The sequence below is a fragment of the Oncorhynchus clarkii genome, chromosome 8 (genome assembly GCF_045791955.1).
Source record: "Oncorhynchus clarkii lewisi isolate Uvic-CL-2024 chromosome 8, UVic_Ocla_1.0, whole genome shotgun sequence".
Taxonomy (NCBI): domain Eukaryota; kingdom Metazoa; phylum Chordata; class Actinopteri; order Salmoniformes; family Salmonidae; genus Oncorhynchus; species Oncorhynchus clarkii.
In genome coordinates, this window is record NC_092154.1 from 1,394,525 (window position 1) to 1,466,613 (window position 72,089).

A 72,089-nucleotide genomic window follows, 5' to 3' on the forward strand; every position below is an offset into this window, starting at 1 on the left:
ACTGTGTGGCCATGCACGCCTCCAACTCAATCATCAAGTTTGCAGACAACACTACAGTGGTAGGCTTAATTACCAACAACGACGAGACAGCCTACAGAGAGGAGGTGAGGTCCCTCGGAGTTTGGTGTCAGGAAAATAACCTCACACTCAACTTCACAAAACAAAGGAGATGATTGTGGACTTCAGCAAACAGCAGAGGGAGCACCCCCCTATCCACATCGACGGGACAGTAATGGAGAGGGTAGTAAGCTTTAAGTTCCTCGGCGTACACATCACGGACAAACTGAATTGGTCCACCCACACAGACAGCGTCGTGAAGAAGGCGCAGCAGCAGTTCTTCAACCTCAGGAGGCTGAAGAAATTCGTCTTGTCACCAAAAGCACTCACAAACTTCTACAGATGCACAATCGAGAGCATCCGGTCGGGATGTATCACCGCCTGGTACGTCAACTGCTCCGCGCACAAACATAAGGCTCTCCAGAGAGTAGTGAGGTCTGCACAACGCATCACCGGAGGCAAACTACCTGCCCTCCAGGACACCTACAGCACCCGATGTCACAGGAAGGCCATAAAGATCATCAAGGACAACAACCACCCGAGCCACTGCCTGTTCACCTATCATCCAGAAGGCGAGGTCAGTACAGGTGCATCAAAGCTGGGACCCAAGAGACTGAAAAACAGCTTCTATCAAGGCCATCAGACTGTTAAACAGCCACCGGTAACATTGAGTGGCTGCTGCCATACATGTAAAAAATGTATCACTAGCCACTTTAAACTATGCCACTTTATGTTTACATACCCTACATTACTCATCTCATATGTATATACTGTACTCTATATCATCTACTGCATCTTTATGTAATACATGTATCACTAGCCACTTTAAACTATGCCACTTTGTTTACATACTCATCTCATATGTATATACTGTACTCTATACCATCTACTGCATCTTGCCTATGCCGTTCTGTACCATCACTCATTCATATATCTTTATGTACATATTCTTCATCCCTCTACACTTGTGTGTATAAGGTAGTAGTTGTGGAATTGTTAGGTTATATTACTCATTGGTTATTACTGCATTGTTGGAACTAGAAGCACAAGCATTTTGCTACACTCGCATTAACATCTGCTAACCATGTGTATGTGACAAATAAAAATGTTCACATACACATACACATCACATACACAACCGGAAGGTTGCAAGTTCAAACCCCCGAGCTGACAAGTTACAAATCTGTCGTTCTGCCCCTGAACAGGCCGCCATTGAAAATAAGAATTTGTTCTTAACTGACTTGCCTAGTTAAATCAAGGGGAAACAAATATTTAAAAAACTGAATAAAACCCAGAGAGTCGATGTCCAAGCCCCCATGGAAATCAAATTAGCATAATAAAATAATCCTCATAGAAATCTGTCAGTTTAAACTAGAGATGTCTGTTGGATGCGTCTCAATCCATCGATGTCGCACTCTGGTGAAAAGTGACAGAGTGGCGTTTGTCAGAACATTTGTTTTTCCATCAAATATTTTTTAGACATATTTTTGGGATACTTTAAGGGGTCTTCAAATTCTAAATCAAATAGCTTAATGATCCTTGGTATGACCTTTTAAAAACAATTCCATATAGTTCAGTAGAACCCCACCTCCCCCCGGTTTACACTCTAATGGGTTAGTGACGTTAACTGAGACAGGTGTATCACATTGAAGGAAGGCACATATTATAGTTTATTGGTTCCGTATTGTTCTTACAACAGGCGAGAACTGTGAATAACCTTAATAACTGTTATAACTGTGCATAGACGTAATAATAACTGTTATAACTCATAATAACTGGTATAACTGTAATAATAACTGTTATAACTGTGAATAGACATAATAATAATTGTTATAACTAATAATAACTGGTATAACTGTTATAATAACTGTTATAACTGTGAATAGACATAATAATAACTGTTATAACTAATAATAACTGGTATAACTGTAAATATACGTAATAATAACTGTTATAACTAATAATAACTGTTATAACTGTGCATAGACATAATAATAACTGTTATAACTAATAATAACTGTTATAACTGTGTATAGACATAATAATAACTGTTATAACTAATAATAACTTATATAACTGTGAATAGACATAATAATAACTGTTATAACTAATAATAACTGGTATAGCTGTAATAATAACTGGTATAACTGTGAAGACGTAATAATAACTGTTATAACTGAATAGACGTAATAATAACTGTTATAACTAATAATAACTGTTATAACTGTGAATAGACGTAATAATAACTTTTATAACTAATAATAACTGGTATAACTGTAATAATAACTGTTATAGCTGTGTATAGACGTAATAATTACTGTTATAACTAATAATAACTGTGAATAGATGTAATAGTAACTCGTATAACTAATAATAACTGTTATAACTAATAATAACTGTTATAATTGTGAATAGACTTAATAATAACTGTTATACTGTGAATAGACATAATAATAACTGTTATAACTAATAATAACTGTTATAACTGTGAATAGACGTAATAATAACTGTTGTAACTAATAATAACTGGTATAACTGTAATAATAACTGGTATAACTGTGTATAGGCATAATAATAACTGTTATAACTAATAATACCTGGTATAACTGTAATAATAACTGTTCTAACTAATAATAACTGGTATAACTGTGTACAGATATAATAACTGTTATAACTAATAATAACTGGCATAACTGTAATAATAACTGTTATAACTGTGAATAGACATAATAATAACTGTTATAACTAATAATAACTGGTATAACTGTAATAATAACTGTTATAACTAATAATAGCTGGTATAACTGTGTATAGATGTAATGACTGTTATAACTAATAATAACTGGCTTAACTGTGTATAGACGTAATAATAACCGTTATAACTAATAATAACTGGTATAACTGTAATTATAACTGTGTATAGACGTAATAATAACTGTTATAACTGTGTATAGATGTAATTATAACTGTTAGAACTGTGTATAGACGTAATAATAACTGTTATAACTAATAATAACTGGTATAACTGTAATAATAACTGTTATAACTGTAATAATAACAGTTATAACTGTGTATAGACGTAATAATAACGGTTATAACTAATAATAACTGGTATAACTGTAATAATAATGTATAACTGTGTATAGACGTAATAATAACTGTTATAACTAATAATAACTGGTATAACTGTGAATAGACATGATAACTGTTATAACTAATAATAACTGGCATAACTGTGTATAACCGTGATAACTGTTATAACCTTAATAATACCTGTAGAATGTTATGAAAAGGTTATACACAGTTATATCAGAGTTCTGAACCTTTTCTCAGTCCTCTAGAGCTGCTTCCACAGGGAAATATTTCCACATCCACAGCCTATCATTGGCCCAAGGCTCTGAGTGACACCTGGGCTGGCCAATGAGGGAGCCTCTCTGGACTCGGCTGCCCCACCTCTCTGTGAAATGCTGATCTTTCATTTCCTGACACAGCAGTTGTATTGAACATGACCACTTGCCCCCCCCTTGACCTCTCTCTCACACACACACACACACACACACACACACACACACACACACACACACACACACACACACACACACACACACACACACACACACACACACACACACACACACACACACACACACACACACACACACACACACACACACACACACACACACACACACACACACGCCTGAGCTTTCCACAGCATAAATACAGGTGAAGAGGGTATTGTATGGGTACAGATAGTGACTAGATATACTAGGAAGTAAAACACACTGTACTCACAAAATGTCAACTCTGTTTTTATTTCAAAATAATGTTTTCCCACAGGCAGGGTGGAACCCAGAGAGGTTCTAGAAGCCTCAGAGTTCTAGAACAGTCTGCTCTGACAGACAACCATGGTGGAACCAGAGAGGTTCTAGAACAGAAGCGCCACTTGTTATTGCTATGCTGCTCTGACAGACAACCAGGGTGGAACCCAGAGGTTCTGGAAGCCAGAGTTCTAGAACAGTCTGCTCTGACAGACAACCAGGGTGGAACCCAGAGTTCTAGAACAGTCTGCTCTGACAGACAACCATGGTGGAACCCAGAGGTTCTGGAAGCCAGAGTTCTAGAACAGTCTACTCTGACAGACAACCACAGACTCACAAATTGCAACACAAGAGTGGCTGGCGATTCTGAACACTTCTAAATCTGTTTAAAAAGCTGCAAATATTCACCATGGCAACACCTCAGGTCAGGGTCAAAGGTCACTTGTTATATCATAGGAGCCTAGTCTGACCCTTGGGTCTCTGATGTCAGAGGTGGAAGGTCCACTTAATTTACAGCGATGTCATCACAAAAGAGCCATCACGGTCAAGAGGACATGACATTGTTTAGAGAGGAACTGAGAGGCATCACCATGGTGACCCCATAAGGCTCCTCCCACTGCCAGAGGAAGAATACTTGCGGCCATTTTATAAAAACATGTCACTTCATTCTGTCTTCCAGGAAGGAAAGGAAAGGAAAGGAAAGGAGAGGAGAGAAGAGGGAGAGACAACTGTAAGGAGTGTGGAAATGGGTTGCTGCTGGTTATCTTTGCTAGTATCACAGGACAAACAAAAAAATCAGCATTTTACAAAATCCTGGAAAAAAAAGAATCCTCTGTTTCCATGGTACAGGTTTGGGAGGAGTCAGAGAAAGACCCTCCCACTTCCTCATTCCTTCTCCTTGACCGACTCCGCCTCCACAGCCTCAGTCTCCTGCAGACAGAAACAAATATACCACAATGTCATACGTGATGTTATAAAGGGACCAGGAAGTACCCGTGGGAGGTACGATGTTTCCATCCATGGTTCCATGGTCAAGGAGAAGATGACTAGCTAGCTGGGAGTTAGTAGTATCACCAGCAGTCCACACCACTGTTCTCCAAGCAGACAGACACACAGTGACATGTTAGAGGCTGCCGAGGGGAAGGCAGCTCATAATAATTGCAGGAATGGAGTAAATGGAATGCAATTATGAATGATACCGTTCCACTAATTCCGCTCCAGGCATTACCACGAGCCCGTCCTCCCCAATTATGGTGGCACCAGCCTCCTGTTCTGTACATACTGATGGGGGAAACACACACATTTCATACTGTAGTCACAACCACACAATGTTAGTGTACACAACCACATCAAGGTTTAAGCTAAGCTTTAAAGTGCTCCAACACTTAGTTTACAGCACACACACTGGTTAAAGTCACCCACAGAGGTTAAATCCCCCCACAATTCATTGATAGATATCACACACACACACACACACACACCAGTCAAAAGTTTGGACACACCTACTCAAAGGTTTTTCTTTAGTTTTAATATTTTCTACATTGTAGAATACTAGTGAAGACGTCAAAACTATGAAATAACACATATGGAATCATGTAGTAACCAAAAAAGTTAATAAATCAAAATGTATTTTATATTTAAGATTCTTCAACGTAGCCACCCTTTGCCTTGATGACAGCTTAGCAGACTCTTGGCGTTCTCTCAACCAGCTTCATGAGGTAGTCACCTGGAATGCATTTCAATTAACAGGTGTGCCTTGTAAAAAAAGTTAATTTGTGGAATTTCTTTCTTTCTTAATGCATTTTAGCCAATCAGTTGTGTTGTGAAAAGGTAGAGGTAGTATGCAGAAGATATCCCTATTTGGTAAAAGACCAAGTCCATACTACGCCAAGAACAGCTCAAATAAGCAAAGAGAAACAACAGTCCATCTTTACTTTAAGACATGAATGTCAGTCAATACGGAACATTAAGAACTTTGAAAGTTTCTTCAAGTGCAGTCGCAAAAACCATCAAGCGCAATGTTGAAACTGACTCTCATGAGGACCTCCACAGGAAAGGAAGACCCATAGTTACCTATGCTGCAGAGGATAAGTACATTAGAGTTACCAGCCTCAGAAATTGCAGCCCAAATAAATGCTTCAAAGAGTTCAAGTAACAGACACATCTCAACATCAACTGTTCAGAGGAGACTGTGTGAATCAGGCCTGCATGGTTTAATTGCTGCAAAGAAACCACTACTAAAAGGACACCAATAAAAATAAGAGACTTGCTGGGCCAAGAAACACGAGCAATGGACATTAGACCGGTGGAAATCTGTCCTTTGCTCTGATGAGTCCAAATGTGAGACTTGTTCCAATCTTCGTGATTTTGTGAGATGCAGAGTATGTGAACGGATGATCTCTGCATGTGTGGTTCCCACAGTGAAGCATGGAGGAGGTGGTGTAATGGTGTGGGGGTGCTTTGCTGGTGACACTGTGATTTATTTAGAATTCAAGGCACACTTAACCAGCATGGCTACTACAGCAATACGCCATCCCATCTGGTTTGCGCTTAGTGGGACTATCATTTGTTTTTCAACAGGACAATGACCCAACACACCTTGAGGCGTTGTAAGGGATATTTGACAAAGAAGGAGAGTGATGGAGTGCCGCATCAGATGACCTGACGTCCACAATCACCTGACCTCAACCCAATTGAGATAGTTAGGGTTGAGTTGGACCGCAGAGTAAAGGAAAAGCAGCCAACAAGTGCTCAGCATATGTGGGAACTCCTGTTGGAAAACCCTTCCACGTGAAGCTGGTTGAGAGAATGCCAAGTGTTTAAAGCTGTCATCAAGGCAAAGGGTGACTATTTAAAATGTATTTTATTTATTTCACCTTTATTTAACCAGGTAGGCTAGTTGAGAACAAATATAAAATACATTTAGATTTATTTAACACTTTTTTTGGTTGCTACATGATACCCTATGTTACTACATGATTCCATATGATTATATATGTTACTACATGATTCTACATGTTACTACATGATTCTACATGTTACTACATAATTCCATATGATTATATATGTTACTACATGATTATATGTGATTCTACATGTTACTACATGATTCCATATAATTCTACATGTTACTACATGATTCCATATGATTATATATGTTACTACATGATTATATGTGATTCTACATGTTACTACATGATTCCATATAATTCTACATGTTACTACATGATTCCATATAATTCTACATGTTACTACATGATTCTACATGTTACTACATGATTCCATATAATTCTACATGATTCAACATTTTACTACATGATTCTATATGTGTTATTCCATAGTTGTGATGTCTTCACTATTATTATACAATGTAGAAAATAGTTTTAAAATAAAAAAATAAAAAACCTGGAATGAGTAGGTGTCCAAACGTTTGACTGGTACTGTATATATATATAATTTGTATATACATATATATATATATATATAATTTGTATGTATATATATATAATTTGTATGTATATATATATATAATTTGTATGTATATATATATAATTTGTATGTATATATATATATAATTTGTATGTATATATATATAATTTGTATGTATATATATATAATTTGTATATATATATATATATATAATTTGTATGTATATATATATAATTTGTATGTATATGTCTATATTTTTTTATAGATGTTTTATTTTTGAAGGAACTCAGTCTGCCTTTAAACGTACTCTTGAACGTTGTAATAGTAGAATGCACAAGGTACCATTTCTAAATCGGTTAGTGCATCATCAGTTCCTCTTGTCAGTCATTACAGACCTTAAAGATATAATTATAACTTATCAACTCACATATCAGCTAACGTTTTTTTATTTTGTTTTTTTAGCCCGTAGATAGTCATTTTTAGTCACTCATATCACATGAACACACAGACATGGCAAAATGTATAGAACTGCAAGAAGATTAGCTTTGAAACTGCAACATGTTCTTTGCACCTCATGACAAAATGTATAGAACTGCAGGATTGTTCTTCTTTAGCTCCACCAACAAGAGAGGTGTGAACAGTTTGTGCCATGAATAATGCTTGTGCCTACAGAAATAAACGTGGCACGCTTGCAGGGGGTCACGGGATGTTCCCCAATGCTGGAAGGGGGGCCCCGAGTGGAAGCTTGGGAACCCCTGATTCAGCAGACACTTTCCCTTGTTCAAGGGCACATTAACATATTTTTCAGATAGTCAGCTTGGGGATTCAAACTAATGACCTTTCAGTTACTGGCTCAACTCTCTTAACTGCTAGGCTACCTGCCGCCCGATAGGTTATACAATGGAGCAAAAAAGTATTTAGTCAGCCACCAATTGTGCAAGTTCTCCCACTTAAAAAGATGAGAGGCCTGTAATTTTCATCATAGGTACACTTCAACTATGACAGACAAAATGAGAAAAAAAAATCCAGAAAATCACATTGTAGGATTTTTTATTAATTTATTTGCAAATTATGGTGGAAAATAAGTATTTATACATATGATTTAAAATTACAGGCCTCTCATCTTTTTAAGTGGGAGAACTTGCACAATTGGTGGCTGACTAAATACTTTTTTGCCCCACTGTATCACACAAAACTGCGTCCCAAATTGCACTCTATTCTCTACATAGTGAACTACTTTGACCAGAGCCCCATGGCCCCAGGTCATAAGTAGTGCACTATGTAGGGCTCAAGGGATTCTTGAAAGTTGGGACAATCCTTGTCCAGCGGGAAAACTTCATTTCTATACGGATGGCTAACTATGGAAATTCCTTTGGTCTCCAGGGCAATTCAGAAAGCAGATTGAGGACCTTAATACTGATGAATATGTCTGTTCTGGTGTCTCTTGGGTCATTCAGAAAGCAGATTGAGGACCTTAATACTGATGAATGCGTTCTTTATGACAGTGTTTTTCTTTCTTTCTGCTTGTATTTATATTTTGATGTATTTTCTGTAATGTATGTATTTCAGGGCTCCTCTGTAAGAGACCTTGGTCTCAGTATGACTCCCCGATAACATAAAAAGGTTAAATAAAAAAAATAAAAATGTAATTTAATAAGGCATTTTTCACACATCGTCCTGAAAGTCCTCTACTTTCATAGATTTAAACAATATACAACCAGAACCTGTCAATTCCATTTCCCTTAAAGATTAAGATAGAATATGAGTTATGGTTCAAATATGTTCATTTTAAAATGATTTTTTTTGAGTCATATGCAACTGAGACAAAACTAAATTGCTACTAAGTATACCTATTGAATAAAGTAGAAAAATATGGAATGTCAACTCTGTAAAAAGAAAGAAAAAAAAAAGAAGTCAGATTAATGTCTAACGTCAACTTCGTCAGATCTATGTCTAACGTCAACTTCGTCAGGTTTATGTCTAACGTCAACTTCGTCAGATTAATGTCTAACGTCAACTTCGTCAGGTTTTTGTCTAACGTCAACTTCGTCAGGTTTTTGTCTAACGTCAACTTCGTCAGGTTTATGTCTAACGTCAACTTCGTCAGGTTTATGTCTAACGTCAACTTCGTCAGATTAATGTCTAACGTCAACTTCGTCAGATTAATGTCTAACGTCAACTTCGTCAGATTAATGTCTAACGTCAACTTCGTCAGATTAATGTCTAACGTCAACTTCGTCAGATTTATGTCTAACGTCAACTTCGTCAGATTAATGTCTAACGTCAACTTCGTCAGATTAATGTCTAACGTCAACTTCGTCAGATTAATGTCTAACGTCAACTTCGTCAGATTAATGTCTAACGTCAACTTCGTCAGATCTATGTCTAACGTCAACTTCGTCAGATCTATGTCTAACGTCAACTTCGTCAGATTAATGTCTAACGTCAACTTCGTCAGATTTATGTCTAACGTCAACTTCGTCAGATTAATGTCTAACGTAAACTTCGTCAGATTAATGTCTAACGTCAACTTCGTCAGATTAATGTCTAACGTCAACTTCGTCAGATTTATGTCTAACGTCAACTTCGTCAGATTTATGTCTAACGTCAACTTCGTCAGATTAATGTCTAACGTCAACTTCGTCAGGTTTATGTCTAACGTCAACTTCGTCAGGTTTATGTCTAACGTCAACTTCGTCAGGTTTATGTCTAACGTCAACTTCGTCAGGTTTATGTCTAACGTCAACTTCGTCAGGTTTATGTCTAACGTCAACTTCGTCAGGTTAATGTCTAACGTCAACTTCGTCAGGTTTATGTCTAACGTCAACTTCGTCAGATTTATGTCTAACGTCAACTTCGTCAGAGTGCTGAAAGGTTTGAGAGCGGTTACGTTTTTATTGGGGATTTGCAAATAAATAATATTAAATATTTTACAAAATGTTTGTATTTAAACTTTTATGTTTTAGAAGCAAAAATATATGTCTGTTTTAAGTACCTGTTAACGTCGTCAGTGGCTTGACAGCGTTCGTCATCAGTGACTGAGTTGACAAGGTAGTTTTTTAAAATAACATTGACAGAAAAAAACCTATTTGAATCCCTGTTCTGCATGCTTAAACTATTGAAGTATTTGCTGAGCGGTATATGTTAGCTTTATACATGTTGTGTTCTGAACCTAGAAAAACAAACTGCTAATGAAATTAACCGCCAGGGTATTACATAGCGCTCTAAAAGAAGTTTGGAGATTTGTATTATATTGAATAATCTAATGTCAGAACTAAAACAAATCAGGGCCTCCCAGGTGGCACGGCATCATGGTGTTGGACTACAGACCCGGATTCAATCCCAGGCTGTGTCACAACCGGTCGTGACCGGGAGTCCCATTGGGCGGCGCACGATCGGCCCAGCGTCGTCCGGGTTAAGTGGGGGGAGGGCTTTACTTGGCTCATCGTGCTTGTGACGTAAAAGTCTTGTCACTGGCGCGGGCAGTATTTGTAACTTTAAAGCACGCACACATTCATCACTCCTCCCTGCTCCGTTATAAGATACATTAACAAGGTGGGTCGACACACAAGTTAACTTCTGTTTTAGTACATACATTTCACACTTGTCAGTGTTCATTTGTAATATAAGTAATATGTATTATACTTATCGATGTGGTGGATGAGCACGTTGTTTGTTTGTTCTGTTCCTCTCTATCTCTGTAGCTTCCGGGTATGCTGGATAAGGACCCGAGCTAAGGGAATTGGGCTGACTTTGTAGTGCCTGTCCCGAATGGTTCATTCATGTAAATGGGCATATTGAAAAGACACTGTCAGTATTGATGTAATGTTGTAAATGTTATATTGGTCACCCTGTCGCTGGCCGCCTTTGGGGAGGGTGTATAGTGTGAAAGGCCGAAACACCCTAGGAACCAAAAGGTACACTACTGACGATGCGCTCCCCAAATTTCACCAGGCTCACTGTTCATTAACTCTTGGAAGTGCTTGCACAAAGGATAGTAACATCTCATCCTGTGTTCTTGGAATCTTTGGGATATTGTTTCATAAAAAACGTGTTGCAATGTATATCCTTTAGTATGTTTAGTTAATGGAAAATTTAGGTTTGACTAGGTAATTGCTTAATTCATTAGTGTTAATTGTTCTGAGGGGAGGGGCTAGCCCTACAAAAGGAGCCTCTTTCAGTTCATGGAGGCATTTTTGGATTGAGCTGTAGTTGGGGCACCATTGTTTTTAGCTGTCCCATAAGGTATATGTTTAATGGCAGTACTGTTGATGGGGCAGCATTGTGTTTAGCTGTCCCATAAGGTATATGTTTGATGGCAGTACTGTTGTTTTCCTTCCAGGAATCACTATGTTAATAAACACCCTGAAGCACAGAAGAACTTTTGCGGCTCCACAATCTTTTTATTTTGATAGAGGTTAGGTTTTCCAGTATAGCCTTCTGGCCAACTCTACGTGGCAGTGCTCTAGCGACTCCTTGTGGTGGGCCGGGTGCCTGCAGGCTGACAGGTCGTCAGTTGAATGGTGTGTCCTCCGACACATTAGTGCAGCTGTCTTCTGGTTTACGCGGGCGGGTGTTATTTGTGATTAAAAAAAAGTGGAGATTGTCTCGTCTTTCAAGAATTCCTGAGGGAATAGGGTTCCATTTGGGAGACAACCTGTTTAAATCACACTGTCAAGATCCCACAGCACACCATCTGTCTGTCATACCGTTGACTCTGACTGTCTCACTCTGGCCTCTGACAGACATGGAGTAGGGAGCAAGACTTCTGTAGTAGGTCACACTGACACTGGAGCGAGACACACATATCTGTGTGTGTGAGACAGATATTAAGACAGGGAGAACATTGAAGGAATACATGTTAGATGATTATAATCCCACCACCAGCCCCCCTCCTCTCCTCTGGAGGTGTGGCCTAGCGTACCTCCTCAGTCATAGCCTGTCCGTTATGGGAGGGGCCATCCTCCTTCACCTTAGCGCCACCTTTCTTTTCCTTCATGTCCTTTGGGCAGAGAAAGCCAATCAGAACACAGAAGAGAGACAGCCAGCCAATCAGAACACAGAAACAGAGTCGACTAATCCCAACAGAGGACAAAGACGACCAATAAAAACACAGGACTGAGAGTACCTTTGAGAACATTCAAATGGACTAAAGGTACATGAGACTTTAAAACAAACATCATGCATTTGTGGATACACGCTCCACTGCAGTGTGTGGGTGTGTGTGTGTGTGTGTGTGTGTGTGTGGGGGGGGGGGGGGGTTGATGGCTTTACCTTGGATATAGCCTTCTTAGGCTTGACCTCAACAGGTTTGGGAGGAGCTGGTTTCTGCAGGTCAGAGAGAGACGTTAGCTTTAGCACTCAAAGATTGGGGAAACGCCATGTGAATAGCTTAGCTTATTCTAGCATAGAGTTGGGAAACACCACAGAATTAGCTTAGTTTAGAGAATGGGGCATTTCTATAGAATTAGCTTAGCAAATTGAATGGGAAAATACAATGGAAATATCTTGAAGAAAATGTAAACCTGAACAGTAAGTGTATAGTAGGCTATAGGTGAGGCCATACAATACCCACCAGTAGAGGGCAACACCTTAGATAAAGCGCTATGTACAACTTAAAAATCAGTACTCACTAAATAGTTGATTTAATATCAGTAAACAGGGCAGGCTATCATATAGCCTGTTTATGAAGCTGAGGTGTATATGAGCAACAAGAACATGTTGGTTAATTATCTATAATATAATCAGTACTAAGGTACAGTAATAACATTATCACTACATTATCCACGGAATAATATTTGACAGTGAGATCACATGACAGACAGAGATAAGGTCTGGCAAACAAGAGCAAAGGAACAAAAACAAGCGCAGGATCAGACGGAACCTACAGGGATGTTTTCCCACCACCACCTTTAGAACACTTCAGAACATTCACGGTCTGAATGAAATAGTCATTTAGAACGCACTTTAGAACACTCCATTAGAACGCTCCTTTCCAACGCCCCATTAGAACGCTCCTTTAGAACGCTCCTTTCCAACGCCCCATTAGAACGCTCCTTTAGAACGCTCCTTTCCAACACCCCATTAGAACGCTCCACTAGAACGCTCATTTCCAACGCCCCATTAGAACGCTCCACTAGAACGCTCAAATCAGAACTCCTTTCCAACGCTCCATTAGAACGCTCCATTCCAACGCTCCATTAGAACGCTAAATTATAACGCTCCTTTCCAACGCTCCATTAGAACGCTCCTTTCCAACGCTCCATTAGAACGCTCCATTCCAACGCTCCATTAGAACACTCCATTCCAACGCTCCTTTCCAACGCTCCATTAGAACGCTCCTTTCCAATGCTCCATTAGAACGCTCCATTAGAACGCTCATTTCCAAAGCCCCCATTAGAACGCTCCTTTCCAACGCTCCATTAGAACACTCCTTTCCAACGCCTCATTAGAACGCTCCTTTCCAACGCTCCATTAGAACGCTCCTTTCCAAAGCCCCCATTAGAACGCTCCTTTCCAACGCTCCATTAGAACGCTCCTTTCCAACGCTCCATTAGAACGCTCCTTTCCAACGCTCCATTAGAACGCTCCTTTCCAAAGCCCCCATTAGAACGCTCCTTTCCAACGCACCATTAGAACGCTCCATTAGAACGCTCCTTTCCAAAGCCCCCATTAGAACGCTCCTTTCCAAAGCCCCCATTAGAACGCTCCTTTCCAACGCTCCATTAGAACGCTCCACTAGAACGCTTCTTTCCAACGCTCCATTCCAACGCTCCACTAGAACGCTAATTTCCAACGCCCCATTAGAACACTCCACTAGAACGCTCAAATCAGAACTCCTTTCCAACGCTCCATTAGAACGCTCCTTTCCAACGCCTCCATTAGAACGCTCCATTCCAACGCTTCATTAGAACGCACCTTTCCAACGCCCCATTAGAACGCTCCATTAGAACGCTCAAATCAGAACTCCTTTCCAACGCTCTATTAGAATGCTCCTTTCCAACGCTCCATTAGAACACTTCTTTCCAAAGCCCCAATTAGAACACTACAATCCAACGCTCCATTAGAACGCTCCTTTCCAAAGCCATCTTTAGAACGCTCCTTTCCAACGCTCCATTAGAACGCTCCTTTCCAAAGCCCCCATTAGAACGCTCCTTTCCAAAGCTCTATTAGAACGCTCCATTAGAACGCTCCTTTCCAACGCTCCTTTAGAACGCTCCTTTAGAACGCTCCATTAGAACGCTCCTTTCCAAAGACCCCATTAGAACACTCCTTTCCAACGCTCCATTAGAACGCTCCTTTCCAACGCTCCTTTCCAAAGCCCTCATTAGAACGCTCCTTTCCAAAGACCCCATTAGAACACTCCTTTCCAAAGCTCTATTAGAACGCTCCTTTCCAAAGCCCCCATTAGAACGCTCCTTTCCAAAGCCCCCATTAGAAAACTCCTTTCCAACGCTCCTTTAGAACGCTCCTTTAGAACGCTCATTTCCAACGCTCCTTTCCAACGCTCCTTTCGAACGCTCCTTTCCAACGCTCCTTTCCAACGCTCCTTTCCAACGCTCCTTTCCAACGCTCCATTAGAACGCTCCTTTCCAACGCTCCATTAGAACGCTCCTTTCCAAAGCCCCCATTAGAACGCTCCTTTCCAAAGCCCCCATTAGAACACTCCTTTCCAACGCTCCATTAGAACACTCCATTCCAACGCTCCTTTCCAAAGACCCCATTAGAACGCTCCTTTCCAAAGCCCCCATTAGAACACTCCTTTCCAACGCTCTATTAGAACGCTCCTTTACAAAGCCCCCATTAGAACGCTCCTTTCAAACGCTCCATTAGAACGCTCCTTTCCAACGCCTACATTAGAACGCGCCGTTCCAACGCTCCATTAGAACGCTCCATTAGAACGCTCCATTAGAACGCTCCATTAGAACGATCCTTTCCAAAGCCCCCATTAGAACGCTCCTTTCCAAAGCTCTATTAGAACGCGCCGCTCCAAAGCTCTATTAGAACGCTCCTTTCCAAAGCTCCATTAGAACGCTCCGTTCCAAAGCTCTATTAGAACCCTCCACTAGAACGCTTCTTTCCAACGCTCCATTAGAACGCTCCTTTCCAACGCCCCATTAGAACGCTCCACTAGAACGCTCATTTCCAACGCTCCATTAGAACGCTCCTTTCCAACGCCCCATTAGAACGCTCCACTAGAACGCTCATTTCCAACGCCCCACTAGAACGCTCCACTAGAACGCTCCATTAGAACGCTCCATTAGAACGCTCCTTTCCAACGCCTCCATTAGAACGCTCCTTTCCAATGCTCCACTAGAACGCTCCTTTCCAACACCTCATTAGAACGCTCCACTAGACTGCTTCTTTCCAACGCTCCTTTCCAACGCTCCATTAGAACGCTCAAATCAGAACTACTTTCCAACGCCCCATTAGAACGCTCCATTAGAACACTCTTTTCCAACACTCCTTTCCAACGCTCCATTAAAACGCTCCTTTCCAAAACTCCTTTCCAAAGCTCTATTAGAACGCTCCGTTCCAACGCTCCTTTCCAACACTCCATTCCAACGCTCCATTAGAACGCTCTTTTCCAACGCTCCATTAGAACGCTCCTTTCCAAAGCTCCATTAGAACGCTCCTTTCCAACGCTCCATTAGAACGCTCCATTCCAACGCTCCTTTCCAACGCCACCATTAGAACGCTCCTTTCCAAAGCCCCCATTAGAACACTTCTTTCCAACGCTCTATTAGAACGCTCCTTTCCAAAGCCCCCTCCTTTCCATTAGAACGCGCCGTTCCACTCCTTTCCAAGAACGCTCCATTAGAACGCTCCTTTCCAAAGCTCCATTAGAACGCTCCTTTCCAACGCTCCATTAGAACGCTCCTTTCCAACGCTCCATTAGAACGCTCCTTTCCAAAGCTCCATTAGAACGCTCCTTTCCAACGCTCCATTAGAACGCTCCATTCGCGCCGCTCCAACTCTATTAGAACTCCTTTCCAACGCCTCCATTAGAACGCTCCTTTCCAAAGCCCCCATTAGAACACTCCTTTCCAACGCTCCATTAGAACTCCTTTCCAACGCTTCCCATTAGAACGCTCCTTTCCAAAGCGCTCCCATTAGAACGCTCCTTTCCAAGAATGCTCAAATCAGCTCCCATTAGAACGCTCCTTTCCAACGCTCCTCCATTCATTAGAACGCTCCTTTCCAACGCTCCATTAGAACGCTCCTGTCCAGCCTCCAACGCTCCTTTCCAACGCTCCACTAGAACGCTTCTTTCCAACGCTCCATTAGAACGCTCCTTTCCAACGCTCCACTAGAACGCTCAAATCAGAACTCCTTTCCAACGCTCCATTAGAAAGCTACTTTCCAACGCCTCCATTAGAACGCTGCTTTCCAACGCCTTATTAGAACGCACCTTTCCAACGCTCCATTAGAACGCTCAAATCAGAACTCATTTCCAACGCTCTATTAGAACACTCCTTTCCAAAGCCCCAATTAGAACACTACAATCCAATGTTCCATTAGATCGCTCCTTTCCAAAGCCCCAATTAGAACGCTCTTTTCCAAAGCTCCATTAAAACGCTCCTTTCCAAAGCTCTATTAGAATGCGCCTTTCCAAAGCCCCCATTATAACGCTCCTTTCCAAAGCTCTATTAGAACGCTCCATTAGAACACTCCTTTCCAAAGCCCCCATTAGAACGCTCCTTTCCAAAGCTCCATTAGAACGCTCCTTTCCAACGCTCCATTAGAACACTCCTTTCCAAAGCTCTATTAGAAAGCGCCTTTCCAAAGCCCCCATTATAACGCTCCTTTCCAAAGCTCTATTAGAACGCTCCATTAGAAGGCTCCTTTCCAAAGACCCCATTAGAACACTCCTTTCCAACGCTCCATTACAACGCTCCTTTCCTACGCTCCTTTCCAAAGCCCCCATTAGAACGCTCCTTTCCAAAGACCCCATTAGAACGCTCATTTCCAACACTACATTAGAATGCTCCTTTCCAAAGACCCCATTAGAACACTCCTTTCCAACGCTCCATTAGAACGCTCCTTTCCAACGCTCCATTAGAACGCTCCTTTCCAACGCTCCATTAGAACGCTCCTTTCCAAAGCTCCATTAGAACGCTCCTTTCCAAAGCCCCCATTAGAACGCTGATTTCCAACGCTCCATTAGAACGCTCCTTTCGAACGCTCCTTTCCAAAGCCCCCATTAGAACGCTCCTTTCCAACGCTCCATTAGAACGCTCCTTTCCAAAGCTCTATTAGAACGCGCCGCTCCAAAGCTCTATTAGAACGCTCCTTTCCAAAGCTCCATTAGAACGCTCCTTTCCAAAGCTCTATTAGAACCCTCCATTAGAACGCTACCTTCCAACGCTCCATTAGAACGCTCCATTAGAACGCTCCTTTCCAAAGACCCCATTAGAACACTCCTTTCCAACGCTCCATTAGAACGCTCCTTTCCAAAGCTATTAAAACGCACCTTCCCAACGCTCGATTAGAACGCTCCTTTCCAACGCCCCATTAGAACGCTCCACTAGAACGCTTCTTTCCAACGCTTCAATAGAACGCTCCTTTCCAACGCCCCATTAGAACGCTCCACTAGAACGCTCATTTCCAACGCCCCATTAGAACGCTCCACTAGAATGCTCAAATCAGAACTCCTTTCCAACGCTCTATTAGAACGCTCCTTTCCAACGCCTCCATTAGAACGCTCCTTTCCAACGCTTCATTAGAACACACCTTTCCAAAGCTCTATTAGAATGCTCCTTTCCAACGCTCCATTAGAACGCTCCTTTCCAACGCCTCCATTAGAACGCTCCTTTCCAACGCTCCACTAGAACGCTTCTTTCCAACGCTCCTTTCCAACGCTCCACTAGAACGCTCAAATCAGAACTCCTTTCCAACGCTCCATTAGAAAGCTACTTTCCAACGCCTCCATTAGAATGCTGCTTTCCAACGCCTTATTAGAACGCACCTTTACAACGCTCCATTAGAACGCTCAAATCAGAACTCATTTCCAACGCTCTATTAGAACACTCCTTTCCAAAGCCCCAATTAGAACACTACAATCCAATGTTCCATTAAAACGCTCCTTTCCAAAGCTCTATTAGAATGCTCCTTTCCAAAGCCCCCATTATAACGCTCCTTTCCAAAGCTCTATTAGAACGCTCCATTAGAACACTCCTTTCCAAAGCTCCATTAGAACGCTCCTTTCCAACGCTCCATTAGAACACTCCTTTCCAAAGCTCTATTAGAAAGCGCCTTTCCAACGCTCCATTAGAACGCTCCTTTCCAAAGCTCCTTTCCAAAGCTCTATTAGAACGCTCCATTAGAAGGCTCCTTTCCAAAGACCCCATTAGAACACTCCTTTCCAAAGCTCCTTTCCAAAGCCCCCATTAGAACGCTCCTTTCCAAAGACCCCATTAGAACGCTCATTTCCAACACTACATTAGAATGCTCCTTTCCAAAGACCCCATTAGAACACTCCTTTCCAACGCTCCATTAGAACGCTCCTTTCCAACGCTCCATTAGAACGCTCCTTTCCAACGCTCCATTAGAACGCTCCTTTCCAACGCTCCATTAGAACGCTCCTTTCCAAAGCTCCATTAGAACGCTCCTTTCCAAAGCCCCCATTAGAACGCTGATTTCCAACGCTCCATTAGAACGCTCCTTTCGAACGCTCCTTTCCAAAGCCCCCATTAGAATGCTCCTTTCCAACGCTCCATTAGAACGCTCCTTTCCAACGCTCCATTAGAACGCTCCTTTCCAACGCTCCATCAGAAAGCTCCTTTCCAAAGCCCCCATTAGAACGCTCCTTTCCAACGCTCCATTAGAACGCTCCTTTCCAACGCCTCCATTAGAACGCTCCTTTCCAACGCTCCATTAGAATGCTCCTTTCCAACGCTCCATTAGAACGCTCCATTAGAACGCTCCATTAGAACGCTCCTTTCCAAAGCCCCCATTAGAACGCTCCATTAGAACGCTCCATTCCAACGCTCCATTAGAAGGCTCCTTTCTAAAGCTCTATTAGAACGCGCCGTTCCAACGCTCCATTAGAAGGCTCCTTTCTAAAGCTCTATTAGAACGCGCCGTTCCAACGCTCCATTAGAACGCTCCTTTCCAACGCTCCATTAGAACGCTCCTTTCCAACGCTCCATTAGAACGCTCCTGTCCAACGCTCCATTAGAACGCTCCTTTCCAAAGCTCCATTAGAACGCTCCTTTCCAAAGCCCCCATTAGAACGCTCCTTTCCAAAGCCCCCATTAGAACGCTCCTTTCCAAAGCCCCCATTAGAACGCTCCTTTCCAACGCTCCATTAGAACGCTCCTTTCCAACGCTCCATTAGAACGCTCCTTTCCAACGCTCCATTAGAAAGCTCCTTTCCAAAGCCCCCATTAGAACGCTCCTTTCCAACGCTCCATTAGAACGCTCCTTTCCAAAGCCCCCATTAGAACGCTCCATTAGAACGCTCCATTCCAACGCTCCATTAGAACGCTCCTTTCCAAAGCTCTATTAGAACGCGTCGTTCCAACGCTCCATTAGAACGCTCCTTTCCAACGCCTCCATTAGAACGCTCCTTTCCAACGCTCCACTAGAACGCTCATTTCCAATGCCCCATTAGAACACTCCACTAGAACGCTCCCTTCCAACGCTCCATTAGAACGCTCAAATCAGAACTCCTTTCCAACGCTCCATTAGAACGCTACTTTCCAACGCCTCCATTAGAACGCACCTTTCCAACGCTCCATTAGAACGCTCAAATCAGAACTCCTTTCCAACGCTCTATTAGAACACTCCTTTCCAAAGCCCCAATTAGAACACTACAATCCAATGCTCCATTAGATCGCTCCTTTCCAAAGCCCCAATTAGAACACTCCTTTCCAAAGCTCTAGTAGAATGCGCCTTTCCAACGCTCCATTAGAACGCTCCTTTACAACGCTCCTTTCCAAAGCCCCCATTAGAACGCTCCTTTCCAAAGCTCTATTAGAACGCTCCATTAGAACGCTCCTTTCCAACGCTCCATTAGAACGCTCCATTAGAACGCTCCTTTCCAAAGCCCCCATTAGAACGCTCCTTTCCAACGCTCCATTAGAACGCTCCTTTCCAACGCTCCATTAGAACGCTCCTTTCCAAAGCTCTATTAGAAAGCGCCTTTCCAACGCTCCTTTCCAAAGCTCAATTAGAACGCTCCATTAGAACGCTCCTTTCCAACGCTCCATTAGAACGCTCCTTTCCAAAGCTCCTTTCCAAAGACCCCATTAGAACACTCCTTTCCAACTCTCCATTAGAATGCTCCTTTCCAACACTCCATTAGAACGCTCCTTTCCAACGCCCCATTAGAACACTCCTTTCCAACGCTCCATTAGAACGCTCCTTTCCAAAGCCCCCATTAGAACGCTCCTTTCCAAAGCCCCCATTAGAACGCTCCTTTCCAACGCCTCCATTAGAACGCTCCTTTCCAACGCTCCATTAGAACGCTCCATTAGAACGCTCCTTTCCAAAGCTCTATTAGAACGCGCCGTTCCAAAGCTCTATTAGAACGCTCCTTTCCAAAGCCCCATTAGAACGCTCCTTTCCAACGCCTCCATTAGAACGCTCCTTTCCAACGCTCCATTAGAACGCTCCATTAGAACGCTCCTTTCCAACGCTCCACTAGAACGCTCATTTACAACGCTCCACTAGAACGCTCCTTTCCAAAGCCCCCATTAGAACGCTCCTTTCCAAAGCCCCCATTAGAACGCTCCTTTCCAACGCTCCATTAGAACGCTGCTTTCCAAAGACCCCATTAGACCACTCCTTTCCAACGCTAAATTAGAACGCTCCTTTCCAACGCTCCTTTCCAAAGCCCCCATTAGAACACTCCTTTCCAAAGACCCCAGTAGAACACTCATTTCCAACGCTCCATTAGAACGCTCCTTTCCAAAGCTCTATTAGAACGCACCATTCCAACGTTCCTTTCCAAAGCTCCTTTCCGAAGCTCTATTAGAACGCTCCTTTCCAACGCTCCATTAGAACGCTCCTTTACAACACTCCATTAGAACGCTCCTTTCCAATGCTCCATTAGAACGCGCCTTTCCAAAGACCCCATTAGAACACTCCTTTCCAACGCTCCATTCCAACGCTCCATTAGTACGTTCCTTTCCAAAGCCCCCATTAGAACACTCCTTTCCAAAGCTCCTTTCCAAAACTCTATTAGAACGCTCCTTTCCAAAGCCCCCATTAGAACGCTCCTTTCCAAAGCCCCCATTAGAACACTCCTTTCCAACGCTCCATTAGAACGCTCCTTTCCAACGCTCCATTAGAACGCTCCTTTCCAACGCTCCTTTCCAACGCTCCATTAGAACGCTCCTTTCCAACGCTCCTTTTCAAAGCCCCCATTAGAACGCTCCTTTCCAACGCTCCATTAGAACGCTCCTTTCCAACGCTCCTTTCCAACGCTCCATTAGAACGCTCCTTTCCAATGCTCCTTTCCAAAGCTCTATTAGAACGCTCCTTTCCAAACGCTCAATTAGAACACTCCTTTCCAACGCTCCATTAGAACACTCCTTTCCAACGCTCCATTAGAACACTCCTTTCCAACGCTCCATTCGAACGCTCCTTTCCAAAGCCCCCATTAGCACGCTCCTTTCCAAAGCCCCCATTAGCACGCTCCTTTCCAAAGCCCCCATTAGAACACTCCTTTCCAACGCTCCATTAGAACGCTCCATTAGAACGCTCCTTTCCAAAGCTCCATTAGAACACTCCTTTCCAACGCTCCTTTCCAACGCTCCATTCCAACGCTCCTTTCCAACGCCTCCATTAGAACGCTCCTTTCCAAAGCCCCCATTAGAACACTCCTTTCCAACGCTCTATTAGAACGCTCCTTTCCAAAGCCCCCATTAGAACGCTCCTTTCCAAAGCCCCCATTAGAACACTCCTTTCCAACGATCCATTCGAACGCTCCTTTCCAAAGCTCCATTAGAACGCTCCTTTCCAACGCTCCTTTCGAACGCTCCTTTCCAACGCTCTATTAGAACGCTCCTTTCCAAAGCCCCCATTAGAACGCTCCTTTCCAAAGCCCCCATTAGAACGCTCCTTTCCAAAGCCCCCATTAGAACGCTCCTTTCCAAAGCCCCCATTAGAACGCTCCTTTCCAACGCTCCATTAGAACGCTCCTTTCCAAAGCCCCCATTAGAACGCTCCTTTCCAAAGCCCCCATTAGAACGCTCATTTCCAAAGCCCCCATTAGAACACTCCTTTCCAACGCTCTATTAGAACGCTCCTTGACAAAGCCCCCACTAGTACGCTCCTTTCCAACGCTCCATTAGAACGCTCCTTTCCAACGCCTCCATTAGAACGCGCCGTTCCAACGCTCCATTAGAACGCTCCATTAGAACGCTCCTTTCCAAAGCCCCCATTAGAACGCTCCTTTCCAACGCTCCATTAGAACGCTCCTTTCCAAAGCTCTATTAGAACGCGCCGCTCCAAAGCTCTATTAGAACGCTCCTTTCCAAAGCTCCATTAGAACGCTCCTTTCCAAAGCTCTATTAGAACCCTCCATTAGAACGCTACCTTCCAACGCTCCATTAGAACGCTCCATTAGAACGCTCCTTTCCAAAGATCCCATTAGAACACTATTTTCCAACGCTCCATTAGAACGCTCCTTTCCAAAGCTATTAGAACGCACCTTCCCAACGCTCGATTAGAACGCTCCTTTCCAACGCCCCATTAGAACGCTCCACTAGAACGCTTCTTTCCAACGCTTCAATAGAACGCTCCTTTCCAACGCCCCATTAGAACGCTCCACTAGAACGCTCATTTCCAACGCCCCATTAGAACGCTCCACTAGAACGCTCAAATCAGAACTCCTTTCCAAAGCTCTATTAGAATGCTCCTTTCCAACGCTCCATTAGAACGCTCCTTTCCAACGCCTCCATTAGAACGCTCCTTTCCAACGCTCCACTAGAACGCTTCTTTCCAACGCTCCATTAGAACGCTCCTTTCCAACGCTCCACTAGAACGCTCAAATCAGAACTCCTTTCCAACGCTCCATTAGAAAGCTACTTTCCAACGCCTCCATTAGAACGCTGCTTTCCAAAGCCTTATTAGAACGCACCTTTCCAACGCTCCATTAGAACGCTCAAATCAGAACTCATTTCCAACGCTCTATTAGAACACTCCTTTCCAAAGCCCCAATTAGAACACTACAATCCAATGTTCCATTAGATCGCTCCTTTCCAAAGCCCCAATTAGAACGCTCTTTTCCAAAGCTCCATTAAAACGCTCCTTTCCAAAGCTCTATTAGAATGCGCCTTTCCAAAGCCCCCATTATAACGCTCCTTTCCAAAGCTCTATTAGAACGCTCCATTAGAACACTCCTTTCCAACGCTCCATTAGAACGCTACTTTCCAAAGCCCCCATTAGAACGCTCCTTTCCAAAGCTCCATTAGAACGCTCCTTTCCAACGCTCCATTAGAACACTCCTTTCCAAAGCTCTATTAGAAAGCGCCTTTCCAACGCTCCATTAGAACGCTCCTTTCCAACGCTCCATTAGAACGCTCCATTAGAACGCTCCTTTCCAATGCTCCTTTCCAAAGCTCTATTAGAACGCGCCGCTCCAAAGCTCTATTAGAACGCTCCTTTCCAAACGCTCAATTAGAACACTCCTTTCCAACGCTCCATTAGAACACTCCTTTCCAACGCTCCATTAGAACACTCCTTTCCAACGCTCCATTCGAACGCTCCTTTCCAAAGCCCCCATTAGCACGCTCCTTTCCAAAGCCCCCATTAGCACGCTCCTTTCCAAAGCCCCCATTAGAACACTCCTTTCCAACGCTCCATTAGAACGCTCCATTAGAACGCTCCTTTCCAAAGCTCCATTCCAACGCTCCTTTCCAACGCCTCCATTAGAACGCTCCTTTCCAAAGCCCCCATTAGAACACTCCTTTCCAACGCTCTATTAGAACGCTCCTTTCCAAAGCCCCCATTAGAACGCTCCTTTCCAAAGCCCCCATTAGAACACTCCTTTCCAACGATCCATTCGAACGCTCCTTTCCAAAGCTCCATTAGAACGCTCCTTTCCAACGCTCCTTTCGAACGCTCCTTTCCAACGCTCCTTTCGAACGCTCCTTTCCAAAGCCCCCATTAGAACGCTCCTTTCCAAAGCCCCCATTAGAACGCTCCTTTCCAAAGCCCCCATTAGAACGCTCCTTTCCAAAGCCCCCATTAGAACGCTCCTTTCCAACGCTCCATTAGAACGCTCCTTTCCAAAGCCCCCATTAGAACGCTCCTTTCCAAAGCCCCCATTAGAACACTCCTTTCCAACGCTCCATTAGAACGCTCCTTTCCAAAGCTCTATTAGAACGCGCCGCTCCAAAGCTCTATTAGAAAGCTCCTTTCCAAAGCTCCATTAGAACGCTCCTTTCCAAAGCTCTATTAGAACCCTCCATTAGAACGCTACCTTCCAACGCTCCATTAGAACGCTCCATTAGAACGCTCCTTTCCAAAGATCCCATTAGAACACTATTTTCCAACGCTCCATTAGAACGCTCCTTTCCAAAGCTATTAGAACGCACCTTCCCAACGCTCGATTAGAACGCTCCTTTCCAACGCCCCATTAGAACGCTCCACTAGAACGCTTCTTTCCAACGCTTCAATAGAACGCTCCTTTCCAACGCCCCATTAGAACGCTCCACTAGAACGCTCATTTCCAACGCCCCATTAGAACGCTCCACTAGAACGCTCAAATCAGAACTCCTTTCCAAAGCTCTATTAGAATGCTCCTTTCCAACGCTCCATTAGAACGCTCCTTTCCAACGCCTCCATTAGAACGCTCCTTTCCAACGCTCCACTAGAACGCTTCTTTCCAACGCTCCATTAGAACGCTCCTTTCCAACGCTCCACTAGAACGCTCAAATCAGAACTCCTTTCCAACGCTCCATTAGAAAGCTACTTTCCAACGCCTCCATTAGAACGCTGCTTTCCAACGCCTTATTAGAACGCACCTTTCCAACGCTCCATTAGAACGCTCAAATCAGAACTCATTTCCAACGCTCTATTAGAACACTCCTTTCCAAAGCCCCAATTAGAACACTACAATCCAATGTTCCATTAGATCGCTCCTTTCCAAAGCCCCAATTAGAACGCTCTTTTCCAAAGCTCCATTAAAACGCTCCTTTCCAAAGCTCTATTAGAATGCTCCTTTCCAAAGCCCCCATTATAACGCTCCTTTCCAAAGCTCTATTAGAACGCTCCATTAGAACACTCCTTTCCAACGCTCCATTAGAACGCTCCATTAGAACGCTACTTTCCAAAGCCCCCATTAGAACGCTCCTTTCCAAAGCTCCATTAGAACGCTCCTTTCCAACGCTCCATTAGAACACTCCTTTCCAAAGCTCTATTAGAAAGCGCCTTTCCAACGCTCCATTAGAACGCTCCTTTCCAAAGCTCCTTTCCAAAGCTCTATTAGAACGCTCCATTAGAAGGCTCCTTTCCAAAGACCCCATTAAAACACTCCTTTCCAACGCTCCATTACAACGCTCCTTTCCTACGCTCCTTTCCAAAGCCCCCATTAGAACGCTCCTTTCCAAAGACCCCATTAGAACGCTCATTTCCAACACTACATTAGAATGCTCCTTTCCAAAGACCCCATTAGAACACTCCTTTCCAACGCTCCATTAGAACGCTCCTTTCCAACGCTCCATTAGAACGCTCCTTTCCAACGCTCCATTAGAACGCTCCTTTCCAAAGCTCCATTAGAACGCTCCTTTCCAAAGCCCCCATTAGAACGCTGATTTCCAACGCTCCATTAGAATGCTCCTTTCCAACGCTCCATTAGAACGCTCCATTAGAACGCTCCTTTCCAACGCTCCATTAGAACGCTCCTTTCCAACGCTCCATCAGAAAGCTCCTTTCCAAAGCCCCCATTAGAACGCTCCTTTCCAACGCTCCATTAGAACGCTCCTTTCCAACGCATCCATTAGAACGCTCCTTTCCAACGCTCCATTAGAATGCTCCTTTCCAACGCTCCATTAGAACGCTCCATTAGAACGCTCCTTTCCAAAGCCCCCATTAGAAGGCTCCATTAGAACGCTCCATTCCAACGCTCCATTAGAAGGCTCCTTTCTAAAGCTCTATTAGAACGCGCCGTTCCAACGCTCCATTAGAAGGCTCCTTTCTAAAGCTTTATTAGAACGCGCCGTTCCAACGCTCCATTAGAACGCTCCTTTCCAACGCTCCATTAGAACGCTCCTTTCCAACGCTCCATTAGAACGCTCCTGTCCAACGCTCCATTAGAACGCTCCTTTCCAAAGCTCCATTAGAACGCTCCTTTCCAAAGCCCCCATTAGAACGCTCCTTTCCAAAGCCCCCATTAGAACGCTCCTTTCCAAAGCCCCCATTAGAACGCTCCTTTCCAAAGCCCCCATTAGAACGCTCCTTTCCAAAGCCCCCATTAGCGCTCCTTTCCAAAGCCCCCATTAGAACGCTCCTTTCCAACGCTCCATTAGAACGCTCCTTTCCAAAGCTCCATTAGAAAGCTCCTTTCCAAAGCCCCCATTAGAACGCTCCTTTCCAACGCTCCATTAGAACGCTCCTTTCCAAAGCCCCCATTAGAACGCTCCATTAGAACGCTCCATTCCAACGCTCCATTAGAACGCTCCTTTCCAAAGCTCTATTAGAACGCGTCGTTCCAACGCTCCATTAGAACGCTCCTTTCCAACGCCTCCATTAGAACGCTCCCTTCCAACGCTCCATTAGAACGCTCAAATCAGAACTCCTTTCCAACGCTCCATTAGAACGCTACTTTCCAACGCCTCCATTAGAACGCACCTTTCCAACGCTCCATTAGAACGCTCAAATCAGAACTCCTTTCCAACGCTCTATTAGAACACTCCTTTCCAAAGCCCCAATTAGAACACTACAATCCAATGCTCCATTAGATCGCTCCTTTCCAAAGCCCCAATTAGAACACTCCTTTCCAAAGCTCCATTAGAACGCTCCTTTCCAAAGCTCTATTAGAATGCGCCTTTCCAACGCTCCATTAGAACGCTCCTTTACAACGCTCCTTTCCAAAGCCCCCATTAGAACGCTCCTTTCCAAAGCTCTATTAGAACGCTCCATTAGAACGCTCCTTTCCAACGCTCCATTAGAACGCTCCATTAGAAGGCTCCTTTCCAAAGCCCCCATTAGAACGCTCCTTTCCAACGCTCCATTAGAACGCTCCTTTCCAACGCTCCATTAGAACGCTCCTTTCCAAAGCTCTATTAGAAAGCGCCTTTCCAACGCTCCTTTCCAAAGCTCAATTAGAACGCTCCATTAGAACGCTCCTTTCCAACGCTCCATTAGAACGCTCCTTTCCAAAGCTCCTTTCCAAAGACCCCATTAGAACACTCCTTTCCAACTCTCCATTAGAATGCTCCTTTCCAACGCTCCATTAGAACGCTCCTTTCCAACGCCCCATTAGAACACTCCTTTCCAACGCTCCATTAGAACGCTCCTTTCCAAAGCCCCCATTAGAACGCTCCATTTCCTTTCCAAAGCTCTAACGCTCCTTTCCTCCTTTCCAAAGCCCCCGCTCCTTTCCAACGCCTCCATTAGAACGCTCCTTTCCAACGCTCCATTAGAACGCTCCATTAGAACGCTCCTTTCCAACGCTCCACTAGAACGCTCATTTACAACGCTCCACTAGAACGCTCCAAAGCCCCCATTAGAACGCTTTTCCTTAGAACGCTCCTTTCCAACGCTCCATTAGAACGCTGCTTTCCAAAGACCCCATTAGAACGCTCCTTTCCAACGCTAAATTAGAACGCTCCTTTCCAACGCTCCTTTCCAAAGCCCCCATTAGAACACTCCTTTCCAAAGACCCCAGTAGAACACTCCTTTCCAACGCTCCATTAGAACGCACCATTAGAACGCTCCGCTCCTTTCCAACGCTCCATTAGAACGCTCCTTTCCAACGCTCCATTAGAACGCTCCATTAGAACGCTCCTTTCCAACGCTCCACTAGAACGCTCATTTACAACGCTCCACTAGAACGCTCCTTTCCAAAGCCCCCATTAGAACGCTCCTTTCCAAAGCCCCCATTAGAACGCTCCTTTCCAACGCTCCATTAGAACGCTGCTTTCCAAAGACCCCATTAGAACGCTCCTTTCCAACGCTAAATTAGAACGCTCCTTTCCAACGCTCCTTTCCAAAGCCCCCATTAGAACCCCATTAGAACGCACTCCTTTCCAAAGCTCCTTTCCGAAGCTCTATTAGAACGCTCCTTTCCAAGAACGCTCCATTCCAACGCTCCATTAGTACGTTCCTTTCCAAAGCCCCCATTAGAACACTCCTTTCCAAAGCTCCTTTCCAAAGCTCTATTAGAACGCTCCTTTCCAAAGCCCCCATTAGAACGCTCCTTTCCAAAGCCCCCATTAGAACACTCCTTTCCAAAGCTATTAGAACGCGCCTTTCCAACGCTCCATTAGAACGCTCCTTTCCAACGCTCCATTAGAACGCTCCTTTCCAACGCTCCTTTCCAACGCTCCATTAGAACGCTCCTTTCCAACGCTCCTTTCCAAAGCCCCCATTAGAACGCTCCTTTCCAACGCTCCATTAGAACGCTCCTTTCCAACGCTCCTTTCCAACGCTCCATTAGAACGCTCCATTAGAACGCTCCATTAGAACGCTCCTTTCCAATGCTCCTTTCCAAAGCTCTATTAGAACGCGCCACTCCAAAGCTCTATTAGAACGCTCCTTTCCAAACGCTCAATTAGAACACTCCTTACCAACACTCCATTAGAACACTCCTTTCCAACGCTCCATTAGAACACTCCTTTCCAACGCTCCATTCGAACGCTCCTTTCCAAAGCCCCCATTAGCACGCTCCTTTCCAAAGCCCCCATTAGCACGCTCCTTTCCAAAGCCCCCATTAGAACACTCCTTTCCAACGCTCCATTAGAACGCTCCATTAGAACGCTCCTTTCCAAAGCTCCATTAGAACACTCCTTTCCAACACTCCTTTCCAACAGTTCTGGTAAGTGTATATACAGTGGGGCAAAAAAGTATTTAGTCAGCCACCAATTATGCAAGTTCTCCCACTTAAAAAGATGAAGCCTGTAATTTTCATCATAGGTACACTTCAACTATGACAGACAAAATTAGAAAAAAATCCAGAAAATCACATTGTAGGGTTTTTAAACTAAATACTTTTTGCCCCACTGTATATAAATGTTAGATCAGAATGAATCCAACAGATTGTTAATATTGTAGAGCTCCTAACATCACTCCTGATGGCTGTGAGAAAGCATTTCGCTACACTCGCATTAACATCTGCTAACCATGTGTATGTGACAAATAAAATTTGATTTGATTTGATAAAATTTGATTTGATTTGATTTGAAACTGTGACCCCACAGATTACGCCTGGCCCTAGAGTTGAGCAACAACCTGAGAGACAGCAGAGAGGAGAGGAGGGATGGAGGAAGAGGGAATTATTCAACTTACCGATGACAACCTCTCTGATCGCCTGGTGGGCTACAGAAGGAGAGACAGAGAGAGACACACAGAGAAACAGAGAGATAGAGACACAGAGAGAGAGACACAGAAACACAGAGAGAGAGAGACACACACAGAGAAACACAGAGAGAGAGACAGAGACACACACAGACACACACACAGGGAGCGAGAGGGGGAAAGGGGACAGGGGGCATATCAGTTATGTGTTGAGGGGCCTGTAGTGTGTGGGATTGGATAGAGTGTGTATGTAAGATACCTCTTCATGTATCAGTGAGTGTTTGCTGAATGGACTGTGTGTGGTGACTGTGGTCCATTAGAAGTGCGTTTGCTGCTGTTTAAAAACACACAAACACGACACAGAGCTCCTACCTCCTGCTTGGTGACCTTCTGCTTGGTGACCTTGGAGGCATCCTTGGCATGGGCCCCTTCAGGAGACTAAAAGAAACGCAGACAGGAGAGTTAGATTTCAACACACTTCATCCACACCGCGTAACGACAGCTAACTAAAAAGTGACATGGAATTTATTTTCTTTTGAGTGACTTATTTTTTCACCTTTATTTAACCAGGTAGACCAGTTCTCATTTACAACTGCGACCAAGATAAAAGCAAACAAACACAGTTACACAAGCAAACGTACAATAATCGTCAATAAGACAATAGAAAATAAAAATAGATCCATGTACAGTGTGTGCAAATGTAGAAGAGTAGGGAGGTAAGGCAATAAATAGGCCATAGAGGCAAAAAATGATTACAATTTGGCGTTAACACTGGAGTGATAGATGTGCAGATGATGATGTGCAAGTAGAGATACTGGGGTGCAAAAGAGCAAAAGAGCAAGAGGATAAATAACAATATGGGGATGAGGTAGTTGGGTGTGCTATTTACAGATTGGATGTGTACAGGTACAGTGATCGGTAAGCTGCTCTGACAGCTGATGCTAAAAGCTAGTGAGGGAGCTATAAGACTCCAGCTTCAGTGATTTTTGTAATTCCTTCCAGTTATTGGCAGCAGAGAACTGGAAGAAAATGTGGCCAAAGTAAGTGTTGGCTTTGGGGATGACCAGTGCAATGTACCTGCTGGAGCAGGTGCTACGGGTGGGTGTTGCTATGGTGACCAGTGAGCTGAGATAAGGCGGGGCTTTACCTTATAGATGACCTGGAGCCAGTGGGTTTGGCGACGAATATATAGTGAGCGCCAGCCAGCGAGAGCATAGAGGTCGCAGTGGTAGATAGTATATGGGGCTTTGGTGACAAAACAGATGGCACTGTGATAGCAAAATGGATGCAGTCTGAGTAGTGTCGGGGGCTATTTTGGAAATGACATCGCCGAAGTCAAGGATCAGCAGAATAGTCAGTTTTAGGAGGGTATGTTTGGCAGCATGAGCGAAGGAGTCTATGTTGCGAAATAGGAAGTTGATTCTAGATTTCATTTTGGATTGGAGATGTTTAATGTGATTCTGGAAGGAGAGTTTACAGTCTAACCAGACACCTAGGTATTTGTAGTTGTCCACATATTGTAAGTTGAAACCGTCCAGAGTAGTGATGCTAGTCGGGCGGGCAGGTGCAGGCAGCAATCAGAGCATGCACTTAGTTTTACTTGCATTTAAAAGCAGTTGGAAGCCACGGAAGTAGTGTTGTATGACATTGAAGCTCGTCTGGAGGTTAGTTAACACAGTGTCCAAAGAAGGGCCAGAAGTACACAGAATGGTGTCATCTGCGTAGAGGTGGATCAGCGACTCACCAGCAGAAAGAGCGACATCATTGATATATACAGAGAAAGGAGTCGGCCCGAGGATTGAACCCTGTGGCGCCCCCATAGAGACTGCCAGAGGTCTGGACAACAGGCCATCCGATTTGACATATTGAACTCTGTCTGAGAAGTAGTTGGTGAACCAGGCGAGGCAGTCATTTGAGAAGTCAAGGCTGTCGAGTCTGCCGATACGAATGCGGTGATTGACAGAGTCGAAAGCCTTGGCCAGGTCAATGAAGACGGATGCACAGTACTGTCTTTTTCGATGTCGGTTAGGATATCGTTTAGGACCTTGAGCGTGGCTGAGGTGCACCCATGACCAGCTCGGAAACCAGATTGCATAGTGGAGAAGGTATGGTGGGATTCGAAACGGTGATCTGTTTAATAACTTGGCTTTTGAAGACTTTAGAAAGACCTATATCCATCCTGCCCCGGCCTAACAGTTTGGTTCCACCCCCTTTGAAGAGGGGTATGACCGCGGCAGCTTTCCAATCTTCTCAGACGATACGAAAGAGAGGTTGAATAGGCTAGTAATAGGGGTTGCAACAATTTCGCCAGATAATTTCAGAAAGATAGGGTCCAGATTGTCTAGCCCGGCTGATTTGTAGGGGTCCAGATTTTGCAGCTCTTTCAGAACATCGCTGTTTGGATTTGGGTGAAGGAGAAATTAGGGGGGGGGGGGGGCTTGGGCAAGTTGCTTCGGGGGGTGCTGAGGTGTTGGCCGGGGTAGGGGTAGCCAGGTGGAAAGCATGGCCAGTCGTGAAGAATTTCATGCTTATTGAAATTCTCGATTATCGTAGATTCATCGGTGGTGGCAGTGTTTCCTATCCTCAGTGTAGTGGGCAGCTGGGAGGAGGTGCTCTTGTTCTCCATGGACTTTACAGTGTCCCAGAACTTTTTGGAATTAGTGTTACAGGAAGCTAATTTCTGTTTGAAAAAGCCTTAGCTTTCCTGACTGACTACATTGGTTCCTGACTTACCTTATATGTATAGCCACTGTACCGTATAGCCAGTATACTGTATAACAGGTGAGGCTCCAGGTCAATCACAGATATGTCAGCATTCGACATCCAGGAACACACACACACCGGTTTCACAGCTGGAAGTACCAAGTTTCTCAAGGATGAACCTGTCTGGGAAACCTGCCTCTAGACTGGAGCAGATAGCTTCTTGACTAACAGGCTGACTACACCACTCGCGTCGTGTGTGTGCGAGCGTTGCAAAATAAATTTAGAAATCTATATTATTCAATTATTGCACCCACACTGCTCGCACACGCTAACGAGCATCTGTGTTGTAAATAGAAGTCAGTTCTATTTGTGATGCAGATCGCGTTGCAGGTCCTGCCACTCCCATCTCCTCATTGGTTTATAGAAGCAGGTACCTACGTGCCATCTCCTCATTGGTTATACCCATGTGGGTGACTGAAAGACGAACGAGGTCAGTGGCGGTAATGTACCTAATTTATGAAAGTTGTCAATTGCAATATAAAGTCAATAGAAGAAAAAGCCTAGAAGGAGGGGAGATGACTAGAAACAATTCGGTTAACTGTTTTATGTGTGGATTAATTGTCAGAGTGGAGGACCTTGTCCATTTCAGTTAAAATAACAACTCAATGTTTATATCCCAGGACAAATTAGATAGCAAGTGCAAGCTAGCTAAATTGACATAAATGTTTAATGCTTTTCGACCTGTCCCCAAATTAATGTAATTGGTTCAGAGTTTGTTTTGATATTTTGACCTGCATGTTGTGATCGTGTTTGGTGTCGGGGGACAAAATAAATTTATGCACGATGGCGCACGCTCGCAGCTGGTTTGGGATCCGTGTTAGAGATAAAGATTATTACTGAAGATGAGAGGAGAGAGTGAAGAAGAGAGAGGGCATAGAACTAGAGATCATGAATCCCAGCAGATACAATCTCTCAGCCTCAGGGGCAGTGGAGATGAGAACGTTACAATAACATAGATGAGGTCATACAGTGACCCTGGACATCACAGATCATGCCAGTATTGTATAAATGAGAGGAATTGTGTTTACTATGGTCTGTCATTGATAAGGAGGAATTTAGAACCTGTCACACACACACCTAGGCAGATGTGTAAACAGTAGGGCTGGGCGATATGGCCTTAATATCATCACAGTAGTGGTGAAATGGTTCACAAAACACACAGTTCGGTTTCAATACATCGACAAAATAAATGCCCGAGAAATATGTCATTTGTATTTAGATTTTCCATTTATTATAATAGTAAGTATGCGTAGCTTGAATTCCCTGGAGCATACGGAAACAAAGGGACAACAAAAAACCGCAGTGCCTTTGTCAGCCTTAGTATTCTGTGTTTTCTTTATTATTTTGGTTAGGCCAGGGTGTGACATGGGGGATTTATGTGTTTTGTCTTATCTAGGGTTTTTGTAGTCTATGGGGTTGTGTTCAGTTGATTGTTCTAGGTAAGTCTATGGTTGCCTGGCAGGTGTTTATCGTTGTCTCTGATTGGGAACCATATTTAGGCAGCCATATTCTTTAGGTATCTTGTGGGTGATTGTTCCGGTCTCTGTGTTTTGCACCAGTTAGGACTGTTTCGGTTTTTCCCACGTTCTCTTATTTTGTAGTGTTCACGTTGTCATCTTTCATTAAAGATGTTTATAAATAACCATGCTGCATTTTGGTCCTCCTCTCCTTCCCAGGAAGAAAATCGTGACAGCCTTATAACATGAAATAAAACAGTCATTTAAAACAGATCTTCAACAGGAGTGCATAGTCCAGCAGCATATCAACATTAAGTCACGTAGCTGTGCCTTAAAATAGGACCAATGGACTGGTTACTTAGATTTATCAGATTCAAGTTTTTCTTCAAGAAGATGATCTGCAGTGAGCACAGATGGGCTTAGCTGTGGAGAACACCCGCTCATGTTGTTGCCTGAAGGCCGTGAAGAGAAGTAGTTTCCGATTGGTTGCCGTTTAATCCACCAGTTCCTGGATGGGAGACCAGATGCTGCTGGAAGTGGTGTTGGAGGGCCAGTAGGAGGCACTCTTTCCTCTGGTCTAAAAAATTATCCTGTGTAGGGTGCCGTCTTTCGGATGGGACGTTAAACGGGTGTCCTGACTCTGAGGTCATTAAAGATCCCATTGCACTTATTGTAAGAGTAGGGGTGTTAACCCTGGTGTCCTGGCTAAATTCCCAATCTGGCCCTCAAACCATCACAGTCACCTAATAATCCCCAGTTTACAACTGGCTCATTCATCCCCCTCCTCTCTCCTGTAACTATTCCCCAGGTTGTTGCTGCAAATGAGAATGTGTTCAGTCAACTTACCTGGTAAAATAACAAATATGAAGGAATTAGCAGTTCGCTATTTAAGCTAATTGCGGCTACGACGCTCTTTTCCTTCATAACTAATGAGCTGCAGACAACTATAAAACTTTATTACTACGTGGATATTTATCCCACGTTAATTTATACGCCATTGGTTTATGCAATAATATATTTTATTTTTAAAAAATGTATACAATGAAATAATTTTTCCTAGCTATAATATATGATTAATGTTTTGTTCAGTTCGCAGTTCACCGTGGACCCTGTACCGAACGGTTCAATATGAATAAATATACCGTGGACCCTGTACCGAACGGTTCAATATGAATAAATGTACCGTGGACCGAACGGTTCAATATGAATAAATGTACCGTGGACCCTGTACCGAACGGTTCAATATGAATAAATATACCGTGGACCCTGTACCGAACGGTTCAATAATAATAAATGTACCGTGGACCCTGTACCGAACGGTTCAATATGAATAAATGTACCGTGGACCGAACGGTTCAATATGAATAAATGTACCGTGGACCGAACGGTTCAATATGAATAAATGTACCATGGACCGAACGGTTCAATATGAATAAATGTACCGTGGACCGAACGGTTCAATATGAATAAATGTACCGTGGACCCTGTACCGAACGGTTCAATATGAATAAATGTACCGTGGACGCTGTACCGAACGGTTCAATATGAATAAATGTACCGTGGACCCTGTACCGAACGGTTCAATATGAATAAATGTACCGTGGACCCTGTACCGAACGGTTCAATATGAATAAATGTACCGTGGACCCTGTACCGAACGGTTCAATATGAATAAATGTACCGTGGACCCTGTACCGAACGGTTCAATATGAATAAATGTACCGTGGACCCTGTACCGAACGGTTCAATATGAATAAATGTACCGTGGACCCTGTACCGAACGGTTCAATATGAATAAATGTACCGTGGACCGAACGGTTCAATATGAATAAATGTACCGTTTCACCCTTATGTCACAGTAAAAAAATAATAATAATTACAACAAAAAAAATGGACGGAATGATGCCAATTTATATTTTTGGAATAATGAAAGTTCGAAATGTGCTTTATGAGTTGTGACCCTAGGGTGGCAACACATACATTCTGAGTAATGTCAATGGGTCTTTCTCCATTCTGATTGTCTTATACTGTTCAATTCAACCTAAAATACATTATTATCCTGCACCGATTTGAGATCATTTCCACACTGCCAAGTAGGACTGCACGATATGAACAAAAAAATTATCATCTAGGCCTTATTTTTAGCCAAATGTTGCAATTGCGATTTGACTTGCGATTTAGAGCAAAACAATTGGCTGAACTACTGGAATTATTTTCATTCTATAGTTAGAATATAATAGTGGGAACTTTGAATACAGTTTGACATAGCAACAAATTAAAATGCCAGAGAGGAGTTACTGGGACAGGATAGGAGCTATAAATCAAATCTAGGATTTGATTTGATTTGACTGGGACAGGGTAAGAGCTATAAATCAAATCTAGGATTTGATTTGACTGGGACAGGGTAGGAGCTATAAATCAAATCTAGGTTTTGATTTGATTTGATTTGACTGGGACAGGGTAGGAGCTATAAATCAAATCTAGGTTTTGATTTGATTTGACTGGGACAGGGTAGGAGCTATAAATCAAATCTAGGTTTTGATTTGATTTGACTGGGACAGGGTAGGAGCTATAAACCAAATCTAGGTTTTGATTTGATTTGACTGGGACAGGGTAGGAGCTATAAACCCTATAATCTTTGGCTACATTGAATGTTCTCCTAGCTACATGAAGTAGCTAACATATTCTTGCTTTGCATATTTCATTTGGAAAATACTGTTGCACAAAAAACATGCAGATGTAGGTCTACACCATCATTGGTATTATCAGGCAGTATAGCTAGTTATGTTAGCTATGCATTTATTAGCCAGGTAGAGATTAGCAATTAGAAATGAGCAATTAGCAGCTAACAAGATTTAGGCCCAACTTGCTAAGAAAAAGGACAAACTAGCTTTTTGCAGATGTAAGAAACAAACTAATAATGTAATTATATAAAGCTAGTGGATTCACAGTGCATTCAGAAAGTATTCAGACCCCTTCTCTTCTTCCACATTGTTACGTAACCTTATTCTACAATTGATTAATAAGGATCAGAAACCTTTTTTTTCTTCTTCAATTTTCACCTAAAATGACATATCCAACTGCCTGTAGCTCAGGACCTGAAGCAGGGATATGCTATTGATACAATTTGAAGTTTGTGGAAATGTGAAATTAATATAGGAGAACATAACACATTAGATCTGGTAAAAGATAATACATCTTTGAAATGCAAAATAAATGTAATATTCCATGTGAAAGAAGATTGGGTTTTGGCCACTAGATGGCAGCAGTGTATGTGCAAAGTTTTAGACTGATTCAATGAACCATTGTATTTCAGTTCAAAATGTTGTATCAAGATTTCCCAAATGTGCCTATTTGGTTTATTAATAGATTCATAATTGTGCACCCTCCTCAAACAACATGGTATTATTTCACTGTAAATTGGACAGTGCAGTTAGATTAAAAATAATTGAAGCTTTCTGTCCATATCAGATATGTCCTGGGCAGTTCTTGTTACAACCTCTAAACACATTAGGCTACGTTAGCAGAACCATCCCGCAGTCACCTGTAGAGGTTAAATACACATTTTCCTAAGCAATCTACAGAATACCTCATTATGACAAAGTGAAAACAGGTTTAGACATTTTTGCAAATGTATTACAAATAAAAAAACAGAAATATCTTATTTTAAAAAGTATTCAGCCCCTTTGCTATGAGACTCTAAATTTAGCTCAGGTGCATCCTGTCTCCATTGATCATCCTTGAGATGTTTCTACTACTTGATCGGAGCCCACCTGTGGTAAATCCAATTGATTTGACATGATTTGGAAACCAAGCCATGAGGTCCGTAGAGCTCCGAGACAGGATTGTGTCGAGGCACAGATCTGGGGAAGGGTATCAAATAAATGGCTGTAGCATTGAAGGTCCACAAGAACATAGTGGCCTCAGTCATTCTTAAATGGAAGAAGTTTGGAACCACCAAGACTCTTCCTAGAGCTGGCCGTGGGGCCAGACTGAGCAATCAGGGGGAGAAGGGCCTTGGTCAGGGTGGTGACCAAGATCCTGATCGTCACACTGGCAGAGCTCTACAGTTCCTCAGTAGAGATGGAAGAGTTGTTCCAGAAGGACAACCAACTCTGCAGCAATCCACCAATCATGCCTTTATGGTAGAGAGGCTAGACGGAGGCCACTCCTCAGTAAAAAGGCACATGACAGCCCACCTGGAGTTTACCAAAAGGCATCAAAGGCACTCTCAGACCATGAGAAACAAGACTTTCTGGTCTGATGAAACCAAGTTGAACTCTTTGGCCTGAATGCCAAGTGTCACGTCTAGAGGAAACCTGGTACCATCCCTACGGTGAAGCATGGTGGTGGCATCATCATGCTGTGGCGATGTTTTTCAGAGGTAGGGACTGGGAGACTAGTCAGGATCAAGGGAAAGATGAACAGAGCAAAGTACAGAGAGAGATCCTTGATTAAAACCTCAGACTGGGGCGAAGGTTCACCTTCATACAGGACAACGACCCAAAGCACACAGCTAAGACAATACAGGAGTGGCTTCGGGACAAGTTTCTGAATGTCTTCGAGTGGCCCAGCCAGAGCCTGGACCCGATAAAACATCTCTGGAGAAACCTGAAAATAGCTGTGCAGCAACACTGCCCATCCAACCTGACAGAGCATGAGAGGATCTGCAGAGAAGAATGGGAGAAACTCCCCAAATACAGGTGTGCCAAACTTGTAGCATCATACCCAAGAAGACTCGCTGACAAAGGTGCTTCAAGGGGGTGTCCTCGGATGGGGCCACAACGTCTCCTGACCCCTCCTGTCGCAGCCTCCAGTATTTATGCTGCAGTAGTTTGTGTCGGGGGGCTAGGGTCAGTTTGTTATATCTGGAGTACTTCTCCTGTCCTATTCGGTGTCCTGTGTGAATTTAAGTGTGCTTTCTCTAATTCTCTCTCGGACCGTGCCTCAGGATTACCTGACATGACTCCTTGCTGTCCCCAGTCCACCTGGCCGTGCTGCTGCTCCAGTTTCAACTGTTCTGCCTGTGATTATTATTATTTGACCATGCTGGTCATTTATGAACATTTGAACATCTTGGCCATGTTCTGTTATAATTTCCACCCGGCACAGCCAGAAGAGCCTGGTTCCTCTCTAGGTTTCTTCCTAGGTTTTGGCCTTTCTAGGGAGTTTTTCCTAGCCACCGTGCTTCTACACCTGCATTGCTTGCTGTTTGGGGTTTTAGGCGGAGTTTCTGTACAGCACTTTGAGATATCAGCTGATGTACGAAGGGCTATATAAATACATTTGATTTCATTCAAAGTACTTAAAGGGTCTGAACACTGTAAATTAGTTTTTATATAGATATATAAAAAATGAGAATAAAAAAAAAAAATCTGTTTTTGTTTTGTCATTATGAGGTGGGAAAAAAACCAATTGAATCCATTTTAGAATAAGGCTGTATTCAAAATGTTGGCAAAGTCAACGGGTCTGAAAACTTTCCGAACGCAAAGTGAAAACAGCCGTCATCAACACTGTTGCGATATTGACCATGCAGACTGAACACAGCGGTCTCCTGGTCGAGGAACAACAAATGAGCTTCTTGAGTGACAGGGGGCGGGGCAGGTAGGCTAGTGTGTAGGCAGTTAGGCTAGTGTGTAGGCAGGTAGGCTAGTGTGTAGGCAGGTAGGCTAGTGTGTAGGCAGGTTGGCTAGTGCGTAGGCAGGTTGGCTAGTGTGTAGAGAGCTAGACAGGTAGGCTGGAAGGTATGAAGACAGCTAGGCAGGTAGGCAGGTGTGTAGCCAGCTAGGAAGCTCAGCAGGTAGGCAGACAGCTAGGCAAGCAGCTAGGCAGGTAGGTAAGCAGCTATGCAGACAGCTAGGCAGCTAAGCAGCTAGGCAGACAGCTAGGCAGACAGCAGGTAGGTAAGCAGTTAGGCAGACAGCTAGGAAGCTTGGCAGGTAGGCAGACAGCTAGATAGCTCGGCAGGTAGGTAAGCAGCTAGGCAGACAGCTAGGCAGGTAGGTAAGCAGCTAGGCAGACGGGTAGGCAGACGGGTAGGCAGACGGGTAGGCAGCGGTGTAGGCAGGTAGGCGGGTGTGTAGGCAGGTGTGTAGCCAGCTAGGCAGGTGTGTAGGAAGGTAGGCAGGTGTGTAGGAAGGTAGGCAGCTCGGCAGGCAGGTAGGTAGGCACATGTGTAAGCAGCTATGCGGGAAGGTGTGGCGGTAGATAGGCAGACTGCTAGGCAGGTGTGGAGGCTGCTAGACAGCTTGGCAGGCAGGTGTGTAGACAGCGGTGTAGGCAGGTAGGCTGGTGTGTAGACAGCTTGGCAGGCGGGTGTGTAGACAGGTAGCTAGGTAGACAGCTAGTCCAGTGTGTGGGCAGGCAGACAGCTAGGCAGGTGTGTAGAAAGGTAGGCAAGTAGCGAGCTAGGCAGGGAGACTGCTAGGCAGGTGTGGAGGTAGATAGGTAGACAGCTAGGCAGACAGCTAGGCATATGTCTAGACAGACAGCTAGGCAGGTGTGTAGGCAGCTAGACAGGTAGGTAGGTAGGTTGGTAGGTAGGTAGGTAGGTAGGTAAACAGCTAGGCAGGTGTGTAGACAGCTAGGCAGCTGTTGAGGTAGATAGGTAGACAGCTAAGCAGACAGACAGCTAGGCAGGTGTCTAGACAGACAGCTAGGCAGGTGTGTAGCCAGCTAGGCAGGTATTTAGGCAGCTAGGCAGGTAGACAGCTCAACAGGTAGGTAGGTAGACAGACAGCTTGGCAGGCAGGTGTGTAGGCAGGTAGGCTGGTGTGTAGGCAGGAAGACAGGTAGGCAGGCAGGTAAACAGCTAGGCGGGTGTGTAGACAGCTAGGCAGGTAGGTAGGCAGCTCGGCAGGTAGGTAGAAAGCTGGGCAGGTAGGTAGGTAGACAGACAGCTTGGCAGGCAGGTGTGTAGGCAGGTAGGCTGGTGTGTAGGCAGGAAGACAGGTAGGTAGGCAGCTCGGTAGGTAGGTAGGTAGGCAGCTCGGCAGGTGTGGAGACAGGTAGGCAGCAGCCCATCTATGGTCTTCCTCTCAGTAAAACAGGCAAATGCCTCAGAATGATGTATTGATGACCTCCAACCCTCTCTTTCTCGCTCTGTCCTCAGAGGGAAACGTTGTAAAACAGCCCACTTCTTATAACAATACCCCGACCCTGTGTGTTCCCTAATACAATGCACCACAGCCACAAACAAATGGCTGTTTTGATAGGCTATTGCTGCCCTCTATAACCAGCCCCAATCCCTCTCCCCCTCCTCTCCTCTCCTCTCGCTCTGTAGGTTTTGAATGTCAGTGTGGTTATATATGGGTCTGAAAGGCGACAGAGAGAGGGAGGGTGAAGGAGGAAGAAGAGGGTGTCGCTGTAAAATTGGATGGGCTGTCTGTGGTGTGAGTGTGATGGGCTGTCTGTGGTGTGAATGTGATGGGCTGCCTGTGGTGTGAGTGTGATGGGCTGTCTGTGGTGTGAGTGTGATGGTCTGTCTGTGGTGTGAGTGTGTGTGTGTGTGTGTGTGTGTGTGTAGGGTAACATAATAGTTATGAATAAAGTGACACAGTGACCAATGAGAAGCAGAGGATCCAGAGACCTCATAAAGACAAACTATAACTATACAGTATCAGAGCCTAACATATCCAACTGCCTGTAGCTCAGGACCTGAAGCAGGGATATGCTATTGATACAATTTGAAGTTTGTGGAAATGTGAAATTAATATAGGAGAACATAACACATTAGATCTGGTAAAAGATAATACATCTTTGAAATGCAAAATAAATGTAATATTCCATGTGAAAGAAGATTGGGTTTTGGCCACTAGATGGCAGCAGTGTATGTGCAAAGTTTTAGACTGATTCAATGAACCATTGTATTTCAGTTCAAAATGTTGTATCAAGATTTCCCAAATGTGCCTATTTGGTTTATTAATAGATTCATAATTGTGCACCCTCCTCAAACAACATGGTATTATTTCACTGTAAATTGGACAGTGCAGTTAGATTAAAAATAATTGAAGCTTTCTGTCCATATCAGATATGTCCTGGGCAGTTCTTGTTACAACCTCTAAACACATTAGGCTACGTTAGCAGAACCATCCCGCAGTCACCTGTAGAGGTTAAATACACATTTTCCTAAGCAATCTACAGAATACCTCATTATGACAAAGTGAAAACAGGTTTAGACATTTTTGCAAATGTATTACAAATAAAAAAACAGAAATATCTTATTTTAAAAAGTATTCAGCCCCTTTGCTATGAGACTCTAAATTTAGCTCAGGTGCATCCTGTCTCCATTGATCATCCTTGAGATGTTTCTACTACTTGATCGGAGCCCACCTGTGGTAAATCCAATTGATTTGACATGATTTGGAAACCAAGCCATGAGGTCCGTAGAGCTCCGAGACAGGATTGTGTCGAGGCACAGATCTGGGGAAGGGTATCAAATAAATGGCTGTAGCATTGAAGGTCCACAAGAACATAGTGGCCTCAGTCATTCTTAAATGGAAGAAGTTTGGAACCACCAAGACTCTTCCTAGAGCTGGCCGTGGGGCCAGACTGAGCAATCAGGGGGAGAAGGGCCTTGGTCAGGGTGGTGACCAAGATCCTGATCGTCACACTGGCAGAGCTCTACAGTTCCTCAGTAGAGATGGAAGAGTTGTTCCAGAAGGACAACCAACTCTGCAGCAATCCACCAATCATGCCTTTATGGTAGAGAGGCTAGACGGAGGCCACTCCTCAGTAAAAAGGCACATGACAGCCCACCTGGAGTTTACCAAAAGGCATCAAAGGCACTCTCAGACCATGAGAAACAAGACTTTCTGGTCTGATGAAACCAAGTTGAACTCTTTGGCCTGAATGCCAAGTGTCACGTCTAGAGGAAACCTGGTACCATCCCTACGGTGAAGCATGGTGGTGGCATCATCATGCTGTGGCGATGTTTTTCAGAGGTAGGGACTGGGAGACTAGTCAGGATCAAGGGAAAGATGAACAGAGCAAAGTACAGAGAGAGATCCTTGATTAAAACCTCAGACTGGGGCGAAGGTTCACCTTCATACAGGACAACGACCCAAAGCACACAGCTAAGACAATACAGGAGTGGCTTCGGGACAAGTTTCTGAATGTCTTCGAGTGGCCCAGCCAGAGCCTGGACCCGATAAAACATCTCTGGAGAAACCTGAAAATAGCTGTGCAGCAACACTGCCCATCCAACCTGACAGAGCATGAGAGGATCTGCAGAGAAGAATGGGAGAAACTCCCCAAATACAGGTGTGCCAAACTTGTAGCATCATACCCAAGAAGACTCGCTGACAAAGGTGCTTCAAGGGGGTGTCCTCGGATGGGGCCACAACGTCTCCTGACCCCTCCTGTCGCAGCCTCCAGTATTTATGCTGCAGTAGTTTGTGTCGGGGGGCTAGGGTCAGTTTGTTATATCTGGAGTACTTCTCCTGTCCTATTCGGTGTCCTGTGTGAATTTAAGTGTGCTTTCTCTAATTCTCTCTCGGACCGTGCCTCAGGATTACCTGACATGACTCCTTGCTGTCCCCAGTCCACCTGGCCGTGCTGCTGCTCCAGTTTCAACTGTTCTGCCTGTGATTATTATTATTTGACCATGCTGGTCATTTATGAACATTTGAACATCTTGGCCATGTTCTGTTATAATTTCCACCCGGCACAGCCAGAAGAGCCTGGTTCCTCTCTAGGTTTCTTCCTAGGTTTTGGCCTTTCTAGGGAGTTTTTCCTAGCCACCGTGCTTCTACACCTGCATTGCTTGCTGTTTGGGGTTTTAGGCGGAGTTTCTGTACAGCACTTTGAGATATCAGCTGATGTACGAAGGGCTATATAAATACATTTGATTTCATTCAAAGTACTTAAAGGGTCTGAACACTGTAAATTAGTTTTTATATAGATATATAAAAAATGAGAATAAAAAAAAAAAAATCTGTTTTTGTTTTGTCATTATGAGGTGGGAAAAAAACCAATTGAATCCATTTTAGAATAAGGCTGTATTCAAAATGTTGGCAAAGTCAACGGGTCTGAAAACTTTCCGAACGCAAAGTGAAAACAGCCGTCATCAACACTGTTGCGATATTGACCATGCAGACTGAACACAGCGGTCTCCTGGTCGAGGAACAACAAATGAGCTTCTTGAGTGACAGGGGGCGGGGCAGGTAGGCTAGTGTGTAGGCAGTTAGGCTAGTGTGTAGGCAGGTAGGCTAGTGTGTAGGCAGGTAGGCTAGTGTGTAGGCAGGTTGGCTAGTGCGTAGGCAGGTTGGCTAGTGTGTAGAGAGCTAGACAGGTAGGCTGGAAGGTATGAAGACAGCTAGGCAGGTAGGCAGGTGTGTAGCCAGCTAGGAAGCTCAGCAGGTAGGCAGACAGCTAGGCAAGCAGCTAGGCAGGTAGGTAAGCAGCTATGCAGACAGCTAGGCAGCTAAGCAGCTAGGCAGACAGCTAGGCAGACAGCAGGTAGGTAAGCAGTTAGGCAGACAGCTAGGAAGCTTGGCAGGTAGGCAGACAGCTAGATAGCTCGGCAGGTAGGTAAGCAGCTAGGCAGACAGCTAGGCAGGTAGGTAAGCAGCTAGGCAGACGGGTAGGCAGACGGGTAGGCAGACGGGTAGGCAGCGGTGTAGGCAGGTAGGCGGGTGTGTAGGCAGGTGTGTAGCCAGCTAGGCAGGTGTGTAGGAAGGTAGGCAGGTGTGTAGGAAGGTAGGCAGCTCGGCAGGCAGGTAGGTAGGCACATGTGTAAGCAGCTATGCGGGAAGGTGTGGCGGTAGATAGGCAGACTGCTAGGCAGGTGTGGAGGCTGCTAGACAGCTTGGCAGGCAGGTGTGTAGACAGCGGTGTAGGCAGGTAGGCTGGTGTGTAGACAGCTTGGCAGGCGGGTGTGTAGACAGGTAGCTAGGTAGACAGCTAGTCCAGTGTGTGGGCAGGCAGACAGCTAGGCAGGTGTGTAGAAAGGTAGGCAAGTAGCGAGCTAGGCAGGGAGACTGCTAGGCAGGTGTGGAGGTAGATAGGTAGACAGCTAGGCAGACAGCTAGGCATATGTCTAGACAGACAGCTAGGCAGGTGTGTAGGCAGCTAGACAGGTAGGTAGGTAGGTTGGTAGGTAGGTAGGTAGGTAGGTAAACAGCTAGGCAGGTGTGTAGACAGCTAGGCAGCTGTTGAGGTAGATAGGTAGACAGCTAAGCAGACAGACAGCTAGGCAGGTGTCTAGACAGACAGCTAGGCAGGTGTGTAGCCAGCTAGGCAGGTATTTAGGCAGCTAGGCAGGTAGACAGCTCAACAGGTAGGTAGGTAGACAGACAGCTTGGCAGGCAGGTGTGTAGGCAGGTAGGCTGGTGTGTAGGCAGGAAGACAGGTAGGCAGGCAGGTAAACAGCTAGGCGGGTGTGTAGACAGCTAGGCAGGTAGGTAGGCAGCTCGGCAGGTAGGTAGAAAGCTGGGCAGGTAGGTAGGTAGACAGACAGCTTGGCAGGCAGGTGTGTAGGCAGGTAGGCTGGTGTGTAGGCAGGAAGACAGGTAGGTAGGCAGCTCGGTAGGTAGGTAGGTAGGCAGCTCGGCAGGTGTGGAGACAGGTAGGCAGCAGCCCATCTATGGTCTTCCTCTCAGTAAAACAGGCAAATGCCTCAGAATGATGTATTGATGACCTCCAACCCTCTCTTTCTCGCTCTGTCCTCAGAGGGAAACGTTGTAAAACAGCCCACTTCTTATAACAATACCCCGACCCTGTGTGTTCCCTAATACAATGCACCACAGCCACAAACAAATGGCTGTTTTGATAGGCTATTGCTGCCCTCTATAACCAGCCCCAATCCCTCTCCCCCTCCTCTCCTCTCCTCTCGCTCTGTAGGTTTTGAATGTCAGTGTGGTTATATATGGGTCTGAAAGGCGACAGAGAGAGGGAGGGTGAAGGAGGAAGAAGAGGGTGTCGCTGTAAAATTGTTTTATAATACTACAAAATAAGTAAAGGCAGACATCTGTCCTTCATACACAGATTAAGCCCATCGGTGAAACGGACACACTAACACGCAGTCACTAAGGAATAAAGCGGTCACTTTAAAATTAAGCTGCGACAGTGTGGCACTCATCCCTACCGGCTGGATGGGTGACATTCCGGAGCGCGAGAAGTGCACGGAGTGGTGACAGACTTTCTGGTGTGGGTGGACAGGCAGGAAGGGGACAGTGGCCAACACACCGGCCACGGAGAGCAGGGGCTTAGACATAAAACACACCGAATAACACGGAGGAATGCCGACATGTCTAGCGCATCCCCTCTAGACTCCCCTCCCGATCAAACGGTCACAACTGAACCGTTCTAACCGGCAATGTTCCGGGTCGGCGTCGCTAAATAGAACCAATGGGAGGCAGCGACACAGTGCGATCCTCTCTCGAATACAACATAAACTACATTCACAAGTAGTATCGGTTTAAAAACAGCCAGACTCACCTTCCTTTTAGGCATGTTGTGCTACAGAAATATTATTCCCTCCAGAGGATCGAAGAGTTCAACCAGCAGGTCCACGGCGCAAGCTGAGAACTGTCACCACACACTGGATCAATACGAAACACCTTCCATAACCACATGCTAATCATATGTAGACCGTTATCTCTGCCTATAGGCCAGACACACAAACGTTGCTCCTGTATATGCCACGGGATTGGTCGAGCCCCCTGTATGCAAATATTACAACAGCAATCATTGGTTGAGAATAGGATTCTATGGTGCGTCTGATTGGCTACAAGCTCTTGGTAAGCAAATCACAGCTTCTTCATGGTAATGAACAGAAGAGAAGAAAGACCAGAAGAAAGGTATTCTAGGTGTCTCTGGGTAGTGTAGGCTGGAAGGGAACGAGCCAGAACGATGACACTAAAACAGTCTGAAGGGAAGAGCTGTTTAAACACACTAACAACCAAGAACAATCAATAAAACAAAACACATTGATTAGGAGGAGCTATATTCCTCACTGATTCACCTGGATTGTCCTGCAACACTTTGATTAGGTTGATACAGAATAGTTCTATATTTCTGCTTCAGAAACTCTGAGGTTAACAACTAGTTCATACTCCCACACTAGATCAAGTATGACAAGAATATTCAATCAATGCAAAGACTGAATATTAGTGTTTTTATAGTTTAATGGATACATTTATTAAATCCATAATTGCAGCATCAACACATATTCACAGGACAAAAGTCCCTGGAAAACCTAGAGTGAATAAATGAATGACTCCCAAATCACATCCCTGATGATATTTCCAGAGCAGCTATCGCTGTAGCCCAGTAGTAAGGCTACCTACCGTACTAGATACCAGCCCAGTGACACGTGATGGACATGAGAGGAGACACACAGCACTCAGCTCAAACAACTATTCTACCATGACATCATCGTGGACGGATCTCACACAACATTTCACATACGCATCACAATGGAGCTCACTTCACACAACATTCTACATCAAGAAACCGCCCAACAACAATGGCCACCGTCCATCCATCTCAACATTCTACATCAAGAAACCTCCCACCAACAATGGCCACCGTCCATCCATCTCAACATTCTACATCAAGAAATATCCCAACAACAATGGCCACCGTCCATCCATCTCAACATTCTACATCAAGAAATCTCCCAACAACAATGGCCACCGTCCATCCATCTCAGCATTCTACATCAAGAAACCTCCCACCAACAATGGCCACCGTCCATCCATCTCAGCATTCTACATCAAGAAACCTCCCACCAACAATGGCCACCGTCCATCCATCTCAACATTCTACATCAAGAAACCTCCCACCAACAATGGCCACCGTCCATCCATCTCAACATTCTACATCAAGAAACCTCCCACCAACAATGGCCACCGTCCATCCATCTCAACATTCTACATCAAGAAACCTCCCACCAACAATGGCCACCGTCCATCCATCTCAACATTCTACAGTGACATCACAATGAGGTTAACCCCGCCTTACCACACGGCAGAGCTTCACAATAGGCTACAATACAACACACAACAAAATCCCCCAGCCATCCACGCTAGCTACACACATGTACCAGAACCATACTGTAATGTTTCAAAAGCTAATGCAGAACACTCAGGGAGCTGCCAGGGAACATGGAATCCCCCCACTCTCCACCCCCTTCCCCCGTCTACACATGGATCACCCAGTCAGCTAAATGGAAAGAAAATACAACAAGACAAAAAGAAAGGGACAGAATGGATCATTTGTGTTGCTGTGACAATAGATGTGCATTTCCAGAGCTGTTCGTGTGATGGGCTGTCTGTGGTGTGAGTGTGATGGGCTGTCTGTGGTGTGAGTGTGATGGGCTGTCTGTGGTGTGAATGTGATGGGCTGTCCTGTGGTGTGAGTGTGATGGGCTGTCTGTGGTGTGAGTGTGATGGGCTGTCTGTGGTGTGAGTGTGATGGGCTGTGGGTGTGAGTGTGATGTGTGTGTGTGTGTGATGTGTGTGTGTGTGTGATGGGCTGTCTGTGGTGTGAGGGTGGGCTGTCTGTGGTGTGACAATGTGATGGGCTGCCTGTGGTGTGATGGGCTGTCTGTGGTGTGAGTGTGATGGTCTGTCTGTGGTGTGAGTGAATAAAGTGACACAGTGACCAATGAGAAGCAGAGGATCCAGAGACCTCATAAAGACAAACTATACAGTATCAGAGCCTAACTTTACACTATATAACAGAGGTGTGGACTCGAGTCACATGACTTGGACTCGGGTCAGACTCGAGTCACAAATAAGATGACTTGCAACTCGACTTTGACTTCAACACCAATGACTCGTGACTTAACTTGGACTTGAGCCTTATGACTCGACCTGACTTGATACCCTCCCCAAACCTCCCCAACCCCCCCTCCAAGCCCCAATATTAAATTATGCTATTAGAAAAAATGTGCAGCGCATCAACTCTTCATTTAACGGATTACAGTTTGGATCGGACAGCAGCCAATCAAATTGTGCCAGCTGAGAAAAAGCAGAGGTGGAGCCTGTGGAAAGATGATACCCCAAATTATTATTTTTGGATATGAAGACAACTCTGTACTAACAGAAAACAAATTGCAAAACATGTGGGAAGAAAATGACAGACGGAGGCGCAACAACATATAGCCGACAGCTATATATATAACTTTACTAGTGTAGCATGTAGGCTAATACAGCCGACAGCTATATATATAACTTTACTAGTGTAGCTTTACTAGTGTAGCATGTAGGCTAATACAGCCGACAGCTATATATAACTTTACTAGTGTAGCATGTAGGCTAATACAGCCGACAGCTATATATAACTTTACTAGTGTAGCATGTAGGCTAATACAGCCGACAGCTATATATATAACTTTACTAGTGTAGCATGTAGGCTAATACAGCCGACAGCTATATATATAACTTTACTAGTGTAGCATGTAGGCTAATACAGCCGACAGCTATATATATAACTTTACTAGTGTAGCATGTAGGCTAATACAGCCGACAGCTATATATATAACTTTACTAGTGTAGCATGTAGGCTAATACAGCCGACAGCTATATATATAACTTTACTAGTGTAGCATGTAGGCTAATACAGCCGACAGCTATATATATAACTTTACTAGTGTAGCATGTAGGCTAATACAGCCGACAGCTATATATATAACTTTACTAGTGTAGCATGTAGGCTAATACAGCCGACAGCTATATATATAACTTTACTAGTGTAGCATGTAGGCTAATACAGCCGACAGCTATATATAACTTTACTAGTGTAGCATGTAGGCTAATACAGCCGACAGCTATATATAACTTTACTAGTGTAGCATGTAGGCTAATACAGCCGACAGCTATATATATAACTTTACTAGTGTAGCATGTAGGCTAATACAGCCGACAGCTATATATAACTTTACTAGTGTAGCATGTAGGCTAATACAGCCGACAGCTATATATATAACTTTACTAGTGTAGCATGTAGGCTAATACAGCCGACAGCTATATATAACTTTACTAGTGTAGCATGTAGGCTAACGTAACGTTAAATCGATGAGCCTCCGCACAGTCAGTCAGTGCGGGAACGTGATCATTGCACACAAGATTGAGCCACAACTGGCTAAGTAGTTGGTAGCCTAATACCCTGACCACACCGCTCGCGTCGCGTGTGTAACTTTACACTATATAATATATAGTATTTCAAGGCCTAACTTTACACTATATAATATACAGATGTCAAGGCCTAACTTTACACTATATAATATACAGATGTCAAGGCCTAACTTTACACTATATAATATACAGTATGTCAAGGCCTAACTTTACACTATATAATATATAGTATTTCAAGGCCTAACTTTACACTATATAATATACAGATGTCAAGGCCTAACTTTACACTATATAATATACAGTATGTCAAGGCCTAACTTTACACTATATAATATACAGATGTCAAGGCCTAACTTTACACTATATAATATATAGTATATCAAGCATAGAGGTTAAGAGCACTGGTTTGTGGTGGTGGCCTAGCAGTTAATAGTGTTGGGCCAGTAAACAAAAGATCATCGGTTCAATTCTCCGATCCGGCAAGGTGAAAAATCTACCGTTCAACCCTTGAGCAAGGCAGTTAACCTCAAACAACTCTTTCCCAGGCACTGATGAAGTGGATGTTGATTAGGCAGCCACCCGCACCTCTCTGATTTAGAGGGGGTTAAATGTAGAAGACATTCAGTTGTACAGCTGACTAGGTATCCCTTTTCCCATTGGCCCAGTAATCAAAAGGTCTCTGGTTAGAAACCCCAAGCCGACTAGCTGAAAAATCTGTCGTTGTGTGCCCTAGAGCTGGCTATAATGGCGCCAGAGGAGATGGCTAACGCTTTAAGGTCGTCCCGTAACCAATCGTGCGTGTTGTGTGTTTTTTTCCACATTATTTGTAACTTATTTTGTACATAATGTTTCTGCCACCGTGTCTTATGACCAGAAAGAGCTTCTAGTTATCAGGACAGCGATTCCTCACCGAGGAATCCTTTTTCTTCCAACGAGTCAGACGCGAAGGATTCATTCCAGACACCGACAAGGCCCGAATCCCCGTGATTCACAAGAGAAATTAATAATGGGGACGTTGTCACGTTCTGACCTTAGTTATTTTGTTATGTCTTTGTTTTAGTATGGTCAGGGCTTGAGTTTGGTGGGTTGTCCATGTTAGTAGCCAAGCCTAAGGAGGTGATTGTGGACTACAGAAAAAGGAGCACCGAGCACACCCCCATTCTCATCGACAGGGATGTAGTGGAGCCGGTTGAGAGCTTCAAGATCCTTGGTGTCCACATCACCAAACTAGAATGGTCCAAACACACCAAGACAGTCGTGAAGAGGGCACAACAAAGCCTATTCCCCCTCAGGAAACTAAAAAGATTTGGCAAGGGTCCTGAGATCCTCAAAAGGTTCTACAGCTGCAACATCGAGAGCATCCTGACTGGTTGCATCACTGCCTGGTACGGTAATTGCTCGGCCTCTGACCGCAAGGCACTACAGAGGGTAGTGCGTACAGCCCAGTACATCACTGGGGCTAAGCTGCCTGCCATCCAGGACCTCTACACCAGGCGGTATCAGAGGAAGGCCCTAAGAATTGCCAAAGACCCCAGCCACCCCAGTCATAGACTGTTCTATCTACTACCACATGGCAAGCGGTACCGGAGTGCCAAGTCTATGACAAAAAGGCTTCTCAACAGTTTTTACTCCTAAGCCATAAGACTCTTGAACAGGTAATCAAATGGCTACCCGGACTATTTGCATTGTGTGCCCCCAATACCCCCCCAAAACCCTATTTTTATGCTGCTGCTACTCTCTGTTTATCATATATGCATAGTCACTTTAACTATACATTCATGTACATACTACCTCAATTGGGCCGACCAACCAGTGCTCCCGCACATTGGCTAACTGGGCTATCTGCATTGTGTCCTGCCACCCACCACCCGCCAACCCCTCTTTTACACTACTGCTACTCTCTGTTCATCATATATGCATAGTCACTTTAACCATATCTACATGTACATACTACCTCAATCAGCCTGACTGGCCGGTGTCTGTGTATCTTTTATAGCCTCGCTACTGTATATAGCCTCGCTACTGTATATAGCCTCGCTACTGTATATAGCCTCGCTACTGTATGTAGCCTGTCTTTTTACTGTTGTGTAACACCTTTTTTGCACTATTGGTTAGAGCCTGTATTCAGCATTTCACTGTAAGGTGAACCTGATACCTGTTGTATTCGGCGCACGTGATAAATAAACTTTGAGTTGATTTGATTTGAAGTTTGCTGACAACATGGTGGTGGTAGGACTGATCACAGATGACGATGAGGCAGCCAATAGGGAGGAGGTCAGAGACCTGGCAGTGTGGTGCCAGGACAGCAACCTCTCTCTCAACGGTTACAAGACAAATGAGCTGGAGCATGGACTACAGGAAACAGAGGGGCGAGCACTCTCGACCCACCGTAGTGCAGCTTCAAGAGCTTCAAGTTCCTCTGTGTCCAAATCACTAACACACACACATGGTCCTCTCACATCCAAGACAGCACTCCTCAGGAGGCTTAAAAAATTTGGCATGACCTCACAGATCCTCCAAAAGTTCTACAGCTGCACCATTGACAGCATCAACTAGACCTTAGTGCTGCTTTTGATACCATCGATCACCACATTCTTTTGGAGAGATTGGAAACCCAAATTGGTCTACACGGACAAGTTCTGACCTGGTTTAGATATTATCTGTCGGAAAGATATCAGTTTGTCTCTGTGAATGGTTTGTCCTCTGACAAATCAACTGTAAATTTCGGTGTTCCTCAAGGTTCCGTTTTAGGACCACTATTGTTTTCACTATATATTTTACCTCTTGGGGATGTCATTTGAAAACATAATGTTAACTTTCACTGCTATGCGGATGACACACAGCTGTACATTTCAATGAAACATGGTGAAGCCCCAAAATTGCCCTCGCTGGAAGCCTGTGTTTCAGACATAAGGAAGTGGATGGCTGCAAACTTTCTACTTTTAAACTCGGACAAAACAGAGATGCTTGTTCTAGGTCCCAAGAAACAAAGAGATCTTCTGTTGAATCTGACAATTAATCTTGATGGTTGTACAGTCGTCTCAAATAAAACTGTGAAGGACCTCGGCGTTACTCTGGACCCTGATCTCTCTTTTGAAGAACCTATCAAGACTGTTTCAAGGACAGATTTTTTCCATTTACGTAACATTGCAAAAATTTGACATTTTCTGTCCTAAAACTATGCAGAAAAATGTATCCATGCTTTTGTCACTTCTAGGTTAGACTACTGCAATGCTCTACTTTCTGTCTACCCGGATAAAGCACTAAATAAACTTCAGTTAGTGCTAAATACGGCTGCTAGAATCCTGACTAGAACCAAAACAATTTATCATATTACTCCAGTGCTAGCCTCTCTACACTGGCTTCCTGTTAAGGCAAGGGCTGATTTGAAGGTTTTACTGCTAACCTACAAAGCATTACATGGGCTTGCTCCTACCTATCTTTCTGATTTGGTCCTGCCGTACATACCTACACGTACGCTACGGTCACAAGACGCAGGCCTCCTAATTGTCCCTAGAATTTCTAAGCAAACAGCTGGAGGCAGGGCTTTCTCCTATAGAGCTCCATTTTTTATGGAATGGTTTGCCTACCCATGTGAGCGACGCAGACTTGGTCTCATCCTTTAAGTCTTTATTGAAGACTCATCTCTTCAGTAGGTCCTATGATTGAGTGTAGTCTGGCCCAGGAGTGTGAAGGTGAACGGAAAGGCACTGGAGCAACGAACCGCCCTTGCTGTCTCTGCCTGGCCGGTTCCCCTCTTTCCACTGGGATTCTCTGCCTCTAATCCTATTACAGGGGCTGAGTCACTGGCTTACTGGTGCTCTTCCATGCCGTCCCTAGGAGGAATGCGTCACTTGAGTCGGTTGAGTCACTGACGTGGTCTTCCTGTCTGGCTTGGCGCCCGCCCTTGGGTTGTGGCGTGGCGGAGATCTTTGTGGGCTATACTCGGCCTTGTCACAGGATGGTAAGTTGGTGGTGGAAGATATCCCTCTAGTGGTGTGGGGTCTGTGCTTTGGCAAAGTGGGTGGTGTTATGTTCTGCCTGTTTGGCCCTGTCTGGGGATATCATCAGATGGGGCCACAGTGTCTCCTGACCCCTCCTGTCTCAGCCTCCAGTATCAGTCTGCTATATCTGGAGTATTTCTCCTGTCTTATCCTGTGTCCTGTGTGAATTTAAGTATGCTCTCTCTAATTCTCTCTTTCTCTATTTCTTTCTTTATTTCTCTCTCTCGGAGGACCTGAACCCTGTGACCATGCCTGAGGACTACCTGGCATGATGACTCCTTGTCCACCTGGCCGTGCTGCTGCTCCAGTTTCAACTGTTCTTCCCTCGGGTATGGAACCCTGACCTGTTCACCGGACGTGCTACCTGTCCCAGACCTGCTGTTTTTAACTCTCTAGAGACAGCAGGAGCGGTAGAGATACTCTCAATGATTGTCTATGAAAAGCCAACTGACATTTACTTCTGAGGTGCTGACTTGTTGCACCCTCGACAACTACTGTGATTTGAACATCTTGGCCATGTTCTGTTATAATCTCCACCCGGCACAGCCAGAAGAGGACTGGCCACCCCACATAGCCTGGTTCCTCTCTAGGTTTCTTCCTAGGTTTTGGCCTTTCTAGGGAGTTTTTCCTAGCCACCGTGCTTCTACACCTGCATTGCTTGCTGTTTGGGGTTTTAGGCTGGGTTTCTGTACAGCACTTTGATATATCAGCTGATGTAAGAAGGGCTATATTAATACATTTGACTTGATTTGAACTCTGGGTATGGCAACAGCTTGGCACCCAACCACACCCAACCACACTACAGAGGGTAGTGTGTACGGTCCAGTACATCACTGTGGCTGAGCTCCCTGCCATCCAGGACCTCTATACCATCCAGGACCTCTATACCAGGCGATGTCAGAGGAAGGCCCTAAAAATTGTTAAGGACTCCAGCCACCGTGGTCATAGACTATTCTCTCTGCTAGTGCACGGCAAGGGGTACTGGAGCACCAAGTCTAGGACCAACAGGGCCCTGAACAGCTCCAAGCCTTAAGACTGCTAAATAGCTAATCAAATGTCTACCCAAACTACCTGCATTGACCCTTTTTTCACTGAGTCTATGCTGGACTCTACCCCACACACTGGACTCTACCCCACACGCTGGACTCTACCCCACACACTGGACTCTACCCCACACGCTGGACTCTACCCCACACGCTGGACTCTACCCCACACGCTGGACTCTACTGCACACGCTGGACTCTACCGCACACACTGTCTCTACCCCACACGCTGGACTCCACCCACCCACTCACACTGACACACCAACACAGGCATACTGCCGCTACACACGTTTTACTTGTTACTGTTATAGGTTATTCACTGTGCATTCTTTCTTGGTGTCACAATTTCTATTTTCATTACATTTTTTATATTTATCTTTAACTCTTCATGTAAAAGGACCCCTAACTAAGCATTTCACTATTAGTCTACACCTGTTGTTTATCAAGCATTTCACTATTAAGCTACACCTGTTATTTAGGAAGGAGTTCACTGTTAGTCTACACCTGTTATTTAGGAAGGAGTTCACTGTTAGTCTACACCTGTTATTTAGGAAGGAGTTCACTGTTAGTCAACACCTGTTATTTAGGAAGGAGTTCACTGTTAGTCTACACCTGTTGTTTAGGAAGCATTTCACTATTAGTCTAAACCTGTTATTTAGGAAGGTGTTCACTGTTAGTCTACACCTGTTATTTAGGAAGGAGTTCACTGTTAGTCTACACCTGTTGTTTACCAAGCATTTCACTATTAAGCTACACCTGTTATTTAGGAAGGAGTTCACTGTTAGTCTACACCTGTTATTTAGGAAGGAGTTCACTGTTAGTCTACACCTGTTATTTAGGAAGGAGTTCACTGTTAGTCTACACCTGTTATTTAGGAAGGAGTTCACTGTTAGTCTACACCTGTTATTTAGGAAGGAGTTCACTGTTAGTCTACACCTGTTATTTAGGAAGGAGTTCACTGTTAGTCTACACCTGTTATTTAGGAAGGAGTTCACTATTAAGCTACACCTGTTATTTAGGAAGGAGTTCACTGTTAGTCTACACCTGTTATTTAGGAAGGAGTTCACTGTTAGTCTACACCTGTTATTTAGGAAGGAGTTCACTGTTAGTCTACACCTGTTATTTAGGAAGGAGTTCACTGTTAGTCTACACCTGTTATTTAGGAAGGAGTTCACTGTTAGTCTACACCTGTTATTTAGGAAGGAGTTCACTGTTAGTCTACACCTGTTATTTAGGAAGGAGTTCACTGTTAGTCTACACCTGTTATTTAGGAAGGAGTTCACTGTTAGTCTACACCTGTTATTTAGGAAGGAGTTCACTGTTAGTCTACACCTGTTATTTAGGAAGGAGTTCACTGTTAGTCTACACCTGTTATTTAGGAAGGAGTTCACTGTTAGTCTACACCTGTTATTTAGGAAGGAGTTCACTGTTAGTCTACACCTGTTGTTTACCAAGCATTTCACTATTATTAAGCTACACCTGTTATTTAGGAAGGAGTTCACTGTTAGTTTACACCTGTTATTTAGGAAGGAGTTCACTGTTAGTCTACACCTGTTATTTAGGAAGGAGTTCACTGTTAGTCTACACCTGTTGTTTAGGAAGCATTTCACTATTAGTCTACACCTGTTATTTAGGAAGGAGTTCACTGGTGTAAAATACTTCTATGTAAAATACTTCTATGTTTGAGTAATTTTAATTACGAGATTTCTGTTGTTTTGAATTTGGCGCCTAGCACTTTCCCTGGCTGTTGTCATATCTATCCCGTTAACGGGATCTAAGCCATAAGAAGTTAAAAAATAAGTCAGAAGTATGAAATAATTTGTACAATATCTAAAGTGTGCTGCTGTCACAAGCCACATCAATAAAAATTGTCTGATGATTTTGTTTAGTGGATATCAACTAGTCAATGTGTTATTAGAGTTTCCAATCAAAGCATCTTTTGGGTAAAATGTCAACGGAGAACTATATATATATAGTTGATATATATATATATATATACCAAACTTTTATTTTCAAAGCCTTTTGAATGTAATTCAGCTCGTGTCATGCTAATTTAAAATGTCACCCACAGAAACAACTTTGAAAGTACTGACCACAAAATGTAAAATCATCAAAAGCTTTTATGAGAAACCTGCATCGCTATGTCAACATAGCTCAATGTTTATTATTGGATGTATTAGGTTACGAAATCAACAGAGCTCAATGCTTATTATAGGATGTATTAGGTTACGAAATCAACAGAGCTCAATGCTTATTATAGGATGTATTAGGTTACGAAATCAACACAGCTCAATGCTTATTATAGGATGTATTAGGTTACGAAATCAACAGAGCTCAATGCTTATTACAGGATGTATTAGGTTACGAAATCAACAGAGCTCAATGCTTATTACAGGATGTATTAGGTTACGAAATCAAAATCAAAATTGTATTTTAAAATACAATGAAGTGAAATTTCATCATCAAAGTGCGTCCTCTCTGGGCAGAGACATAAGTATAAGTAATTTGTTAAGTTTTTTGGTTGGTTCAAGAAATAGGATTTTTGTATTATTCTTTTTTTTGGTACTTTTTACCCCTTTTCCTCCCCAATGTTGTGATATCCAATTCGCAGTCTTGGCCCATAGCTGCAACTTCCATATGGACTTGGGAGAGGCGAAGGTCGAGAGCCTTGAGTCCTCTGAAACAACGCTGCCAAGTCGCACTGCTTCTTGACACTGCTCACTTAACCTGGAAGCCAGCCGCGCCAATGTGTGGAGGAAAAACTGTACAGCTGCCTACCGAAGTCAGCTTGCAAGCTCTCGGCCTGCCACAAGGAGTCGCTAGAGCATGATGGGACAAGGAAATCACGGCCAGTCAAACCCTCCCTTAAACCGGACAACAATGGGCCAATTGTGTGCTGCCTCATGGTCAAAGCCAGCTGTGACACAGCCTGGGATCGAACCCTGGGCTGTAGTGACACCTCAAACACTACAATCCAGTGCCTTAGACCGCTGTTCCACTCCGGAGGCCAAGAAATACGAACTTGTCGTGCGAACTAGCTAGCTGGCAATTATGTTGCGCTGCAACCCTGGTTGTTTACTAGGTAACCTCTTAGTTGCGAATGCCTATAGACAGATGAAAATGTTTTACAGTATATATTATTTAAAAGGCCTCATATTAAACACATCTGTTGAGTTGATCTGTGGGTTTGTCTGAGACGATGCCGGATGTTTTTGTTGTGATGGATCGAGAGGAGAGGTTGATTATGTTTGCCAAGGATTCTTCCTGTTAAAGAGATATGGGTTTTATTTAGTTCCTGTACCCTAGTGCTGAGCGAAAATGACCCAAAAATGTTTTTTATTTTATTTTTTAAACTAATTCACCAATTATCAGTTCAATTATTTGAATTCCATATATATAGTTGAAGTCAGAAGTTTACATACACTTTAGCCAAATACATTTAAACTCAGTTTCACAATTCCTGAAATTTAATCCCAGTAAAAATTCCCTGTCTTAGGTCAGTTAGGATCACCATATTATTTTAAGAATGTGAAATGTCAGAATAATAGTAGAGAGAATTATTTATTTCCGTTTTTATTTCTTTCATCACATTCCCAGTGGTTCAGAAGTTTACATAAACTCAATTATCATTTGGTAGCATTGCCTTTAAATTGTTTAACTTGGGTCAAACGTTTAGGGTAGCCTTCCACAAGCGTCCCACAATAAATTGGTTGAAATTTGGCCAATTCCTCCTGACAGAGCTGGTGTGACTGAGTCAGGTTTGTTGGCCTCCTTTCTCGTACATGCTTTTTCAGTTCTGCCCACAAAATGTTCTATAGGGTTGAGGTCAGGGCTTTGTGACTCTAATACCTTGACTTTATTGCCCTTAAGCCATTTTGCCACAACTTTGGAAGTATGCTTGGGGTATTTGTCCATTTGGAAAACCCATTTACGACCAAGCTTTAACTTCCTGACTGATGTCTTGAGATGTTGCTTCAATATATCCACATAATTTTCCTTCCTCATGAAGCCATCTATTTTGTGAAGAGCACCAGTCCCTCCTGCAGCAAAACACCCCCACAACATGATGCTGCCACCCCCGTGCTTCACGGTTGGGATGGTGTTCTTCAGCTTGCAAGCCTCCCCCTTTTTCCTCCAAACATAACGATGGTCATTATGGCCAAACAGCTCTATTTTTGTTTCATCAGAACAGGGGACATTCTCCAAAAAGTACGATCTTTGTCCCCATGTGCAGTTGCAAACCGTAGTCTGGCTTTTTTATGGCTGTTTTGTAGAAGTGGCTTCTTTCTTGCTGAGCGGCTTTTCAGGTTATGTAGATATAGGACTCGCTTTACTGTGGATATAAATACTTTTGTGGTGGTTTGCTCCAGTATCTTCACAAGGTCCTTTGTTGTTGTTCTGGGATTGATTTGCACTTTTCGCACCAAAGTACATTCATCTCTAGGAGACAGAACTCGTCTCCTTCCTGAGCGGTATGATGGCTGCGTGGTCTCATGGTGTTTATACTTGCGTACTCTTGTTTGTACAGATGAACGTGGTACCTTCAGGCGTTTAGAAATTGCTCCCAATGATGAACCAGACTTGTGTAAGTCTACAATTTTTTTTCTGAGGTCTTGGCTGATTTCTATTGATTTTCCCATGATGTCAAGCAAAGAGGCACTGAGTTTGAAGGTAGGCCTTGAAATACATATACAGGTACACCTCCAATTGACTAAAATGTCAATTATCCTATCAGAAGCTTCAAAAGCCATTACATAATTTTCTGGAATTTTCCAAGCTGTTTAAAGGCACAGTCAACTTAGTGTATATAAACTTCTCACCCACTGGAATTGTGATATTGTGAATTAAAAGTGAAATAATCTATCTGTACAACTGTTGGAAAAATTATTGTGTTATGTACAAAATAGATGTCCTAAACTACTTGCAAAAACTATAGTTTGTTAACAAGAAATGTGTGGAGGGGTTGATAAACAAGTTTTAATGACTACAACCTAAGTGTATGTAAATTTCCGAAAAAATTTTGTGAGCTCAATGCGAACATTGCACAGTTTCTCTAGAGATAAATCAGAACCTGGCTGAACTGACTATAATATATAATATATAGACTGCAATGATGTACGCTGAGAGTCGGGAAGTTCAGGGAGTGAATACATTTAATCAATAAATAAATAAATAAATGAACAAACCAAGAAACACAAACAGCACACCAACATGATACAAGAACAGTGACGACTGGGGAAGGTACTCTAAAATGTAAATAAACTATAATATTTCATAAGGAAAGTAGAATGTTCAATAGAAAAGGAAAATTAGTAAGCGCCGAAAGACTGATAGTGCTCTTCTCACCAAAACTCCAAATACTTCAAAAAACAAGCCTGAAACCTTGATTAAAGACTGTTGACATCTAGTGGAAGCCATAGGAATTGCAATCTGGGAGACAGATTTACATAGTTTGAGTTTGAGTTTGAGTTTATTTTTATTTTTACAGGGACAGTGCACATTAATCAACGTTTCAGTAAAAGTGCCGGTTTTAGCCAGCCGGCTAATTTTCAACCGCAGTCCCTGGGCAGGTTATTAAAAAAAATTACAATATAGACAATAGCAGCATAGAACAAGCAAGACATAGCATACAGAGCAACATAGGACAAGCAAGACGTAGCATACAGACAGAGCAACATAAAACAAAAAGCAGCAAGACAAAATTCATAAAAGCAACAAAGTGTTTCCACAACTCACAAGCTACAGACAACAGACAACATGGAAAGCGGCAACACACAGCTAGGGACCATGTTCACAAATCTGATTGACCTTTAGCCATGTCTTCAAGCATTTTGTGAAAGTGTGATATGTGGTGCAGTTATGTGTGTCTGATGGCAGTGTATTCCAGACATGGGAAGCTCTCACAGAGAATGCAGATTTACTAAAGGTGCTTTTCCTTAGGGGAACTATACAGTCACCTCTCATGGCAGACCTTGTGGATCTGCTGCCATATGTCTGGGTTTTCTGTTTAACAAAAATATTGAGTGGAGGGGGAGCCAGGCCATTAAGGATCTTGAATACAAGACATGCGTCGGTGTATTGCACAAGATTTTCCCAACTCAAGAGCTCATGCTTTCTAAGAATGTGACAATGATGATGGCTATTGGGCTTCCTATCAAGCACTTTGAGAGCCTGTTTGTAGACAGACTGAATAGGTTTTAATGTTGTACAGCAAGCTTGGGCCCAACTAGTCAAGCAGTATGTTAAGTGGGGGAGTATCATAGTTTCGAAGTACAGTTTTGCTACCTCTGTAGTCAAACAATTTCGTATAAATCGGAAATTAGCTAGGTTGAATTTGGTTATTTGAATTACTTTTTCACATGCTTTTTAAAAGAGAGGTTGGAATCAAGTATGATGCCAAGGTACTTAAAACCTCTTAAGTCTACCCCCTCCTTTTTCGAACATTCTGTTAAAAATCGCGCAACTTTTCAGCGTCCTGCTACTCATGCCAGGAATATAGTATATGCATATGATTAGTATGTGTAGATAGAAAACACTCTGAAGTTTCTAAAACTGGTTAAATCACGGCTGTGACTATAACAGATCGTGTGTTTCATTGAAAAGCGCAAGAAAAACTGCTCTCTGAAAGCTAAAAATGATTTCCATGCGTCACTTTCATGAGTTGTTAAAAGGGCACAAAATTAATTATCGACCCGCATGCAATTCCTACAGATTCCACACGATGTCGCCATTGTCGTCATTTTCAAGGGACTTTTTTCTTTGTAAATCCAACTAACTGGATTCCATTTCTTCCGGTCTCCACCAGGATGTTTTGAATGTGCACATTGGCAGCCATTGATTTGAAAACGAGGAGCTATTGAATATACATCGCCCTGTAATCATTTTGATAGATTATAAACGTTTACTAATACCTAAAGTTGGATTACAAAAGTATTTCGAAGTGTTTTGTGAAAGTTTATCGTCGACTTTTTTAATTTTAAAAAATGACGCAGCGTTTAAAAACAATGTTTTTTTCTGAATGACACAGCTTCCATAGAAAGCTATTTTGGGTATATATGGACCGATTTAAACGAAAAAAAGACCCAATAGTGATGTTTATGGGGCATATAGGAGTGCCAAGAAAGAAGCTCGTCAAAGGTAATGAATGTTTTATATTTTATTTCTGCGTTTTGTGTAGCGCCGGCTAAGCTATATCTTTGTTTACATCGCATTCAGGCATTTTGGGGTGTTGCATGCTATCAGATAATAGCTTCTCATGCTTTCGCCGAAAAGCATTTTAAAAATCTGACTTGTTGGCTAGGTTCACAACGAGTGTAGCTTTAATTCAATACCCTGCATGTGAATTTTGATGAAGGTTTGAGTTTTAACGAGTACATTTAGCATTTAGCGTAGCGCATTTGCATTTCCAGGTGTCTACTTGAGACATCTGAGTCTCAAGTAGGAGCAATAAGTTAAAATCGGATACCACCTGGAGCTTCTCCCCTGACACATAGACATCTGGCTCAGTAGCATCTGTTGCCCTCTTTGTGAAGAACATGCAAACAGTTTTTTTCACATTGAGATGCAAACACGAGTCACTGAGCCACTTTGTAACCTGGACCATTACAGTAGTGAGTTCTTGTGCAGCTTGTTGTTTGCTCTTTGCATGCACATATATCACTGTATCATCTGCATACATTTGAACTTCAGACCCAGTACAGACAGAAGGCAGATCATTAATGTACAGGCTGAACAGGAGGGGCCCCAGTATTGACCCTTGGGGAACGCCCACATCATAGCTACGAGTGGGCGACAGCTCATTGCTCACTCTGACACACTGAGTTCTGCCTTCAAGGTATGATTTCATCCATCTCAAGGCATCAGGGGAAAAGTTGAACTTGGACAATTTTGTGATGAGAATCTCATGGTTAACAGTATCAAAAGCCTTCCTTAGGTCCAGAAACACAGCCCCCACAACACCCCCTTTGTCCATCTTGGACTTCACATTTTCCAGAAGAAAGCAGTTGGCCGTTTCTGTGGAGTGTTTCGCTCTGAAGCCAAACTGCATGGAGTGTAATGTGAAGGGGCTGTTGTTGAGGTGGGCAATCAGTTGTTCTGCTACACACTTTTCAACAACCTTTGACACCACAGGTAGTATACTAATGGGCCTGTAGTTACTCACGTCAGCAGGGTCGCCTGATTTAAAGATGGCTGTTATTATGGCCGACTTCCATACCCTTGGAAACACACCGAGACCAATAGATGTGTTGGTGACCTTAGTAATGGGGCCAATGAGTGACTCTTTGTAGTTTTTAAGAAAGGTAGAGTCCATCCCAAACACATCTTTGGCTTTAGAGAAACACATTTTTGGTTGGATTTCTTCAGATTTTTTCCATAATTCTGTTATATTCTCAGACATTGTTTTAATAGTTTTAGAAACATGGAAGTGTTTCCTATCCAAATCGACCAATTATATGCATATCCTGGCTTCTGGAACCTGAGTAACAGGCAGTTTACTTTGGGCACGTCAGTCAGGCGGGAATTCAGGAAACTAGACCCTCTCCCAGAGAAGTAAATGATTCTGTATTACAGCATTCAACGGGAATAATCTAACCGGAAAGCGAACAGACTTCAAAAAGCATTAATCACTCAGCACTACTGTACCCTAATGTCTGCTTGCCTGGTGCAGTTCAGTCCATCAAGTCTAATTGTTTTCAGCCCAGTAAAGTTTAACCCTTGTTTATTACTCCCCATAAATGCAAAAACATTGGATTGGTGTAGAAATGGGATAGAGGGTGTTTCCACAAACCAGTCATTTCCTTTCAAATCCATGAATTGCACACGTCAGGAGAAAGGACATACTATTGGGAAGCTACACTAGTGTTTGCATTGTACAGTACAAGTCAGTCTAGTAAATCAGTCCTCTGCCTCTGTTCCCTGCTACTGTCTCTGTGCCACTGTGGCTTGTGACTTCTATTGTCCCCAGTGTTCTAGATGTTTTTGGCTATTATCATCAGCAGTGTATTGTGTTACCACGGGGACCATTGAACTCAGCTCAGCCACGACAATACACTGGCATTAACCACACACACACACACACACACACACACACACACACACACACACACACACACACACACACACACACACACACACACACACACACACACACACACACACACACACACACACACACACACACACACACACACACACACACACACACACATACACACAGTACCTAGCCAATTGCTTTGCCCTAGTCAGGCCAACCACTACCTGCGGCTGTCCAAGCCTTCTTGAGGGGTTGGTACAGCTTGTCTGGAAAGGCCTGCTCCGTGTAGCCGTCCAATGAGCAGCCCACTTCCACAATGAGCACCTCCCCCTGACCTCCCCCCACAACAACATGAACAGCCCACTTCCACAATGAGCACCTTGTCTTAATGGTGAGAGGAACCTTGTCTTAGGGTATGGATAATGATGAGGGGTTGTCTTAGGGTATGGATAATGATGAGGGGTTGTCTTAGTATATGGATAATGATGAGGGGTTGTGTTAGGGTATGGATAATGATGAGGGGTTGTCTTAGGGTATGGATAATGATGAGGGGTTGTCGTAGGGCATGGATAACGATGAGGGGAACCTTGTCTTAGCGTATGGATAATGATGAAGGGAACCTTGTCTTAGTATATGGATAATGATGAGGGGTTGTTTTAGGGTATGGATAATGATCAGGGGTTGTTTTAGGGTATGGATAATGATGAGGGGAACCTTGTCTTAGGGGCCAAAGTCTGGTTTCTGCACAATAAGAACAGTCTTTACAGCAAATGCTATCTGGCTGGGGGATACTCCTTTCTCATATTTCAAGTCTCACCTTGTGACCCATTTCACACATCTGCTGTTCGTCACGTGGACTAAGAGGCTGTATCTTTGCTATAAAATATATTTGTATTCTTTCTTTGTCAGAGCTGCTCGGCCAGCCTCACCGGTTGCCTTATTAATGTCACGCCCTGATCTGTTTCACCTGTCTTGGTGATTGTCTCCACCCCCCTCCAGGTGTCACGCCCTGATCTGTTTCACCTGTCTTGGTGATTGTCTCCACCCCCCTCCAGGTGTCTCCAGTTTTCCCCATTAGTCCCCAGTGTATTTATCCCTGTGTTTCCTGTCTCTCTGTGCCAGTTCGTCTTATTTTCCACATTAGTCCCCGGTGTATTTATCCCTATGTTTCCTGTCTCTCTGTACCAGTGTATTTATCCCTGTGTTTCCTGTCTCTCTGTACCAGTGTATTTATCCCTGTTTCCTGTCTCTCTGTACCAGTGTATTTATCCCTGTGTTTCCTGTCTCTCTGTATCAGTTCGTCTTATTTTCCCCATTAGTCCCCGTTGTATTTATCCCTGTGTTTCCTGTCTCTCTGTGCCAGTGTATTTATCCCTGTGTTTCCTGTCTCTCTGTATCAGTTCGTCTTGTTTTCCCCATTAGTCCCCAGTGTATTTATCCCTGTGTTTCCTGTCTCTCTGTACCAGTGTATTTAACCCTGTGTTTCCTGTCTCTCTGTGCCAGTTCGTCTTGTTTTCCCCATTAGTCCCCAGTGTATTTATCCCTGTGCTTCCTGTCTCTCTGTACCAGTGTATTTATCCCTGTGTTTCCTGTCTCTCTGTATCAGTTCGTCTTGTTTTCCCCATTAGTCCCCGGTGTATTTATCCCTGTGTTTCCTGTCTCTCTGTACCAGTGTATTTATCCCTGTGTTTCCTGCCTCTCAGTGCCAGTTCGTATTGTTTTCCTCCTTAGTCCCTGGTGTATTTATCCCTGTGTTACCTGTTTCTCTGTGCCAGTTCGTCTTGTTTTCCTCCTTAGTCCCTGGTGTATTTATCCCTGTGTTTCCTGCCTCTCTGTACCAGTGTATTTATCCCTGTGTTTCCTGCCTCTCTGTGCCAGTTCGTATTGTTTTCCTCCTTAGTCCCTGGTGTATTTATCCCTGTTTTTCCTGCCTCTCTGTACCAGTGTATTTATCCCTGTGTTTCCTGCCTCTCTGTGCCAGTTCGTATTGTTTTCCTCCTTAGTCCCTGGTGTATTTATCCCTGTGTTTCCTGTCTCTCTGTACCAGTATATTTATCCCTGTGTTTCCTGCCTCTCTGTGCCAGTTCTTATTGTTTTCCTCCTTAGTCCCTGGTGTATTTATCCCTGTGTTTCCTGCCTCTCTGTGCCAGTTCGTCTTGTTTTCCCCATTAGTCCCCAGTGTATTTATCCCTGTGTTTCCTGCCTCTCTGTGCCAGTCCGTCTTTTTTTCCTCATTAGTCCCTGGTGTATTTATCCCTGTGTTTCCTGCCTCTCTGTGCCAGTTCGTCTTGTTTTCCTCCTTAGTCCCTGGTGTATTTATCCCTGTGTTACCTGTCTCTCTGTATCAGTTCATCTTGTCTTGCCAAGTCAACCAACTTTTCTCCTAGCTCCTTTTTTTCCCAGTTTTTGCCCTCCTGGTTTTGACCCTTGCCTGTCCTAAAACCGAATCGCCCTGCCTAACTACTCTGCCTGTTCTGACCTCGAGCCTGCCTGTCCCCTGGTACTGTTTGGACTCTGACCTGGTTTATGAACTCTCACTTGTACCCGACCTGCCTTTTGGTCTAATAAATATCGGAGCTCAACCATCTGCCTCTGGTGTCTGCAAATGGCTCTTATCTTGTTATTATAATTAATAAGTTATGAATGAAGTAATATATTAATTGGTGATTGACCTTGTCTCTCCTCATTACTGATTAGAATTTGTTAGTCAATAGGAATACGGTGGGCAAGGCACCCAGTTTAGGAGAAACAGTGAGACCATAAAACAATTCACAAAATCGGCCCGATGGGCTAGTTAAAACCCCACCATTATCGACCTCTGCAACCAACACCCATGAAACTGGGGAACAGCTTAAACACTTCACTGGAGCAAGGAGAACCAACTACGAGCACACCGCTCCCCAACACTAACACACAGGTCAATGACATACCAGAGGTACCATCTTAGAGGACATGGTGAGAATTTTCTCCACCTCCCAGGAACCCCACCAAGGGGTTCCTGTAACCCTTAGGACTGGGACTCTTGCCTCCAACACCTCCTGGACCGATCACCAACCCACAAGGGAAACAGCATCCCAAAAGGTAAAGACATCCGCTCCAATGCAATTCCCCATTTTGAACAAACGTTACAGGCCTATACCATTGTAATCAATGGAACAGGCTCTCCATCCTAAAAGACCCCAGGATCCCCCAAATCACCTGATCTCCTGACACCCCAAACTAGCCACTATGAATGCTGCAATCTGATTGGACGAATCAACCATACCCCTCACATGCACAGTGCATGCATGCATCATGAACCAATAGGAATCCTTGACACCTATTAGACCACTCCTCTTCCCAATATAAAATAATGGCATCTCCTCAGTCTCAGCCAGTGTTGCCAACTTAGCGACTATTTAGCGAGTATTCAGACCCCTCTAGCGACACATTTTCAAAAAAATCGACTGCCGACAAATCTAGCGACTTTTTCTGGTGTTATTGACGACTTTGACGTGAAAGCATGTATCGTTCTTATTCTTCTCAATGAGCAGCGGGTGCTGCCCAACGTCCCAAAGCATGCGGCCCAGTCCTCGCGCAGCAGTCCCTCCCAGCTGCAGTCAGAGCAGGAGATGTTCACCCCTCCTCGTCCAGACTGCAAATGAATCTCGCATGCAGGAAGTCGCCGCTGGCTGATCCCGCCCTGGCTTACATTCAGGGCGGGATGTAAATTTAAAATGTTCTTTGTCTAAAATAAATCACTGCACAAAAATAAATCACTGGATTTGACTCACACAGGCTCAGTCACTTACTCACCTTGTTCACTGTGTGTGTGCCTCTCTGTGACATAAGCTAAACATCTAGCTGGCTAGCTCATCATGTCACAGTCTAAACTGCACACTCAAAAAAACAGAAAGGAGTGGGAATCAAACCCTGAATTCAAAGGCTGGTTGAAGTCGTTTATTGGAGATGATACACGGGCATACTGCCTGTATTGTAAGGCAGATTTCTACGCTAAACTTAGTGACGTAAAAAAAACATGACAACTCAAAAACATACTCAAAAGGCAAAGCCTTATAACAGTTCCAACCAAAACAAGCTGCCATTTATGGTTAAAAAAATGACTCTGCAAAAAAAGGCTGAGGCCACCATGGCATTATCTGAACACTGTTCCATGCTGGCATGTGATCACATTGGAGAAGCAACCGAAGGAGGAGTATGGCCTCAAATATCTGGTTCTTATTTGCTGTGTGACACTCTCTGCAGCTTGCTGTAAGTCAGCCCTCCAATGACACCATCAACCGTAGTATGGAGTACTTGGTATGAGAGACTTAGAACTGGTTTTCAGTGTCTCCAAAGTCCAGGGAAGCCTACAATGCCATACATGAGACCATCAGCTGTGGGGAGAAACCTTTACAGATAACCAAGGTGTGTGCCACACATTGGCTCTCCATTGAACCTGCGGTTTCACGCATTCTGGACCAGTGGGAGGAGGCTGCATTTTGCAGTCACCAAGTCCAGTGAACACTGCTACATGGCTGAGGTTTTATACTCCATGTACAGTGATCCTCAAAACATATTGTATCTGACTCTTTTGAAGTCAGTGCTGGGTGAGGTACAGTAGTGCTGGGTGAGGTACAGTAGTGCTGGGTGAGGTAGAGTAGTGCTGGGTGAGGTACAGTAGTGCTGGGTGAGGTACAGCTGGCCATCAAGGCTTTTGAGGGAGAGCAAGTAGATCCTCTTATGCTACTTGACAGCTTGGTTAGCCTGATCAAGTCTGTGAGCAGCAGGGTGCTGAATCCACTGGCAAATGTTGATGTACTCAAATGGCCAATAGATGGATACATCAGTCCCAAACCGTACCTTGGTTACCTTTTTGAGTCAAAGGCAGCTGAGCTCCACCTTGAGCCTGAGGATGAAACAACGCCCGAAAGCGGTGTGTAGCCTTCACCATCTCCCTCACTAAGGAGTTGAGGGTGAGACTGCAGGACAACATCGAAGCATTGTGTAGCCTTCACCATCTCCCTCACTAATGAGTTGAGGGTGAGACCTCCAGACAACATCGAAGCATTGTGTAGCCTTCACCATCTTCCTCACTAAAGAGTTGAGGGTGAGACTGCCGGACAACATCGAAGCATTGTGTAGTGTTATATAAGTATTCATACACATAGCTCATATAAACAAAGACAGTCCGTCGTAAGAACACATACACCCAGCCACAAGACTGACCCCCTCTATTGGTCGGATGCTCAGGATAAGGCTCTGCTGTGCACCAATGGGGCTTCTGCTCTGGCTAGAGCAAGGCCCGCCTCCAACCCTCCGACCAGTCAAGAAGACCGAAACGACAAGACTCCACCTACTTTATTCTATGTATAAAAATGAATGTAACCGTTGTATAGGCCTCTTTTTCACCTGGCTCCTTGCCGAGTTATGTGAACTAGGTCCGTGCACGTAAAACTGCGGGACAAGATATCTCTGACTCATTAAAACTGTCTTTTGTTGCAACTGAAATCCACTCTGTCCAACGTCCGTGATTTGGTCTCAACTCTCCAGTTTTTGAACACTAACAAAACTTGGTAGCAGAGTTTGGTTATTCTTGAATTCGATCTATTATAAGTTAGTGTGAGAGGACGAGACTGATCACGGCTAAAAAATCAGACGGAAGAGTGACTTCCCCAGCCATTCATCTTGCCTCAGGAAATCTGATCGGAGCGCTCTATATAAGGTGAGCAGAGCCCGTTATATCGAAATCTGCATATTGTATTATAGCCTAAACCAAATTTTGATCAGAAAGTACTGGGCGTGAGTATGAATCGGTGCCCAAATTTTTACATAAGAACCTAAGACATTGATCGGGGAGATCTTGTTTTGCTCGTTTTTATTTTTTATTTGTATTTTTATTTTTTATCAATTGGCCTATTATTAGAAGTGTAGTATGCATGTAAAAGATCCTATTAAATAAGTGCTTACTGTTTAATTGGTTGTGGTTTAGAAGTGTAGTATGCATGTAAAAGATCCTATTAAATAAGTTCTAAACTGTTTAATTGGTTGTGTTTAGAGGTGTAGTTAATTAATAGATCGACTGAATCTGCATGTAAAAGATCCTATTGAATAAGTTGTAAACTGTTTAATTGGTTATGTTAGAGGTGTAGTCGAATAGATATAGGATATGTAAGTTTGGCCTTCCACAAGAGAGATCGGGAATGATGTGGCTATTGCACATCAAACAATAAACATAATATGAACCAGAGTTGACATTCCATGATTTGGAGATGGGGGAAATTAAATTGAAAGAAACGTTTGTCGCGGAGTAGGTTGGGATACGTAACTGGGCTATTAGGCACACGTGCTGGTAGACAAAGCCACCTTAGTATCGAATGGCCGTGCAACTTTGATTGACAGCAGCCGGGCTGGAATACTGATTTTCGTTTTTTTCATTCCTGTTGATATTGCCTAAAGTTTAAAATTATTCTGAGAATTGCTATAGAATCGCTGGAATTTACTGATATAAGTTCATAAAGGAACTTACTGAATTGTTTCTAGAAAGTATTTAAATAAGCCGCCGAGCTTAGTACAGACTTTGTTTGACAGACGCTAAAAGCTACACACTGATTTTTGGGTTTTTCTATTCCATCCATATTTCCTAAAGATATAGAATTATTCTGACAATTGCCATAGAATCGCTCGAATATACTGATATAAGTTCATAAAGGAATTTACTGAATTGTTTACAGAAAGTATTTAAATAATTCACTGAACAACTCTTAGTTGTCTAGAAATTCTATCTATATTTCCTAAAGAGCTAGAATTACTCTGAAAATTGTTATAGAACCACATATATTCACTGATATATTGTTCCAAAAGGAAATCGCCGAATCATTTCTAGAAAATACCTAAACGAATCGCTGAACAAATTCAAATAAAATACCGGAGAAACACACGTGGCGGGCGTCACATACTGATAACCCCCTTTGTATGCGAGGGTGAGGGTGGAAGAGATAAGCCACAGCCAGTACAGCAGTACGGGCTAAGCATACAACGATAGAAATAAACACCACATAGTAAGGATTGAATATACCTAAATAACGCATTATACACATTATCAGACGACTTAGATAAAATGTCTGCAGCCATCACGCCCAAACAAATGATTGCAGTAGAAACTCAAGACCAAGGGGAGCAGCCAGATAACACTCAGATCGTGGCACAGACTGTCTCTCAGATGATCCAACAGCAGGCAGCCCCACCACCCCATTACCCTCCCCCACAGCGGTATATCCTGCAACGGCAACGGGCTCAACGAGGCCCCTACACTGGACCATACATAGGGGGAAACTACCAGTGGTATAACTGCGGAATTCCCGGTCACTATGCCAGATATTGCACGAAACCACTCTCCCCGCAGCAACAGCAATGGAGAGAAAGAGGAAGAGGACGTGGAGGGGCACCAGGAAGAGGAAGAGGACCCTCTCCTAGACACATGCAGCAGGAGCAGCAAGATTACAACCAACCCTCCCACTTCAACACCTGATCACCCAGTAAGAATGATGAGGATGCCACTCCTGCCGATGACCACACTGTCTGAAGCCCAAGAAGTGTACTGGCTAAAATGCCTACCCACAGGGCCTGCCACCCCTCACATCCAGTTTAAGTTCAACCAACTGAAAGCTCAAATCTACACTCTGCACCCATATAAGACTTCCCAAGCTGAGATCCATTGCACACTCACTGCAACAGAAACTGATGACTGCCTCTACACTGCAGACTGGGACGAAGACATGATGCACCTGACCCCACCTATCAGGTGTTGTACCATTGGGTGTGGCCCAGAGGGGGTGGCAGCACCGGTCATCCTACGATCAAGGAACCTCCATGCACCCCTGGCCTGGACGGCTGAAGCATCAACAGCCATAGCACTCCTGAAAACAGATCTATCAGCGGCAGCAGCTC

General features: G+C 43.8%; 1 protein-coding gene across 5 annotated transcripts; it reads right to left on the reverse strand.

The window, feature by feature from the left end:
- Nucleotides 1-3,982: 3,982 nt before the first annotated feature.
- On the reverse strand, nt 3,983-46,547 carry LOC139415456 (high mobility group nucleosomal binding domain 3). Of its 5 annotated transcripts, XM_071163544.1 has the most exons (7): nt 46,436-46,547; nt 30,150-30,215; nt 29,769-29,798; nt 12,582-12,635; nt 12,232-12,309; nt 12,017-12,116; nt 4,108-4,808 (listed from the first exon to the last, which is right to left on the reverse strand). In XM_071163544.1, the coding sequence occupies exons 1-7, from the start codon at nt 46,448-46,450 to the stop codon at nt 4,801-4,803; spliced, it is 351 nt and encodes a 116-aa protein (XP_071019645.1). In that variant the 5' UTR covers nt 46,451-46,547; the 3' UTR covers nt 4,108-4,800. The 5 variants fall into 5 exon arrangements, with proteins under 5 accessions (XP_071019647.1, XP_071019645.1, XP_071019648.1 ...); XM_071163546.1 differs by lacking the exon at nt 29,769-29,798 and having other exon boundaries at nt 3,983-4,808; XM_071163547.1 differs by lacking the exon at nt 12,017-12,116.
- Nucleotides 46,548-72,089: the final 25,542 nt, after the last annotated feature.

What these genes read in the sequence shown, in the direction of transcription:
- LOC139415456 (XM_071163542.1), bottom strand. An exon ending in AGAAGGTCACCAAGCAGGAG is followed by an intron (nt 29,799 to 30,149) that starts GTAGGAGCTCTG and finishes CTCCTTCTGTAG; the next exon opens with CCCACCAGGCGATCAGAGAG. An exon ending in GATCAGAGAGGTTGTCATCG is followed by an intron (nt 12,636 to 29,768) that starts GTAAGTTGAATA and finishes TCTGACCTGCAG; the next exon opens with AAACCAGCTCCTCCCAAACC.